Here is a 72089-nt window from a genome sequence, read left to right on the forward strand (position 1 = left end):
TTTGGCCTTGTCTGATGCTGTCGAGATGACCTCTGGTTAATTGATAATGGTTGGGATAGAACGCACACGTCTGTTCAGGATCCTATTTGTTATTTGCCAAAACTGGTGGGAACCAAGCCGTTAATCAGCTACTTTGCATTTAACAGACTGGGCATATAGCTCTCTTGCATTTTTATCACTCTTTTACAGTGGTTGCTGGCGTTCCTGAAAGCAGCTTTAGTCTCAGTGCATCTATTACGTTGGTAGCTATGGAAAAAGTGATTTCTGTGCGCGATAGCAGCAGCACATTCTGGGGAGAACCATGGCTGGCTGTTAGGTTTTTGTTGGAATTTTTTAGATGGTATGAATCGGTCTATGCCAACAATTAACCATTCGGTCAGATCTGATACTATAGAGAACACCTCCTTTTTAAACATGGAATGCAGAGGTAAATCAGATATGAATGTACGGAAGCTATCCCAGGCAGCCATAGAGTATCGGTATACAGTACGGTGGAGGGGTACGTCTGGGGACTTATTACATTTCATTTTTATCTTAACTGATACGACAGAGTGGTCGGAGGATCCTAGAGGAGAATGAACGGAACATGAACATAGCTCGGGGGAAGTTGTGAGAAAAAGGTCTAGGAGGCTTGCATATTGACCGATAGTATCGGGCACACGGGTGGGTTCGCGAACAATCTGAGTGAGGTCATAAGCAATGGCAAAATCATGAAAAAACCTTCCCTCATCGTCTGTCTTATTTGAGTGGGTCAGCCATTTCACGTTATGAACGTTGAAGTCACCACAGATGTGGATGTTAGCCGAGGTATGTGCAGACAGGATGTGGTCTATTTTCTCAGATATACTCTTAAAGATAGTAACTCCGCTGTTATGGGGCCGATAGAGGGCAAATATAAATGCAGTGGTGTAAGCAAGTGCAACCCAGAAGCACATATAGGGTAAATTAGGATATTTTCTAGAGATATCCCTGCCACACGGGAAGCCATCTTTAATGTAGGCACATATTTCATGCCCATGGCGATAAAATCATATTCTTAGATCATTTGTAGATATTTATGCTGACGACACCAAAATCTATGGCAACACTTACAAGATTAGCAATGACGAAGATCTTGTACGCCCTTAAATGCAATCGCTGTCTTTATGAGCAAAGTAGGTCCTTAAATGGAGTAATGTTGCTATTTTTCTCTTCCCTGATCTATCGTTATTTTCATGGAAAATGCTCGTCTGAACTCTAATCTATGGTAATTTCACAAAAACACTCGGCTAGCTACAACCACTATCAACATTTTCCCCTATTCTCTCTTTGTGATTAAATCTAAACGCAGATTCCATTTACAAAGCTTATTTCATAGAAATGCCCGCCTGTAGAACACTGTTCCGCTTGCCTGCTTCCCGACCGACTACAATATTATAGCATCCAAGTCCAGTGTAAACAAATTCTTGTTGAGACACTCCCTTAAATAATCAAATTCTACTCAACTTGCACAATTACCGATTACTAGACTACCGCCTTACATTCATTAACCCTTATCCTCGAGTGGCCTTCGGATCTTAATAAGTGGTAACTCCTTTGTAAAGGACATTGTCTGTATCTGTGCTGAACGGTCTCTACCAAACTGCTCTTTCAATTTTTGGTCTACAGGGTTTGAACCTAGTATGTGACATTTTCGAACTTGTGGACTAAATTCAGTTTTTTTTTTCTTTTAGCTAAAGAGTTGCTATGGGGTCAAAATGGAAAAATTGAAACTTGGTACACGTAAGTTAGCTTAATTTGTATTTTTACGTATTTTAATATTTCTATACATAAGATTAGATCGAGACTGTGTTCTTATTTAGAGTTGAAAATAATTTAATCTTTTCACTACTTTATGTGATACATATCCGTAAATATACATTTACACGCTAAACTGTGTTAATTTGTAAAGTTTAGGTATGGATGTCTCATCAGGTCAGATGGTAGTGACAAACCGCGAGCAAAATAAATGTTTTGGTTTCGATTCTAGCTAATATATCTAAGTAAACTTTTGTAATCACTTCTATATATTTGTGTATAATATAATAATCAATAGAGATTTGGATCTATGATTATAAATACGAAATCTGCATAAATTAAAATACCATAGTTTAGAACATTTTACAACCTGGCAACGTCAGGCGACCTGCTAGTATCACAGAACGGGATAAAAACATTAAATTATTTTCAACTCTTAAATAAAAAACAGTCTTAGTCTAAACTTATGCATAGAAATATTAAAATGCGGTTTGGGCTGTCATTTTGATTTAATTGTTTTATTTGATTTATTCATTTTAGTTTTCTTAAATTTATAAACAATTTTTTTTATTGCGTTGATATTTATAAACGTTTATAACATAAGCAGTTTTAATGGTTGCATAAAGTATTTAAGGTTTCTTTCAGTTTTATTTAAACGTGATATTTACAGTAAAGGCGAAAAATTACAAGCGTGCACGCGTCGTCTTTGTTTTCTATTACAATGCATGTCATCATTCTCCAGTATTTTCGACGCTACAAAAGATACCTTCACGACGGCTTAAAACTTTTTTTTTTACTGAATGACATCATCTTTTCGTGACGCCATACATTTATGACGTTATAAACAACGAGCTGAAATAATTACTATTAGTTAGAAAGCTATGGGAAGGGCAGGGTGTTTTTGTAATTATTCTGTACTTTCACCTAAGAATGTTATCAAGAAAGATCTTGTAAAGCTTGAAAATACTATCTGAATAAAATGGCACGGTAACATAAGTGCATAAACACCAGAATGTCTTCCACATTCTGTTTAAATAAATGATCTCATACCCTTTGTGAAATAATCCCTCTTTGACGTTATCCTATGCGCACGGAGAACTACCAAAATTTACAGTGATTTAATAATATACAGCTCCTGCCTGTGTAGTATATCACTGCCCACTTGGACGGTCCGCTACACTTTCTCTTGGGTCGTCTAATGACGTCCTGATATTATCTGTTTTACCAGTTATCACTGTTATAATTAAAGACGTAATCGTATAGTGACGTCGAGAGATGACGACGATTAAATAGTTAACGACAACGTGGTTCTGTTAACTTCGAATCCAGTATATTCGATTCAAACACTAACTTGGATGCTGCCAATCTTCACATGGCCCATTCTGTATGCATCGCTGGCAAAAGCGCATCGAGAATGTTAATGACTAAAAAAAAAATTCAGAGGCAGAACAAGTCGCTCGTTTTTATGGTACCATGCCCGTCTTCGTAGTCCTCCAACTTTTGGATTAAAAAACTATGATATTTTACTTTTGAAACAACCCTCGCACTTATATAATTTCTTTATGTTTCATAAAGTAAGAATTAATAAATTTACTTTTGAAATTCTTAATATTTAAAACTGGTAGCAATCGCATTATTCATTTATATGTGAGCATTTTTAAATTTGGTATATCGTAAGAAAAATAACAAAGTACACTGACCCTGACGTGATTTGAACGCGTAACCGTCTGATATGGGGTGGGGAAGTTAGACGAAGTACCATTGCGTAACAGGACCATTCACATAACTGTCAGCTGAGTCGAACACTATTGTATATCGACTAATGAAAAGAAAGTATTTTTCACTCTTAAATAAGAACACATCTCAGTCTAATCTGATTGCATCAGCTGTCAACGCACAAAGATATTTTGAACGCTTTACGGTTTGGATATTATTTTGTTTTTTAACTGTGAAAAATGTTTTATGTGTTAGATTGATTTAATTACTAAAGATTTATGAATGCGGAGTATTTAAAAACATAAAGCATATCAATATTGTTAAAGGCTTATTTTAATTTTATTTCAAGAATAATCATCATAGTAAAACCGAAAAATAATCAGTGTTCACGTGTCGCCCATGTTTTCCTATTTAATTTCTAGTATTTATGATGTCATAAAATATGTGTTCCCGATGTCTTTTATAAAATGACGTCATCACTTTGTGACGTCCCAAAATAAAAATTATAAAAGAGTTATGTCTGTTGCACTTCTATTTAAGTGGATGGTCTCATCATTTTGATGTTATCCTGTCTGAATTTGTGCGCCAACAGAGGAGGATGAAACAATTGTACTCAAAGTGTTATCAATATAAGACAAACCATGGTTAAAATGAGTATATATTTTTGTGTTCGTTCCTTTTAACGTGGTATCTTAAAGAAAAATGTTTATAGCTCTAGTATCGCACGATTGGGCTATTTAAAAGTGTGCCTTATGTTATTTATTTTGTTACGACGTGTCCCAGTCCTACTGGGGTCGGTAGAGATGGGTGACGTAACGAAATATATATATAAAAAATAAAATTTCCCAGGTTCCTTGATAATGCGTTGTTATGGGAATGGGATAACCGTCTCGAAGACAACAACAAAATGAAATGTACTAGACAACGAAATTACATAAGAAATAGCGAGGAGAAGTATCGTCGAAAAATTAACAAATTTTTATTTATATAAAAAAATATAATAAAATTCAAGAAAAGAAAAGAAAATTAAATATGTCTAACTAAATGAAATGATTTAATGATTCAAATTCTACCGAGAGAAAAATATATCAACAGTCAATGTTCACATGAAACAAGAAATCGTCTGCTCAATTAGATACACGTTCTAGGGTAAGAGAGAGAGAGAGAGAGAGAGAGAGAGAGAGAGAGAGAGAGAGAGAGAGAGAGATGTTGAAGAAATGAAAGTTTTAATTGAAAAACTCACTTAATGTCCTTTGAAATGTGACCTTTCTTTTGTCTCTTTTTTTATATATATTTCTTTCTTGTAACTTGTTTATATTTGATTACACGCGCGCAGGTTAATTTTCATATTTTTGTCCTTCGGGTTATTTATGTTTCATTACGCGCGTGCGTGTTAATTGCTCCAAGTATTTGTTTTCATCGAAGCCCTTGATTTATAGTAAAAATTTCACTGCTCCATTGATCCTTCCTTCGCTGGGTTAGTTCTTTTATTCAGTCAATATTCTAACTTTGACCGCTGATCAAAACAGATCTTTACCGTCGCCGCCAACATCGGCTGGTGTCGTTGATATTTACCTCAGCGACGCTGGTACCACGCTGTCATCGCCTTTCGCCGGCTTCGCCACCCCGACCTTCGCTGACTTACGTCTTGTAGCTTTGAAATGCAAAGTTCCACTAACTGTTGACAACTTTTTTCAGACCCCTCTCTATATATATGGTCTATCTCTCTCTTTCTCTATAGATGAGCTTTCTTTTCTATTTCCTCTTCCACTCTTCGTTCACAGTATCTCTGTCTCTCCCTTCTCCTCTTGCTCGCAGGCCTCCTCCTCCCCTTTTTATTCTGTTTTATTTACAAAATGTGAACGAGCAGACGAGAATGGATCTTTTTGGCTCCAAAAAATGTTACAGTAAATAAAATATACCGAAAATATATATCCTCTCTGCTAAAAATCAATAATATAATTTATTATATATTTTAATAAATGTATCAATATATATATATATATATATATATATATATATATATATGTGTGTGTGTGTGTGTGTGTGTGTGTGTGTGTGTGTGTGTGTGTGTGTGTGTTTATAGTTATTGGCCCTGATAGACGACCCGTGATATTATTTGATATTGCCATACTATTTGCTAAGCTGCAGCCTCCGTCGCATCGCTACAGTATAGCATTCTTATTTTACAAGTACTTTTATTGAATATGCTCCGATGAATTTACTCCATTTTTACCTTTAACAACGTTACTCTTGGCCCTAGCAATAAAATCTTAGCCCTTCACTGTGGAGGTCTCTAAATGCCGGACGATTATCTATTCCGATGCTTTCTTTCTCATTTGTCTTTTGAAATTATCTTCCTGCTCCTCAAAAACCTCCACTCTGTAGTAGAATGGATACAAAAATGGATGGTAACATTGAATGGTAGAAAAAGTTTATTTCCTTTAAAAGTCATAAGATTTTTTCAACCACCTTTTTGATAGTTGATGGCACCCTTCTTGAAGGATAACGGATAAAGAAACCTTAAAGTTAGGTCTGAATTTCAATTGATCAAAGTAGAAGGAAAACAAAGAGACGTGACGTCACGGTATCAAAGTTTCAGAATCGTTCTTTCGATGGATATCGCGCTTGACACATCGCAAATAATACTGTAACAACTGGAAGGAAAACTTTTATAATCGCTAAGCCGAAATGTTTTCCTAAAGCCACTGTTCGCTGTATCCATCCATTTTTCCATCTGTGAGTCCATGTAAAAACAGCGTTTGAAATAATAAAACGTTATATTTGGTGACGTAATGAGTACGGGTATGTCAACATAATTTAGCGAAGATCTCTGAAAAAAATTAAAATCTAAATTTGATTAATATTTTCATGAAATTTCTCACAAACATACGATATCTCTAGCCTCTTATCTGGAATCCAAGTGTTGTGTTTTCATACCATACTTCATATTTCATGTCCTTGGTCATAGAAGGAGCAATTTCTCTAGACTGAGGCAAATTTAAATTCGTTAAAACTCTTCAAACTAGCATTCTTCAGCAACATGAAATGGAATAAGTACATAGATGTTGCCAAGTCTGTAGCAACGAAGACAGTCTCTCTTTGCCTGGCGAGAAAACTTGTAACATCTGTCAGTATCCTATATCTCTACAAAGTTGTTATTCGTTCATGAACTGATACTGTTGCTGCATTTGGGATCCTGCATCAACCAGTAGCCTCCCCTAAGTCAGACTACAAAAAAGATTTTTTAATCTAATGGGTCCCAAACTGTTGCTAAGCCGCAATTGCCGTCGCACCATTAGAGTGTTGCATTCCTTTCTTTATCATGCTTGAAAGCTTATCACGTCTACCACTATTCTATATCTCTACATATACGTTGCCCTTCTATATGCCTGTCCCTATAACAATAACTCCTTGCATATCGATGACAGTATGCTTTGTTTGGGCTGGATAAAAGCGAAAAAAAAAAGAACGTATATTGAATGGGAGCCGAATGGATGAAATTTTAAAGAAAATTAATAACTAGCATGACTCATTAACCAGCGTTGATCGGTTGAAGAATGTCCCCTCCTCGTAAAAAATTAAACTACGGTTATTGTTGGTGCTCAATCCCCAAGGTCCTAATGGGTTTCGGAATAGACACCTTTCCTCTCACGTTAAGAACGTTGTATGGAATAGACACGACCAACCTTGCTATGGCAAGAACGGCTTTCGGAAATGATATGCCATTTTATGAGGGGGGACTGATATATGTTTCAGCATACTTACCCGCAAAGACTATAAACCAAAAGCACACTTTTTATTGCGCGTGCGTAGAACAGTGAATTACAGTCCATAATGCATGTCATTATATCTCGAAAACTACTTGTCTCCGCTAAAGTTAAAATAGATTGTTTTATTCAACATAGTCTAAAACCTATAGAAGTCGTCAGTTTAAAGGAAATAGTGTAGTTGGTGGTATGGTAAAAAAGTTAATGTAAAAGGAGTCCTGAAAAGATAACTAAACAAAAAAACAACAAAAAAGCTAATATAAAACAAATAAGTATTTTCATATAATATAATAAAGGGGAAATTGTACTTTAGCGGCGTAAATTATTTGAGAGACAAAGAAAGTAAAAAAAAAAAACTGGCGTAAATGTAGTCAGATACAAACTGAATGAAAAGTAATGAAAGTAATAATTTATCTGGACGTAATTCAGGCTTAGATTTTGAAAATGGGTTTTATATAAAAATAAATAGTTTTTTTATGATTTCGAAAGTAAAAAAATAATATTTTTGGTTTTTAAATTTAATTTTTTTTTTTTTTGCCTAATCACTCCAATCTAGGCTCGGTGCCACTTTGATGTTGAGGGCTACTACAACTCTATTAATATGAGATTCGGCGGACGTTTAATAAATGCCTCCTGTAAATTCCACAATATACATTTTTTTCTTTTTCGCGTTAATCTCATCGATAACAAACATCACTTTTAGATAAAAAAAAAAAAAAGAAAAATTGTAAAAAAAAAACAAAAACTTTTTTATGACTTTTATCGTCGGGGATTAGTTTTCAATTGTAACGTTCTACTGAATAGAACACGTACTTTGTGACCATCACCGAGCAAAATATTGTCGCAGAATTTTCTCGGTGACTGTCACAAAGTACGTTAATGAATAAATAATGTTAATCCAAATAATGCCTAATGGCATGTGTAACTTTTAAGTAAATGTTATGGTTAATTTTTGTAAACATCAGTCTGTATTATAAAGGAAAAGCGTAAATGATTTAAAAAGTGATCACTTCATGTTTGCATCGCTTATTTTGGTACGCGGAAACCAGATATGACCTAAATAAAGCTGCAAAGTTTTATTTTTAATGTAAGAATGTGTAAATATTGTAAACCCAAATAATGCGTAATGACATATGTAACATGTAAGTAAATATTATTGTTGTTTTTTGTAAAAATCAGTCTGTAAAATAAAGGACAAGCGACGGTAGTAAAGTATAAAGGATGTAGAATAATGCGTGGCAATTGATCAGCCATGTTAAATAAGGGCTGTGGTGTTCGTTTTTTGTATGTTTGTGTACAATCCAGAATAACAGAAATTCATGGTCGATGCCAATGAGAATAAGCGGAATGTTTTTAGGGAGAAATCATTATTTTTGAATAGTGAAGTGAAATTGTAGTTTTAGGTGCCTGAGTGTTTAATCTATAATCATAAGAGTGTCAGGTCAACATGATTATAATGGTTATATATTTACCCGGTCTTTACTAGGATAGTGGGAGGACTTTTCCGATAGAGGGGGAAATACAAACTACTTCATCCATAACGGCTAAGTACAATATAACTTTTATTCGACATTTTCATTTAAGAGAGAGAGAGAGAGAGAGAGAGAGAGAGAGAGAGAGAGGGGGGGGATAGTACGCTGTGTTTGTTTTTTTTATGGCAGTTATCGAACAATTCAAACGCCCCATTCTCTAAAAGAAAAATTCCTTGTTTCTGCACTTATTTGCAGACAAGTTCATGTTTTTCGCGTCCCAAATACTAAAATATGGACGATGTGATTCATTCATTTAATCCCCCCACGTCTAGTTTTTGTTCTCATTGATCTTTCTCAGAATTCTAATGATAACTCCACTTATCTTTTTTAAAACTTTAATATAATTTTGTAATGTATGTGTATATATATATATATATATATATATATATATATATATATATAACTATACAATTAAAATGACCTTGTAACGGGTGTTGTAACCCAACATCCGATTTACGACTTCCAGTTGTGCATGCGTACATAAACAAATAATCAACGCGACAATAAAACGTATTGTTTTACTGTGTACATTTTCAGCGTCGCATTTGTTTTTTTCCACGTTTAAATCATCCAAATAAACAATTGCTAATATTTTCTGCATTTTTTACATCGTTCATTTCCGTATTGCGTTTAAGTTATTTTAACGCAATTTTCTTACAAATACATCTACTTTAACCCGTTGACAACCATAAGAGCATTTTACAACGGCGATTTACCCACATCCTTCCTTTTTTAAAATTTATTCTCCATTTTTTAATACACCTTTCTTATATATATATATATATCATATATTTTCTTCTACACTATCAAAATAAATAACTAACCCCGAAAATATGTTTTCTTTTTTAATTTGCGTTACAAAAAATAATCAACGCGACAATAAAACATATTGTTTTACTGTGTACGTTTTCAGCGTCCACATTGTTTTTTTTTAATAAACAATTATAAAAATAACGACTCATAGAAATCTATCTATATTCTTTTTTAATTTTACTATACTTTAATATAAATGTTTCTGTTATGTCACAAAAAACTATTTTCTTTACGTCACAAGTGTCACGCTCATACATTAATTCCATAGCTAATATGACATACTGACCCAACGGGTCACGGGTAGTCTAGTATATATATATATATATATATATATATATATATATATATATATATATATATATATATATATATACGTTTTATTTTTTATTACCGTAGCTGAAACAATAATGTAACTTAACAGAAAGATACGGTAATAAAAAATAAAACGCATATTTGCTCTACAACAATATTGAGCACTTTCTTCAGTTTTTATTAATTACCATTTCCACCAAATATATATATATATATATATATATATATATATAGAGAGAGAGAGAGAGAGAGAGAGAGAGAAAGAGAGAGAGAGAGAGAGAGAGAGAGAGAGAGAGACCGTCTACATTAACAACCTGTGACCTTTCGTATTACGCGTCGTCCGATGACGTCCTCATTTGTGACATCCATTGTAGCGATTTTCTCTGGCTTTAATTGATGACGTCGTCATATAGTGACGTCTTTATATTACTGACGTCATCGACTATGCACAGAGACAATGTAGCAATAGAAAACAAGCCAGCAAGATCTAATAGATATATAGATTGATTGATCAAGGCCATTCTTGATAGTCGTACATCTAAAGAACATCACATCGGCTGATGTTTCCCAGAGATCGATACTTGGACCTCTACTATTCATGCTCTTCATAAACAGCATCAACGATGCAATTACGTCTAAGAAAAAGTTCTTGCTGAGATGACCCTCTGTCCCCGGCATGAAGACAAATCGAATGCCCATGCATGCAAGATAATGCCTGTATCTGTAGAAAATGACCCCAATCAGTAGTAGAACAGGGAAAAAATAGATAGCTGGATTTAATGCTACTAAGAAAAAACTCATTTCCTTTAACAACTGAAAGAAACATTTGAAGCCATCGATTTTATGTTTGATAAAAGCCTTCTCGATAGTCCAAAGTTCAAACTCCGCAGACTCAAACAACATGAAATGGAATAAACATGTAGAAGATGTTGCCGAGTTTTCTACAAAAAAAAGTAGGCTCCCTTTACTGGACTAGAAAACTTTTCACATAAGCCAGTAACCTATATCTCCACAAAACCACCATTCGTCCATTCATTAACTACTGTTTGCATATCTGAACTGCTTTATCAACTTCTAGTCTCTTCCTCTTGGATAGGATACAAAAAGATTTTTTTAATAAAATAGGTCCTGCATTGTCTGTCAAGCTACAGAACCTGTCGCATCGCCGCAGTGTAGAATCTCTGTGCTTATTATACAAATATTTCCGCAGAATTTTATTTTATTAATCTATTGCTCTTGTAAACACCAGGAAAACTTCTTATGACCCACTCGACTAGCAGCGAAGTTCAATTCTTTACTATCAAGGTCCTGAAGTGCCGGAAATGTTTCTAGTCTGATAGCTTCTTTCTGTGGACTGCTTGCCTTTTGGAATTTCCCCAACCGTGCCAACATGCAAGACTAAAGTATCGAAATGTTAAAGTTTTATTAGTAATAGAAAATGTGTAAAAACTTTGTGAAAAACATGATTCGTAAATACGTGGGCGTTCCAAAAGTAATGCGTCCTATTTTATTCCGCTCGAATGGATAAGATGGGGCTGCAAATTGAACAGTTATGTATGACTGAATTTATGCATTAATGATCTGAAAGTTTTATCTCTCTGTTGCAGGTATGGACGAAAGCAACCCTTGTCATCGACATGCGTCAAAAGCAGAAGTGTTTCATTCAATTTTTGGAAAAAAGTGCATTAAGAATGTTGTTTACTACGAGGGGCGTGCAATAAGTAATGTCCCTAACCCACTTTCAGTTGTTTGATTTAGCTGAAATTTTGCATGTGAAATGATTTATATCTATACAGGTTATGTGATAAATTACAGCTCTGAACTAATTGTGGTTTTCTGTTTTACAGGTGTTTGAACTGTGTCAGGTATGAAATGGAGCCTGTTGAATGTCGAGCAGTGATCCGGTTTTTGTATTTAAAAGGACGCACACCACAGGAGACTTTTAATGAAATGAAAGAAACTTATTGCGATAATGCCCCATCATATGACCTTGTAAACGCTGGCATCGTGAATTCAAACATGGCCGGAAGTCTGTGGAAACAGCTCCCAGACCTGATCGCCCCCTTCTGCCATTGATGAGGCATCTGTCCGTCAAGTTGAGACTGTCATTTTGGAAGATCGGCGCATTACAATTCACCAAATAGCCCAAGATGTCAAGATTAGTACAGGGTCTGTGGAAACTATCATTCATGACCATTTGTATAGGCATAAGGTGTCTGCCAGATGGATTCCCAGGTTGATCACGCAATTCCAGAAGCGAGAACGGGTCGAGTGCTCGAGGATGAATTTGGAGATGTGCCAAGAAGATGAGTCAAAGTTTTTCAAAAGACTGATTACACAGGATGAAACCTGGGTCCATCACTATGATCTAGAGACCATAGCCAAGTCAATGCAGTGGAAGCACTTGGACTCACCATCTCCAAAGAAGGCAAGGGTGCAGCCCTCCGCTGGCAAGGTCATACTCACAGTCTTCTGGGACCAGGACGGAGTAGTGATAACGTATTTCCTGGCAAAGAGTACCACAATTACAGGAGCCTATTATGCTTTACTTTGAGGAAATTAAGGGAAGCTATGAAAATCAAGAGGCGGGGCAATATCAGCAAAGGTACCCTCCTCCTGCAGGACAACTCTCCAGTCCACAACTCGCATGTCGCTAGATCAGAAGCACGGGCGTGTGGTTATGAAATCCTTCGCCATCATCTCTACTCGCCTGACCTTGCACCCTCTGACTTTCACCTCTTCCCAGTCATGAAGTTGTTTTTGAAAGGAAAGCGTTTCCCAGATGACGCAGCCTTGATTTCTGAAGTCACGTCGTGGTTGGAGGACCAACCTGGGGTGTTCTACAAAACCGGTCTCCAGAGCTGCATCAAACGATGGGAGAAATACATAGCTCTGGGTGGTTCCTATGTAGAGAAAGACTAATAACTGTGCCAAGTTTCATTACTCTACAGCTATAGGAAGTTGGTCAGGGGCATTACTTATTGCACGCCCCTCCTATGAAGAAAAATAAATTCTGGAACGCAATAGGTCGCCTGTTTTAGTGGTAATACTCGCGTCTTCAACTTTTGAAGTTTAAAAACAAGGAGGCTTTACTTTCGAAAAGACTCCCGCACTTATATAAATCTTTTATGTTTCATGAAGTAAGAATAAATATAATTTTAATCCAAGGTATTAAATGATAGAGTTGTCTAAAGTTAGATTGAAGACTGGTAGAAATCGCTTAATGCGTATCGTATGAAAATAAAACGAATTGACCCCGACGTGATTTGAACACGCAACCTTCTGATCTGGAGTCAGACGCGCTACCGTTGCGCCACAGGGCCACTGACTTTCATTGGTCCTGACTGGACACTCTTTTGTTTAAATGTCAAATAATGGAAAGAAAGGATAAATTACTTTTCACTTTTAAATAAAAACACATTTTCTCTGTGATTGCATCAGCTGTAAACGTGCAGAGATATTTTTAAGGATTAGAGGCTTGGCTATTATTTGGTTATAATCGTGAAATAATACTTTCTTTTTATTTTAAGTCACTTTAATACATACACATTTATGGGTGTGTAGGATGTATAAACATAATGTCAATACTAGCGGGGGAATTTCCACAAATCCCGCAAAGTATTATTTCACGATTATAACCAAATAATAGCTAAGCCTCTAATCCTTAAAAATATCTCTGCACGTTTACAGCTGATGACATTTAAACAAAAGAGTGTCCAGTCAGGACCAATCAAAGTCAGTGGCCCTGTGGCGCAACGGTAGCGCGTCTGACTCCAGATCAGAAGGTTGCGTGTTCAAAGCACGTCGGGGTCAATTCGTTTTATTTTCTTACGATACGCATATATTAATGATGGTATCCTGTGGACGTTCAGCGTAAATGGAGACGCCCTGATATTATTGTACCTATTTACTATGCCTCCCCACGGGACAGAGTTAAACACCAGGATCGTTTTTTAACGCGGAGAAAAGGTATAAAAAAAAAAATGTCACAGTCGTTAAGGACTGCTCCTCCACCGAAAGAGGACAAGAAATGGAAGTGCAGCAGTGCAGCACTGCAGCACCTGAAGAACAGATACTACACTTTGATTTTGGCCGAAAGGCCAAGTTTAGCTCTATTGTTAAAATTGTAAAAGTATTTATCTAAATTAATAATAAATTTATATGTATACATAAATATAAGTATAATGTATACATTTATATATATATATATATATATATATATATATATATATATATATACATATATATATATATATCTTAATAAATAATATATATACATACACACACACGCACCCCCCACACATATATATATGTATATATATATACACACACACACACATATATATATATATATATATATATATATATATATATATATATATATATATATATATATATATATATATATATATATATTCAGCTATAATCGAAGCCAAAACCAAAACTTATGTAGAATTCTAGGTAAAATTATTTATTACAAGAAATGGAAGATCATAACAATCAAACAATAGTCACCCAAAAGAAAAGCGTGTAAGCGTGATACACAAAATAACACACACGCTATAGTTTTTTTTTTAAGTTTCATTTTAGTAATATTTCTAGAAGAAGCATCGTAGTAAAACCGAAAAATAATCAGTGTTCACTTTTCGCTTATGTTTTCTATTTTAATGCATGACGTTATCTTATTTGGTTTCTCGCGAAATTAATGCCAATAAAAGATTTCTTCCCGATGTCTTTCATAGAATGACGTCATCACTTTGTGACGCCCTCACTTTGTGACGCCCTCACTTTTGTGACGTTATAAAAGAGTTGTTTATGCGTCTTGCACCTCTGTTTCAGTTGATGATCTCATCATTTTCTGACGGTATCCTATCAAACACGGGGCGGGAAACAATTGTACCCAAAGTGTTGCCAACATTTTCAAAATGAGTAAATGCTTTTGTGTCCATTCCCTTAAACATGGTATCTTTAAGAAAAATATTTATACTTTTAGTATCGCACCATTCACCAATCACCTATCTACAAGAGAACGTAAAGTTATTTATTCATATATTACTGCACAAAGTACTAAAATCATACACACAGCGGTTTGAACTGTTATTTTGTTTTAATAGTTATTTGATTTATTTATTCTAAATTTCTTAAATTTATAAACCTTTTTTTTTTACTACGTCGGTATTTATAAACACTAATAATAACAAAATTTTGAATGGTTTTCACTCGAATTTACGATTTTAGTTTAATTTAAATAATATTCCCAGTAAAGCCGAAAAATTATAAATGTCTACGTGTCGTCTATGTTTTCTATTTTAATGCGCACCGTCATTATTCTTAATCTTCGGTATTTTCGACGCCACAAAAGATCTCTTCCCCATGTCTTTAAACGTTTCTACTGAATGACGTCATCTTTTCGTGACGCCATACATTTGTGACGCTATAAATAATCCGGGTACTTTATCCTGAAAAGTTTTGTATATATATATAACTTATTTTATCAGAGAATATATCTTTAGAAAGCTAAATTCTTCAGGATAAAAAAATTAACGTCTCCATTTTTTTTCTTAATTTTTCAGCTTCAATTATCCTCATTGTGCTGGTGATATCATAAAAGTTTATATATTTTTCATTCTTCATTTTTAATTTAATACACACACACACTCACACACACATACACACACACGCACACACACACACACACACACACACACATATATATATATATATATATATATATATATATATATATATATATATATATATATATATATAAAGCTGAACGTCTGGGTGTGTGTCTGGTCACGAATAGGGTCCTGTATGGTTGACTATTATAGAAAACTGATCACATATAATAATAGAAGATGTATCTATTGTGGGATCTGCGTGCGCGCCGGGTCCACAAAGTATGGAAATAAAAAATTAAAAAAACGTTTACAAGTATTTTTGATATAGATGTACATAAGAATACTTTGATAAGTATGGTTTAACTTAAATAGGGATGGTATAATTAAATTGTGGGGTCTGCGTTCGCGCCTGGCCCCCATAGAATGGAAATAGGCACAAACTTTAATAAAGACTTTTCATATCTATCTGCGTAATTGTACTTTGATAATTATGTTTCAGTTTGAAGAAATATGGTATAATAAAATTATGGGGTGTTCGTTCGCGCTTGACCTCCGTAGAATGGAAATATGTCACAAAGTTTAACAAGTTTTTTTTTTAATATAGATCCACAGAATATTGTGATAAGTGTTGCAGTGTGAACACGTATGGTATAATAAATGATGGGGTTTATCTATTTTATTTTTACTTTCATCATATTTTGCTTTGGTTTTGATACCCCCAAATTCGAAGCTATCTCTTTACAACCCTTCCTTTTCATAACCTACTTTCATAAATCAGAGTCCATTTTCTATATTTTATAACTTACTATATATATATATATTGATACCAAACTTAATTTATAACTTACTATATATACATTGATACCAAACTTCTTTTACAATTGACTTTGATTTTAGTTAGAAAAAGAGCTGCTACGAGGTTAAAATTGAAATATTGAAACTTGACAGGCGTATGCGTAAATATACATTTATACGCTTAACTATGTTAATTTGTAAAGTTTAGATATGCATCTCTCATCAAGTCAGATGATTGCAAATACCACTATCTAGCCTACTGTTTTGGTTTCGATTTTAGCTGATGGCATTGTAGGGTCTTGGTCGACATTCACCGATGCCTGGTATCGCAGTCGTGATATGAGCAAAGGTAAATATTTCCCAACCCCTAAGAAAAAATAAGAATGTTGTCAGAAACAGCATTAAGGCGGAGGCGATTTTAAAAGGTCAATATATGACTTTTATTGAACCATAGAAAAAAATAATGTTTGTAACTTCTTGTGTGGTAACTAGGACTATATATATATATATATATATATATATATATATATATATATATATATATATATATATATATATATATATATATATCTTTAATGAAAAGCAAGAGAGAGAAATCTTTCTTTGACTGAGGCAAAATGTTTTTTAAGATATAAAATATTTCTTCTTTGTCTTTTTAAAATGGTTTTAAAATCCGTTATATTAGTTACAAAATGAAACAAGAAGGGTAAATGTTAATTCTCGCTGATCTGGTATTTCTATGTGGAGAATTTAGATGTGTGACCCGCGCGCAACGATGCTGGTTGTTTTACGTATTAAAATATCATATTTAAGCGTATTTTACAACCACGCAACGCTGCGCTGTCTGCCAATATCGCATAAAAGATAAAAAGATGAAATTATTATTAATTCTTAAATAATAATACATTATCAGTTTAATATTATGCACAGAAATATTAAAGACGGTTTGCAGTTTTGCCTATCATTTTGTTTTAATTGTTATTTCATTTAATTTTTTTAGATTTCTTAGATTTATAAACATTTTTTTACTGCGTTGACGTTTATAAACGTTTAAAATATTAACAGTTTTAATGGTTGCATCGCTATATTTAAGGTTTCTTTTAGTTTTATTTATTTAACATTCACAGCAAAACTGAAAAATAACAAATGTCAACGTGTCGTATATGGTTACTATTTTAATACACAGCGCCATCCTTTTTGATCTTCTATTTTTCGACGGCACAACAGATATCTTCACGATGTCTTCAAACTTTTTTACTGAATGACGTAATCTTTTCGTGACGTCATACATTTGCGACGTTATAAAGAATTTGTTGCGTGTCTTTCACGTTATGTGGATAATCTCATCTCTTTGGTAAGTAATACCTTTTTGACGTTATCCTATACGTTCGGAGAACAATCAAAATCTACAGAATTTTAATGGTATATCAGATCCTGCCTGGGTAGTATATTACTGACCACTTAGAGGGTCCGCTACTCTTCCAGTTACGAGGCGCATAATGACGTTCTGATATTATCCGTTTTACCGGTGATAACTGTTATTATGTTTTTATAATGTTTTTAGCCAATTTTTTGACATTTGTCGACCCTTCGGGTGAAAAATTGGCTAAAAACATTTATTCCTTCATCCTTAACTAGACATTTTCTACAGGGAGGGGTCGTTTTTTTCTGCCGATATTTTCGAAAGTCATCCCCTCTTTACGATTGTCTAGCCTACGTCAATTACGGTTTGGCCATGGACGCAACAGAAAAAATGACAATTTTTTTTCACGTTTGTTTCCTCCTTCGTCGTACTGGTCCAAGCCTGCCAGCCTACTACCACTTTTTTTTTTTTTTTTTTGCTCAACACACACCTCCAAATACTCGGGCAACGCCGGGCACCCAGGCTAGTTTATAATATAAATTTCTCTTGTCTGTTTAAATATATGTATGTATGTATGTATGTATGTATGCCTAATACTTTCGACAGACGCAACGGATTTTCACGTGATCGGTATCATTTTGAAGCTCGACCCTTCCGACGATAAATATCGAAAAATTGCCCGAAAACAATAATTCATTTATTCTTAACTGGACACTTTTCTACAAGAGGGGAAGTCGCTTTTTGTCACCGATATTTTTGAACGTCATCGCATATTTTCGATTGTCTAGCCTTAATTTAACCATACGTCACTTTTGGTATGGCGGCAGACGCAACAGCAAACACGTCGCTTTTTTTTTGGGGGGGGGGAGGGGTCATATTCTTTTCCTCTTTCGCGGTACGAGGTCGAGCCAGCCTGTCTGCCTATAACAACTTTTTTTTGTTTTTGTTTTGCTCAACACACACCTACGTCAATTACGGTTTGGCCATGGACGCAGCAGAAAAAAATGACAATTTTTTTTCACGTTTTTTTCCTCCTTTGCGGTACGGGTCAAAGCCTGCCTGCCTACTACCACTTTTTTTTTTTTTTTTTTGCTCAACATACACCTCCAAATACTCGGGCAACGACGGGCACCCAAGCTAGTCTTCTATAAAATAAATCTTACCTTTCTGTTTAAATGTATGTATGTATTTTTGTATGTATGTATATGTCTGCACGTATGTCTGCCTAAAACTTTCGACAGAGGCGACGGATTTACCGGAGATTAGTATCGTTTTGAAGTCGACCCTTCGGACGACAAATATCGAAAATTAGCTAAAACCATTCCTCAACTGGACACTTTTCTACAGGGAGGGGTCGCTTTTTTTTTCGCCGATATTTTCAAAACTCATCCCCTCTTTTCGATTGACTAGCCTTAATATATAGCTTTGTCACTTCCGGTTTGGCGATGGGCGCAACGGCAAAGAGGGCTTTTCTTTTTTTCACGTTTTTTTTTTTTTTACTCCTTCGTGGTACAGTTTCCAGTCTGGCTGCCTACTACCACTTTTTTTTTTTTTTTTTTTTTTTTGCTCAATACACACCTCCAAACACCCGAGCAACGCCGGGTACTCAGGTTAGTCATTTTATAAAGGATGGCGGTAGACATCATCAAGGTTCTTGAATAGCTATCTATAATTTTGTGACGTCATCCACTCCACAAAAACAGATGCGATGTGCTCAAACATCGATGAGATATCGTTGATATGATGAAGTAGCCAGAGGAGGACGAGTTAATAAATTTTTTTCATAAAAAAAAACTTCTCAAATGCACTTGTGAATTTAGGCTGCATTTTCCTTCTTTCCTCGGATTTTTTCGATTATCGATTATCAATACTTATCAGAGACATTCCATTAAAACACTTATCTAAGAACACTTCCAGGCACTTAAAGTACCTTTGTGTAAAATTTCCACAAATAAGTCCAGCATTTCAGGGGTCCATAAGGAACTCATTCACCTCTACATACACATACTCATACACAGAGAGACAGAGACAGAGACAGAGAGACAGAGAGAGGGAGAGAGGGGGATCTTTTTATATAGTAGGATACAAAACTGATAAAAACTCTTTTTTGTTGTTGTTTTTCGCTGTATAGCATAGATGACGTCACAAATCCTTTATGATATCAAAAGGTATGACGTTATAAAAAGCTGACATCACGCACTCAATAAGGTGTTATTTACTCTGCAGGAAAATGTGACACAAGTTCGGAATCTGGAGATGAGTCAAGCTAGCGCCCTTCACTGTGGTATATTAAAAATTGTCTGGACAGCCTCGTCGGCATTTCCCGGTAGAGGTGCATCAGGCAGTAAGCAATAAGCTTATTCCACCCGAAATATAGGAAGCTAGGGCCTAGAAGGATGGATCTCATCAGCCGTTCTTCAGTCAACAAAATGATGACATCATTCATTAAAGCGAACAATAATCGAACGGAAACGAGTTTTTGTTGTTTGATGATGATAATTGTAGTTACGATTTTTCAAATAAAACAAAACTTAATTTTAAATAATAGATTTTCACATTTTTTTTAGTTTTGCTGAAAGAAAGTAAACATATTTTATAATCGGCGCAGTAACTAGATCTTTATAAAGTAAACAAATAAATTGAATAATGAAGGTTGTTTTAAATAACAGTAAGATCTAAAACAGTTTTAGCAGATTAACAACTGACTCAATCACGTTAGACTGAAACTATGTTTTTACTCTTTTCGTTCTTTTATTTGGAAAAAGTGGTACAATTGTGTTCGTCGTTTATGTAACGGATGGCCCTGTGGCGCAACGGTAGCGCGTCTGACTCCAGATCAGAAGGTTGCGTGTTCAAATCACGTCGGGGTCAAGACGTTTTGTCCTAGTTGGTTTATATAAGAACACTTTTAAATTTGACATATGATAAGAAAAATAAAAGAAGACACATTGACCCCGACGTGATTTGAACACGCAACCTTCTGATCTGGAGTCAGACGCGCTACCATTGCGCCACAGGGCCACTCACGAACGTCTTCGCAGAGTCGAACATTCTTGTATTTATACATCGAGTAACGGAAAGAAAGAAGATAATTTACTTTTTTCTATTAAATTAAAGCATAGTCTCAGTCTAATCTGATTACATCAGCTGTAAAAGTACAGAGATATTTCGGACAATTACATTATTGTTAAGGCTTATTTTGATTTTTTTTTCAAGAATAATCATTATAGTAAAGCCGAAAATAATCTGTGTTCACATGTCGTCTATGTTTTCTATTAGTATTTATTTGCTTCTCCACGGAAGCAAAATGTGACACAGGGTCGTTTTTAATGTGAGGGAAGACCTGCTCCCCCGAAAAAAGGCAAAAGGGGCACTTTGGTTGGGACCAAAAATAATAATTGTCTCAGTATATAGGGGTTCCCCCTTCATTGACAGGGACAAATGAACCTAAGTGTCGCACCAGAACAGATACTACACTTTGAGATATGAAATTTTTAATTCAGGCAAAAATAAACATGAACAAAAAACTTAGGCACAAGGCCAGCTCAAAAGGGGTGATAATGGGGGTCGTTGGTCATCGTTGTCATTCTAGAACTAAACAAAGGTTTCTCTTAGCTAGAATTTAATTCCACCATAATACCGCATTCACCCTTTCGTACTTGGGGACGTCCTACTTAGCACACAATTTTTAAAACATTTTTTATTAGCGTATAAAAACAAAAATATAACAATAAAGGTAATACAATAATTCATTTGTGTCGAGGGCTGGCGAAGAAAAAATACAAGCAGTCTAGTTGATAGACTGCCTGTTCCACTTTGGTTTGTAAAGGAACCTCAGCTCTATTGGGACAGTCTCTATGTGGGGGTGCCCTCTCGATGGGACGAATGAAGAAAAGAAGATATTTTGGATGAGGGATGGCGGGTTAGTTATTGGTTTCTTTCTCTCCAAGATGGATGAAATTTAGAGGGAGGGGTGAAAAGAAAAAATTGCAAGGGAGGGATCTTGGAGGTTTCCTAGTCGGGACATGATGGAGCAGTCACTCGGCTTAAGATTGAGTTATACTTGACGGAACTGCGTGTTCCACAACTAGGCGGGGAACACGTATTCAAATTTGACTCCGTTTCGTACACACAGCAGAAATAACCTTCTTAGTGACATGCAATATGGTTTGCGTTCTGCTAGATCTACAGCAGCTGTTCTAACAGTTATATCTCATAGGATTAGTGAATCTCTCGACAAAGGCTTCCTTTCTAGGGCAATTGCTATTGACATATCAAAGGCCTTCGATAAGATATGGAATAAAGGCCTACTTCACAAGATTTCCAGCTACGGCATAACTGGAAATGTTTTCTCAATTATTAAATTGTTTTCTCTGATAGGCTCATAAGAGTAGTGGTTGACAGGCGGAAATCAGAGGTCCACAGTATTAATTCTGGAGTCCCTCTAAGGTCCAACTCTCTTCCTGATCTACATCAATGATCTCCCAAAACACATACTTAAATCATTCGTTGACATCTATGCTGATGACATGACCATCTATGGCAACACATCAAAGACCGTTGACAAAGTTCTCTCTGATTCTCTCTCCTCTGATCTTGAGCACGTGGTACAATGGGAGAAGAGGTGGCTGGTTACTTTTAATGCATCTAAAACCAAGCTCCTATCTTTACATCATCAACGCTCTGATCCCCATCTGGTATCAATTGAAATGGATGGCTCTCGTCTTGGGGAGGCTTCATGTTTTGACAAACTCCTGGGTTTGACCTTTACTCCTAATCTGAAATGGAAGGCTTTGGTCGCCGGGAAAATGGTGGGGTCCTTCTACCGCTCCAGAAGATATCTCACTACTGATGCATTTCTCTATCTATATAAAAGCCAAGTACGTCCAAGGATGGAGTACTGCTGCCACATCTGGGCAGGAGCTGCTAAAAACAGTCTATCCTGCCTTGACAGAGTACAAAATAGACTTCGTGGCTTAGTGGAGGATGCCCTTTTCTCTTCCCTGCAACCTCTCTCCCACAGAAGAGACGTTGCGAATCTGTCTTTGCTTTTTCGTTATTTCTATCGCGAGTGCTCGTCTGAGCTCTAATCTCTGGTCCCTCTTCGCCAATTTTTCATGATAAACACCCGTCTGGCTGAAACCACTGTCAATAATTTCCCCCACTCTTTATCTGTGCCTAAATTAAAACGTAGATTCCATGAACAAAGTTTCTTTCTTAGAAGTACACGCCTGTGGAACTCTCTTCCTTTTGTCTGTTTCCCACCTTACTACAACTTGTATGTCTTCAAGTCCAACATAAACAAATTCCTGATGAACCGCCCCCTAAAGTAAGACACTTTATCAAATCTCCAATACTAATGATTACTATGATACTATCCCATTGATTACTGTGCACGCAATAACCTTTATCCCCGAGTGGTTTCCGGGCCTTGATAAGTGGTAACTCCCATGTAAATAACAATAAAAATAATGACACAGACTTGCTACATGTATCCATCTTCAGTCAAATGCCGCGCGATGCAGCCTTCTTCTATCACATCTGATCTTCAACCGTAGCTGGTGTTTAAAGAAAGCGATCAGATCCTGATCAGAAAAACACAACACCCACCAGCCACCTTGCAGACGCGACGTCCAAATCACCATTCCCGCCACGGCCAGGATCGTAATGTAGACGATTTGTCTTTTCCGGTCCCACGGCGGCCTCATGTTGTCAATGACATTGGATACGGTAATCGGGCGAGGATGCTCGGAATCGATGCGAGCCGTCATCTCGCTGACATACGACCAGTACTGGCGGAGTTCATGGCAATGAAAGAAAGCGTGATCAGTCGTTTCTACGGCCGTTGTTCTGCAACGGGGGCAAGCAGGCGACTTCAAAAAACTGGAACTGCATTGTATGTTGTTGACATTTATAAACGTTTTCATTTTGGGCCAATCGCCAGGTCAGAGAGAACTCCGAATTTGTTCAGATGACTCAAACCTGGCGCCCAACTCCACGCGGAGCGGATCTCACTCTGCTGCCAACCCAAACGAGCGCATAGCCGGTCGTCACCCCCCCCCTCACTAGATCCCGATGGAGTTCCCTACCTGCAGCAGTCACAAGGTCGCTGGACCTTGATAGTCATTTCAGGAAAGCTGAATCTCCCCGCAACCTGCGACGACTCTCGATAGAGGGGTCGAAAATGAGGTCGGGAAAGGCGGCAGTAATCTTGGGGTGCCACGGTTGATCTTCTTGAAGGTAGTGGCTCAGGAAGGCCAGCCTCTCGGCGTCTCGATGAAACTTCAAGTCCGGCATTCCCAAACCTCCCTCACACGGACATTGAATGCAGACCTGTCTACTCACCCAGTGTCTTCTTCTGTCCCAAAGGAGCGAGGATAAGAGTTCGACAAAAGCTTTTAGGTATTGTGCAGGCAGGGAAAGTACGGCCAGTCGGTAAAGGATGAGAGGGAAGACGTATGCTACACTTTGATCTTGGCCCGAAGTAATGTATAACATTATCCTATTTGATTTATATCATTCATGATATAAAAGATCATTTGCCAATGTTTTTTTTTTTAAATGACGTTAATAAAAGATCAACATTTTGAAATGAGTAAATACTTGTGTGTCTATTCCTTTTTAACGTGTTATCTTTAAGAAATTTTTTTATAGCTCTAGTATAGCACTATTGAGCTATCTAAAAGAGAAGATTATGTTATTTATTCATATTTAATTACTGTCAAAAAAATTACTAAAATTACACAAACGCAGCGTTTTGGCTATCATTTTGATTTCATAGTTATTAAATTTATTTATTTTAGATTTTTTTACAAAATCAAAAACGTCCTTTTACTGCGTTGGCATTTATAAACGTTAATAATATTAGCATTTGTAATGGTTGCATCGAGTTTTTAAGGTTTCTTTTAGTTTTATTTAAATAATGTTCAAAGTACAACCGAAAAATTACAAGTGTGCACGTGTCGTCTATGTTTTCTACTATAATGCATGTCATCGCGTTTTTTGATTTTCAGTATTTTCGACGGAACAAAAGATTTCTTCGCGATGTGTTCAAATTATTTTTACTGAATGACGTCGCCTTTTCAATATGTCACACATTTCATGCGTTATTAAGAATTTGTTGTGTTGCGTGAATTTGTTGTGTGTTACGTAACATGTTGGAGAAAATGACCTAATCTCTTTGTGAAGTAACCCCCTTTCATGTTATCCCATACGTATGAGGAACTCCCAATATCTGAAGAGTTTCAATAGTATACCAAATATTGCCTATTTCCATTTAGACAGTCCGTTACTCTTCCTGTTACGAGTCGTTTAATGACGTCCTGATATTATCCGTTTTACCAGTTATCACTATTATAACTAAGGGCGTAATCTTATAGTGACGTCGAGAGATGACGGTAGTTAAGTGGTTAACGACAACTTGGGTCTGTTAAGTTCGAATCCATAACATTCGACGAAAACACTTTAACTTGGATGTTGGAAACCTTCACATTGTCTATTCTGTAAGTATCGCGAATAAAAGCGCATTGAGGTTGTTGATGACTAAAGAATTCAAATAAATTCAGTAGCAGAAAATGTAATGGTCTTCGTAGCTCTTCAACGTTTAGGGTTAAAAATAGGAGACTTTATCTTTGGAAAAACCCTGGCACTTATATAATTACTTCATGTTGTCGTAAGTGAGAATTAATGAATTCAAATTTAAAATATCTATTGATGTTCACAGTCGATCAACGATAATAAATGCATGAAATACTAGATATTAAGTGATAGGGTTGTTTAAAGTTGTATTTAAACCAGATCGAAATCGCGTCATACATTGACACGACAGCACTTTTAAATTTGTTATTATCGTTAGAAAAATGAAAGGAAAGACAATGACCCCGGCGTGATTTGAACACGAAACCTTTTGATTAGGAGGTAGACCTGTTACCATTGCACCACAGGGTACTCACCTGTCAGTACGCTGAGCCGAACACTCTTTCATTAATATATCGAGTAACTTAAAGAATGTAAATTGCTTTTCACGCTTCTATTTATATATTGAATAGTGAAAAGAAAGAGTCAATTGCTTTTCACTCTTAAATAAGAACACAGTCTCAGTTTAATTTGATTGCATCAGCTGTAAACGTACAGAGATATTTTAAACGATTTGAGGCTCTGATTTTATTATTAAAAAGAAGGTACATTCTTATTCGATGTATAAACTATATACAATGTAAATTGTCTAATATGTTCACAGTCGATGCAGGATAGTGGATGCATAAAATGCGAGCTATTAAGTTATAGGGTTGTCTAAAATTTGACTTAAAACAGGTAGTAATCGCTTTATGCATTTATATGAGAACATTTTTAAATTGGGCAGATCGTAATAAAAATAAAAGGATTTACATTGACCCCGACGTGATTTGAACACGCAACCTTCTGATCTGGAGTCAGACGCGCTACCGTTGCGCCACAGGGCCACTGGTGCACGCTTCTATTTATATATTGAATAGTGAAAAGAAAGACTCAATTGCTTTTCACTCTTAAATAAGAACACAGTCTCAGTTTAATTTGATTGCATCAGCTGTAAACGTACAGAGATATTTTAAACGATTTGCGGTTGAGTTATTATTTTGTTTTTGGTCGTGAAATAATTATATTTTATTTTAAATTGATTTAATTCATAAACATTTATTAATGTGTACACGTTATAAGCATAAATAATATCAATATTTTTCAAGGTTTATTTTATTTTATACTAGCATTTCAACCCGGCGTTGCCCGGGCGTTTGGAGGTGTGTGTTGAGCAAAACAAAAGTGGTAGTAGGAGTGCAGGCTTGAACCTGTACCGCAAAGGAGGACAAGAACGGGAAAAAAACTGACGTCCTTGCACTTACATCCACCGCCAAACTGGAACTGACGTCGGTTTAAATTAAGGCTAGACAATCGAAAAGACGGGATGACTTTCGAAAATATCGTTGACGAAAGCGACCCTCCCTGTAGAAAAGTGCCCATTTCAGGGTAAAATCAAGTTATTAAGTTAGGAGTTTCGTAAAATCGTTGAACTTTGACCCCTTTACATCGGAATTTCTGGCCGAAAACAGATCTCAAAGATTTACCCAAATCTCAGTACCCTGTATATCAAATTTCGAGTCCGTAGACTCAAAATTTACAGAGTTATGGCGTACGGAAATGTACACAGACACACAGACACACAGACACGTTCACTTTTATAGATATACTAGCATGGGTGCCCGGCGTTACCCGGGTGTTTGGAGGTGTATGCTGAGCAAAAAAAAAAACAAAAAAAAACGGTCAATTTTTTTTAATTTGACTCCTATTATGACCCCTTAGTTTTGGGCTCAAATAAAGTTATTAAGTAAGATTCATGTCCAAGAAACCTATATCTAAAATTTCAAGTGTTTAGACCCAAAATTGTCGGAGGAGTTTGGTAGAGTTCTCAAAGGTCAAATCGTTGAACTTTGACCCCTTAACAGTCAAATTTCTGGCCGAAAACCAATTACAAGGATTTTCCCAAATCTCAGTATATCAAATTTCGAATCTGTAGACTAAAAATTGACAGAGTTATTGCGTAGGGAAATACACACACACACACAAACACACACACACACACACACGTTCACTTTTATAGATATACTAGCATGGGTGCCCGGCGTTTCCTGGGTGTTTGGAGGGTGTATGCTGAGCAAAAAAACATAAACAAAAAAAAAACGGTCAATTTTTTAACTTTGACCCCTATTATGACCCCTTAAGATTTATTGTTTTGGGCTCAAATCGAGTTATTAAGTTAGATCCATGTCCAAGGAATCTATATTTATACTTTCAAGTGTTTAGACCCCAAATTGTCGGAGGAGTTTGGTAGAATTCTCAAAAGTCAAATCGTTGAACTTTGACCCCTTAACAGTCAAATTTCTGGCCGAAAATGGATCACATCGATTTTCTCAAATCTCAGTACCCTGTATATCAAATTTCGAGTCTGTAGACTAAAAATTAACAGAGTTATTGCGAAGGAAAATGTACACAGACACACAGACAGACAGGCAGACAGACACGCCCACAGACACACAGACACGTTCAGTTTTATAGATATATAAATAGATAGATTTGACTTGTATATAGCTCCTCAAATCTAAAGATAAACATAAGAGACGGCATTTACTAAGAAAGTTAAAAAGAAACTGATTGACCCGACGTTGTCTTTAGTCAAACGCGCCAACCATTGCGCTACCAGAGCCACTCAAATAGACGACACACAACTTAATCAATCTTGTCCTAATAAATATCTATCTATCTATCTTTCTATCTATCTATCTATCTATCACTCTTTATCATGTGGTAAATAAATATATATTAAAGGCTTTTGATATGTTATGGCATAAAGGTCTACTTCACAAGATAGTCAGCTACGGAATGGCTAGAGACGTCCTCTTAATTATTATTACTTTTTTTCATTTGGATAGGCTTATAAGTGTTGTCGATAGATAGAAATCAGAATCTCATAGTATCAATGCTGGCGTCTCTCATGGTTCAATCCTGATCCCAACCTTCTTACCGTTCTTTACTAGTGATCTACCCAATCACATTCTTAGATAATTCATAGAGATTTATGCAGACGATACCACAATCTGTGGCAACACTTCAAAGACTAGCAATGACCAAGATCCTTCTGATTCCTTGTCTCATTATCTTGAGCACGTCATGCAATGGAGAAAAACGTGGCTGGTTAATTTTAATGCAGCTAAAATCCAAACTACTCTCTTTTAATCATTATTAGGCCCCAATTGAAATGAATGGCTCTCGTCTTGGGGAAGCTTCCATGTTTGGCAAGCTTCTAGAACTGACCTTCATTTCTGATCTCAAATGGAACGTACATCAAATCTGTGGCCAAGATTGCCGGATAGATTATTGGATCATTCTACCACTTCAGTAGATGCAATTCTCTATCTGTATAATAGACAAATACGTCCTTAAAGGGAGTACTATTGTCACATGTGGACAGGGGCTGCTCGGCGCGTTGTATCCTTCCTGAATGAAACCTAGTAGGAAGTGCTTTTTTTTCTTTCCTGCAACCTCTTTCCCACAGAAGAGACGTGGCGAGCATGTCTCAGCTGTATCGTTATTTTCATGACAATTGCTCGGCTGAACTCTAATCTAATGTTTACCCTTGCCGGACTTTCACATAAAACACTCGGCTAGCTATAATCACTGATAGATTCATAAGAGTAGTGGTTGACGGGCAGAAATCAGAAGCTCACAATATTAATGCTGGAGTCTCTCAGGGGTCCATCTTGGGCCCAACTATCTTTCTGATATGCATAAATGATCTTCCAAATAACACCCAAATAGCATCCAAAGATCATTCCTGGACATTTATGCTGACGACAGTACCATCTATGGCAACATATCAAAGGCCGTAAATGACTAAATTTTCTCTGACTCTCTCTCTCTCTCTCTCTCTCTCTCTCTCTCTCTCTCTCTCTCTCTCTCTCTCTCCTATGATATTGAGCACGTGGTACAATGGGGAAAGAGGTGGCTGGTTACTTTTAATGCATCTAAAACAAAAGAAAGAATAGTTTTTATTTTTGTTGCTATCCCGAACGGCCACAGGTATATCAATTTTATATCACGCGATTTTTAGCTATGATTTTGCGAAAAAGGTCCCAGTCCGAATTGCTGTCCACCGTCGACATCTAATATTGCCACATCTCCAGCCATAGCCATCAATAATGCTCCCTCTTTTTGCTAAGATGCGCCCGTGGCCGTAGGTTGCACATTTTATTAATTTTGCCATTAGTTTCCGCTGTTGACAAAAAGGATAGTCAAATTTATTTTTTAAATCGTCTCTACTCTTTCCGATTTGCATGTAAGAAATTGTGAATTTTTCCTCTTCCAATTTGTATCCAAGTTCTCGTTTGCTGTTCGGGTAGGTCTATCAGAATTTTGGCGGAATTTTCGACACTCTTAACACAAAACTGTGAATAAAATATTTAAAAAATCGTAATTTCTCTTTTAAAAGTGGGTTGTTTATTTTCTTTATTGAATATACTTCCAAAATAAACTATTAAAGTTGTTTAAAAAATAATAGAAATATTTTTATTAAAAAAAATAACAGTGTTTATAAAGTGTCGGTGCGCTTTCATTACAGCCATTTTTTATGTAATGACATCAATTGAATTTTACGAGTTAAATATTTTTCAATTTTTAAATTTAAAAATCTATCAAAATTTTTCTGTTGATTTAATTTACGATATTTTCAGGGTCAATGGGAAATTTTATGTTCTTTCCAATAAAACAAATATAATATTTTAGACAAACGTTTTTTAAATCCCCCCCCCCGTTTTGAAATGTCTATTAAAATTTAAATAATTAATTTACTCACCAAAGTTTTTTATATCACAAATTGAAGATAAAAAATCAAAATCAAAGATAAAATATTCAAATTTAAAACAAAAAAGAAGTTTTTTTTGCAAATTTACCTGTAAAGTCCAAAGTGTAAAACTATTTTTTTTTAAACACGTTGATTTTTTTTTAGTGGAAGCTCATGTTATGCTTAGCTTGTCAATTAAATATCGGACCCTGACGACACTTTTTTCTATATCATTTAATGTTTTCTTTGTTTAGATATTTTAAAAAAATTCACCCGATAAAGAAGAATTAAAATATATTAAATCAAAAATTCATGTATTTCTTTACGAGAATAAAAAGAATGGAAATTTGGTAGAGCGAATATTTTGTAATCGGCCAAAAACCATGAATTAAATGTTATTATTTTGCAAATATGGTAGCATGTACTGACTACTTTGTACTTGAAATGAAATATGTCAAAAATACTAAAGGGAGATAACGCTCCATGGCATAAACATAAATTAAAAAATAAAATCAATTTCTTTTTTTTATTTCAATAAATTTAAATTGAATTTCTTTGTCTTTTTGCTTAATTCCTCACATCTTTGAAGAATTTATAAGAATTTATTTAAGTAAAATCTTAGTTACATTGAAAAATAGGAAATGGCAATCCTAAAGTTTTCTTTTAATATTTTTGGTATATACATAAACATTCGTTTATTTTATACAAAACTGAATAATGCTAATAGAAAAAAAAAACGTGTTTTCGTTCGTTATTACATTAAATGTTTGTTTATTCATATAGTTACTATCGAGATTACTAATATGTTGCTTTTACGTTTTTGAAATAATTATTTTTGTCACTTTGCTGCTTCTGTAAACATCAAATCGACATATCGACGAATTTCCGGTTTCGCTAATGGCGCATAACAATTGCCGAAAAAAAAAACGTTTTCCGGGACTCTTTGTTTAAAAATCCTTTTATTTAAAAAATACATGGGATATAATATATAAATATGGACAAATTCTTATACATGAATAATAGAAGCGCCCATAGCTTAGTAATTTTGAACAGGTAAGTGATTTTTTGGCAGTTATATATATTTATTAGATTTCAATGAAGTTAAATTTCTTGATTTTCGTGAAATCTTTTCTAAAGAAAACCGATGAAAAAAAATATGTATATTTTTCGATCAAAACTTTTATGATTTTAAAATTTGGTCTTTGCTCATTTTATTAAAATAAAAATTAGGGTTTGAAATTACATTTTCATATTGTTATAAGTTTGGAGACATGGAGAGTATATTTAATCGAATGTTTGCAATGATGACTTACCTAAAAATTCTGATACACCTACTGCTCGGGTACGCGCAGGCGCGTCGAGTTGAAACTCAGCATAAGTTGTTAAACCCGAGCTGTTGACGTCGTGTTCTGGGAAAAACCGGGTCAAAAGATCAAAGTGTAGTATCTGTTCTCCAGATGCTGCACTTCTATTTCTTGTTCTCTTTCGGTGGAGGAGAAATCCTTCACGACTGAGACAATTTTTATTTTTGTACCTTTTCTCCACGTTAAAAAACGACCCTGGTGTCTAACTCTGTCCCGTGGGGAGGCATAGTAAATAGGTACTCTGATTTAAAGGATGCATGAGTACCCTTAAGGAAAATAAAAGAAAATAGTTCGCCCGCGAAGTGATTTGAACACATAACAATCTTAACTGGAGTCAGTCACGAAACCTTTGCGCCACAGAGACACTCATGCACGTTTGGGCTGAGTTGAACACCCTTGTATTTATATATCGAGTAATAGAAAAAAAAGGATAAATTACCTTTCTTTCTTAAATAAAAATGCAGTTTCAGTCAAATGTAATTGCATCAACTGTAAACGTACAAAGATATTTTAAACGATTTGAGGCTCTGATTTTATTATATAAAAAAGGCACATTCTTATTCAATGTATTAACTGTATACATTCGAAATTGCCTAATATGTTCACAGTCGATGCAGGATAGTGGATGCATAAAATCCGAGCTATTAAGTTATAGGGTCGTCATTTATATGAGAGCATTTTTCAACTGAGCATATCGTAATGAAAATAAAAAGAATTACATTGACCCCGACGTGATTTGAACACGCAACCTTCTGATCTGGAGTCAGACGCGCTACCGTTGCGCCACAGGGCCGCTGGTGTTCGCTTTAATTTCATGTGCTTAATCATGGTTAAATACTAGTTTTACTCATTTAGAACTGCTTTAAAGCTTCACCGTTCACTCATTTTTCAAACAATTTGTACAGTCCATAGCTGTATTAAAAAAAAAAAATCATTTTTCGTTCAGTGAAACAAATGTTATAATAAAATTATTTTGTTCAAAATATTCTCAGAATCTGGAACGAGGAGACTTTTTTTTATTGGCTATTGGTTACCATAGCAACAATGTATTAACTGTATACAATTTAAATTGTCTAATCTGTTCACAGTCGATGCAGGATAGTCTATGCATAAAATCCGAGCTATTAAGTGAAAGAGTTGTGTAAAGTTTTATTTAAAACAGGTAGAAATCGCTTTATGCATTTATATGAGAGCATTTTTCAATTGAGCATATCGTAATGAAAATAAAAAGAATTACATTGACCCCGACGTGATTTGAACACGCAACCTTCTGATCTGGAGTCAGACGCGCTACCGTTGCGCCACAGGGCCACGCTCATATTTATATATTGAGTAGTGAAAAGAAACAGTCAATTGCTTTTCACTCTTAAATCAGAACACAGTCTCAGTTTAATCAGATTGCATCAGCTGTAAACGTACAGAGATATTTTAAACGATTTGCGGTTGAGTTATTATTTTGTCTTCATTGTGAAATAATTATTTTTTATTTTAAGTAGATTTAATTCATAATGATTTAAAAATGTGTAGAATTTATAAAAAGCAATAATATTAATATATTTTAAGGTTTATTTTAATTTCAAGAATAATCATAATAGTAAAACCGAAAAATAATCAAACTCACATGTCGTATATGGCGTATACTATTTTAATGCATGACGTCATCCTATTTGATTTCTAGCATTTATGATGTCATAAATGATGTCTTTCCGACGCTTTTTATGAGATCTTATGTGCCTTCCATTTCTGTTTTAATTGACGATTTTGTCCTATAGTGACAAACTTATTTTAATGACGTTGTCAAGTGTTCAGGGAGATTCAGTTTGTTTCTTGAAGATTGGTATAACTTGTAAAAAGATATTTCATGTGCTTAATCATTCAAACACGGTAGTGTTTGAATATATGCTTAAGTACTAGTTTTACTCATTTTAAAGCTTCACCGCTCACTCATTTTGCGACCAAATTTCAAACAATTTGTACAGTTCATATGTCACCTTCTCAACTGTATTAAAAAAAATCAATTTTCGTTCAGTGAAACAAAAATTATAATAAAATTACTTTGTTCTAAAAATTCTTAGAGTATGTAACGGGGAGACTTTTTTTATTGGCTGTTGGTTACCATAGCAACCAAATCTATTACCCTATCACAAATCAGCTGGGAACGCATCGATGATGACGTAACAGGGTCCAAAAAACTGTCGCTAATAATTTACCGCTGTCCCGACCTGTCGCTCAGCAGTACTGTTAAATTGAATTTTAAAACAATATTTCATAGAAATGCTTGCAATTCTGCGAAGCTCCGCTGATTAAGGAAATTTCAATATACTTTTTTTGAATATCCTGTCGAAAAATAAATTCAGTCTTGAATTTTTTTCTTCAAGCTCTATTTCATACATTTGTTGTATTGAACTTTTTATTTGGTGAGGATTAGTGTATAAATATTAATAACTAGCAGTATTACCCGACGTTGTTCGGGGGGGGGGGATTTAATGCCATCTTAATGCTTATTGTCTGTACATTCAGTATTTTTTTTTTTGTAATCCTTAAATTATTTTAGTAAAGTTGGTTATATTGACGTCTTACTGATCAATGTAGCTTCCACATCTGATTTGTCCCCTTAGCAGCTATTCTTCCAGCTCAAAACCAAATACTATGGTAAGGTTTTGGGAGCCATGATTTCTTTAACTCTATGCGAAAGAAACCACAGGTTCAATATTGACCATCTATTCGTTTTAAGAATTTATGTCGTTGTAGCTGTATAGTTTTACAATTAGTCAACTATGGCAAAAAATTCCTTACCTTATGTTGCCGGGCATAGTACTTATGCTTGGTTGATGAGGTCTATGTTTTTTAGACCAATGTCTTTGAAACTTCTGAATCACATTTTCACTAATATGTGTGTAGACTGTTTTGCAATTTCTTCAGGATCAGTTGTTTGTTCAATGGACGTTCAAAAAACAGAAAAATAATTTACTGTTGTACTGCTAAAATGTTATTCCATAGCCAATACAATTGTTTAGGGTTGATCAGAATGAATCTAATTATGCAGAGTTGGCAACCAAATAAAGACGAAAGAATTATAAGGACCGCAAATGCTTCTGAATATATTTAAGGGCACTCTAGGTTTTGCCAAATTCATATTTTCACTCTATTTCTCTTTCCATAGAGGTTACTGTGTAAATACATGAAATTGTTTTCATTTTGTTACAAAAAAGAATCCAGGTTAGTGAATTCTTTACTGGGTGCTGGCAAAGCTTTAGAAGGAATAAACACGGTTAATAGAGAGGAGAAATTGAGGTGTAAAATTGTTGAAAAATTATAAAACCTCTTTGTAAACAACATTTTTAGCAAGTGTTTTAGGAGAAAACACAAAGAGTTTGGATTGTGAGCCCACACGTGAGGCAGCTACATAGAGCTGACCGTGAGAAAAACATTGCTCCTGTAAATGAATGCCTGCAACGTCAAAGGTTTGGCCCTGGGATTTGTTGATGGACATCGCGAAGCACAGTTTCACAGGGAACTGTGATCGCTTGAAGTAAATGCCCAGGTCTGGATTTGATGGATATAGGGGTATCCTCGAAATTAGCACTGTCTCTCCTTTTCCACAGCCAGTCAATATTTTGGCCTCGATAATATTAGGTGACAGGGATGTTACCACGAGGCGGGTTCCATTACATTGCTTTGGTGGTATGAGGTTACGAATGAGCATTATAGGAGCTCCAACCTTAAGTCGGAGTATGTGGGGTGGCAGGCCAGGTGGTTCTAGGGAGTTTAGCAACTCCACCGTGTAATCAGCCAGATCAGCAGTATCAGGTGTGCGGTCAATGGATTTATAGACACGTTCCTCTCCCGGGATGAGTTCCAAAAGTCTGTAGTTAATCGCATTGACGGGGGCGTTTTTTGGAGCCAGAATCGCTCTCGTGGCGAGCCAATCAAAGTCCCTGTAGTTTTTCTGAATGTTCTCGAAAACTGCCTGGTATAGGTGGGTTGGCGTTTCAACGATGGTTGATATGTGTTCAACATTTGTGTAATCTTCAGTGTCTGTGGGAGTACGTCCTTCACCAAGTTCCAGAAGTGCATTAGAGAAATTAGCAGCATCTGGGTTGCGGCTAAGGTGGACACGCATATTTGTTGTGAGTTTTAAATGGTGAACTTGATCCCACAGTATCGACGATTTCAGGCATGCTTGAACAGCATCAGCGCGTGTCCCTTTTGGGACAACAGGAAGTGTTTGTCGGAAATCTCCACACAGCAGAACTGTTAATCCACCCATGATGTTGTCACAGTTGCGTAAATCTTGAAGGGTCCTGTTCAATGCTTCCAACGCAACTTTGTGCGCCATCGTGCATTCATCCCATACGATGAGTTTGCATCTGCGTAACAAAACAGCTTTATCCGCATTCTTTTCGATGTTGCATGTTGGGAATTCAGTTTGTGTGTAGTTGATGGGCAATTTTAAAGCTGAATGTGCCGTTCTGCCATCAGGGAGTAAAGTTGCAGCAATTCCAGAGGTTGCAACAGCTATAGCGACAGCTCCACTCCGTCGCACATGGGCAAGTATTAATTTGGTGACAAAGGTTTTTCCTGTGCCACCAGGTGCGTCCAAGAAAAATATTCCTCCACGGTTCTGTTGAACATTTTCATTGATCATATGGTAGACGTTCAGTTGTTCAGGCAACAGTTTAGGCTCATTCTCAGCAATGTACGCATTAAGTTCTGTAGGTGAGTAGCATATTTCACGCAGTAAATTTAGGCTCAAACTATTCCCTTCATGGCAGATGGGGGCAGGTAGGCCATATGATGGTAAAGTGGAACCACCAATTTCCAAAAGGAGGTTTTCGAGGCAAATTAGCCCTTCATTGTAAATCACTTGGGAGTAGTCTTGCTCCACCGATGTATTCTCAAGTTGGGCTCTTCTGGAAATGTCTTCGGTCATGAAGTTACGAAATTTCATCCATAGATGTTTTGGATCGCTCAAGTCACACCATACTATCATAATTGCAAAGAGCGACCGTAGAGCATGGGGAGATTTGAATAGACTTCCTTCTGTCATGGCGGCATCCCACTGAGAATCGTTTTCAAGTAGTCCCAACTGGGAGCATGCATCACGGAAGGTTTCACACAGGACGCCATCGACAGTTTTTATGTCATCAAAACTTATAGGGCCACGGACTTCGTGAAGGAGAAGACGAAGATGGAAGCACTCATGTTGACGTGGTGGCACTGTGTAAACTCGCCCGAGACAGGAATCATATTTAACCCCTGGGAAGCCATCGACAGGGTCTCCACACTTCCTGCGAGTCCACTGTTTGTTATTCCAAGTGTAGTAGGAAGGGATCTGTGGATACAAAAGCGTCTTTGCAAACTCATCATGGCCGCATAGTTTGAAGAAGGCAGTAAGCGTAGTTTCTGGTGGATGCTCCACCACCTGATTAGCAGTGCCGGCAGAAAAGTAAACTCTTTGCCCATTTTCAAGGTGAACAGCGAGTTGTATAACTGCAGGATATCTTTGGTGCAAGGGAAATGAGTAAAAATGCCATACACCTTCACCGCAACACAGGAAACGTCCAATGACATGAGCAGATGGCTCGTCTCGAGAACCGTCGCGCTGAACAGCAAACGCTGCAGCATCGCTTCCCTTGTTGATGTATTTGCAGATATATTTAATGGATTTCACTGAGTGACAGAACTCCACATTGATGTGCGATTGGAAAATTTTCGTCAGCAAGGGACAGTACGGTACTATCCATCGGTTATCAACAGTGCTCCGACCGACTATCATCGTATGGCCGCCATCACCTGGACTCCGTCGCCTGTAAAGTGGGTAACCATCACCTCCTGTTTGTGTAGCATTGACAAATCTCCGTGGGTAGCCGCAAGCGCACACCGATTTCTTTTTACAGCATGATTGAGCTTTCTGGCCAGGACCACAGGGTCCATGAACCATCGTTGCTTTGACAATTTCGTAAAGCTGTGGGTCTAATCCAGGATCGGGAATCTCGGCTGAGATAATTTTGTCAATATCAGTGGATTGAATCCGTTCACACAGCCAGATTAAGATATGGGCATGCGGAAGGCCTCTTTTTTGCCACTCTACAGTGAATATGTGGCACCTTACTCGGCCGTAGACTTCACCCTTGACTATAAGATCCATGAGTTTGCACAATTTAAGCCGGAAAACACGGGCAATGAGATCAGGTCGGTCGTAGTGTTCTTGACCCAGAAACAGTTCATCTCGTATTTCTTCCCATGATGGATTGCAGGTGAAGGTAATAAACAAATCCGGTCGGCCATAATAGCGGACGTACGTCATTGCGTCTTGTGTGCGGGCATGCATATAACGCGGGCCACCGATGTATGTGGACGGAAGAATTGTCAGTTTTCCAACAGTGTTAGGGTCAGTTTCATTTCTCATGCCATCGTGCAGATGTATGTATGAAGACGACCGAAGCTGTTTTTGGTGAACCCGAATATATAGGAGCCTTTCAGATTCCATTTTTGCTGCCATGTCGACTATGTATTGTTGCAGAAGAGGTCCACTCCGAAGGAGAGTGTTGAAATCGTCGTCGCGAACCATCAGTCTGTATGCGTAATATGCTCTGCATGTAATAGTTTTGGGATTGATGGTCGTTTGTCCCAAGTTTTGTTGACATGGTATGTGAAAATGGTATCCATCGTCACCGTAAGGAAATAGTAGGGGATATTGTAGTGCGTCGTATGATCGATGCATTTCATGTATTCGCTGTAGACGTCCACCCCTAGTATGAATAACTATGTCGCGTTTGTTGTTGTGCTCACCCTGGATGACTGCAGAAACCTCGTTGCAAGTGGGAGCATTGAAGCGACGCTCATGTTCTCCTGTAGGACGTTTGTCTGCGTTAATAACGATGGAAAAATTAGGCAGAGGAACATTCTGTAGTGCATACTTGAAACTTTGAATATATGGGTTCGTTTGGTGGAGCATGTCTTGAAGCTGCAAAACAATACTGAGTTGTCGTCGATCCGAACTGTCGTTTGTCTCGGCTGTAATAGCTAGTCGGTTTTCAGCTTGTTGGACGTAGTCACTTACGAAGTAGAGTTGTAAAAATGATGGTTGTACGGTCTCATCAGGTAAAAGGGACCCTATTAGATGGTAGACTTGGCCTTGCACCTTAAATGCGGGATTCCAGCCGCTTTCACGGACAATGTTTGCACCAAATGATGTCATTTGGAAGTAGCAGTTGAAAAGTGGAATGGATTTCCGAAAATATTTAGATTCATCAGTCATGCCCAAAAGTAGGTCTCGCAGTGGTTGAGGTAAAGTCTGTAGGGATGGTAGTTTAACTTTACCCGAAGAGCAGCATAGGCTTGGAGGTTATGCCGGCCATTTTTTAGCTTTGCAGAATGAACATATGCAATTCATCGAACCAATGCTAAGATCCTGCCGGGTAGAGAAGTCATAGTTGGCGTCATAGTTCAATGCTTTGCGTAACCAAAACTCCGGTGAAGGGCATATGTTGCCGCGAGAGGCATGAAATCTCCGAGTAACAGCCTGAACTCGTATCCTTCGAGCTTCTGGTGGCTGAGATGACCGAATGGCGGTTCTGGATGTGTTATCTCGGGCAAGTCGTCTGACCCTCGCTTCAGTAGATTCAGCAGCTCGTGCTGAAGCTGTGGAGGCTGCGTTAGCTGCTCTCCGCCGAGCTGTCCTTTCTGTAGATTCGTTGGCCCTTGCAGAAGAGGTACTTGCAGCATTGGCTGCTCTACGGTTGGCCTGAATCTCTGCAGTTTGTGAAGAACGTAGTTGAGCCATGGCTGCAGCATGTCTAGATAAACGATAAGTCCGTTGAGTAAGTGTTTCAGAAGATCTGGTCTGAGACATGCGCTGTGCTTCGCGAGAACGTAATAATTCTACTTCATCGTAGTCTAGGCTTGCTCTGATGTTCTTAACAGTAGTCGCTGCTTTCGTGCGCCTTCCGAGCTGATTTTTTTTGGGTGGCATTGTTGCGAAATTACTCTGCGGGTGTGTGTGGAATTGAAATGGAATGCTGCCGAAACAATTGTTGAAAGAGTCAATATTTAGGTAGTGTGTATGGTATAAAATAAAATAAAAATAAAGGCAATCAGTATGTGTAATTTCCCCAATACATCAATGTAGAAATATTGGGATTAAAATGTACAGTTGGAAAAACCTCTATATTTATATAAATAAAACAAAGTAAGATATACGTGAAATAAATGAATTTGAAGGTACAATAAATATGTATAAATATGTATAAATGTATGGTGTAAAATCAAATGAAAAAAATGGATGTCCAGGAAAAAGGCAATCAGTATTTGTAAAGTCCCCGTTACATCAACGTAGAAATATTGGGATTAAAATGTAAAGTTTTGAAAACCTCTACATTAGGTGTCAAAAATTGAAGATATAATAAATATGTATAAAAGTATGAGAAGATTAAATGCGAAAAGTAATAATATTGAGAAATGCTTTCTAAATGCATAAGTAATGTAAATGTAAAAATAAACAATGTTGTATTATTGTTGTTATGAATTTTTTGTTTGTTTGAATTAGAAAAAAATGTAAGTTACCGTCTGCTCGAATTTGTTAAATGTAAATGTGTGCGTCGGCAGCGAGTAGCAGTATTAGTAGGAGCAGTTGTAGTAGCAACTATTCCATAACGTAGAAGGGTTAAGTAGCGTTGGTTGCCGTTGCTCGCCGTTGCTAGGCAACGAATTGGAGAAATGGCCGATCAAATCGGAAATAGCAAATAAATAAAAGCATTGTTAATAGTAGTTGATGGTGATTTAGGAAAGCTTTCCGATGCAATAGGTACCCGTAAACACACCCAGACACACTGAGAACCTATGTGTAAAATTTCATAAACGGACGTGCAAGGGTTTTTAAATCCATAACGAACGAACACATACACACACAGGCAAAGTCACATTTATATAATTGTAGAGATAGAGATAGAGATTATAGTTACTCTGTTTGCAGAACCTATTAGATTCTAAACTTAAACTTTACTGACTTTATATATATATATATATATATATATATATATATATATATATATATATATATATATGTGTGTGTAGGGGACTAGGATATATAAATACCCCAATCCCGTTACAAAAGAATAATGAAACGAATGGAAATTGAAGGAAACAAAGACTCAAGTAATGGATAAGATAAACGTCGTTTATTTGCTGTTGAAAGAAATGAACATTTTAGTTATAACATGTCCGCGCGTATGTAACCAATGTCCGTTGCAGGACTGGTGTTGTAGCAAGAATAGGAAATGTGTTTTCATCTCAAGTTTGGGTCATTATTGTTTGTTCGCGCGTGGGAAGAGAAATAAATGTTGCAGGAAAATTGAGAATGGTAGTCCAGCGTGTAGACAACGAGTGGATATTAGAGTTGTCATCAGTTAGTAGTCAGCTACGCGAAGGTGTTCTTAGTAGCCAGTAGTAGATGGAGAGAGAAAGAGTGAGAATGTATACATACAGTCATTAGCTCGTGCCCCATACATAGTAGGAAGTGGGCGTGAGGTGCGCGTGCGCGCGCGCCGAAACGGCGGCGGCTTGTTCGCCCAACCTCTCTAGTTGAGAGTTGGTCCTAAAAAGAGGATTAGAAACAACTTTTCTCCATGTTTTATACTCGCTTCTGGAGTGTCTTTTGCGCATGTGTATTTCCTTAGAAAGCGGAAGTGACGTCGTCCATGTGTGTGTTCGTGTTCGCGTGTGTGAGTACATGTGTATACGTAAGCGTGTGTGTATATATACGTGAATGTGAGTGTATGTACGCGAACGTGAATATGTGTACATGTGTGGACGTGGGCGCGTATGTTTGTGTGCGCGTATGTATATGACAGCTTGAAATATGAATGTGTGTTTTGTGTGAGACTTGAAAAAGGCTCGTACATATATATATATATATATGTGTGTGTGTGTGTGTGTGTGTGTGTGTGTGTGTGTGTGTGTGTGTGTGTATGTGCGTGCGTGTGCGCGTGTGCGTGTGTGTGTGCCTGTCTATCGAAACAAGCAATGATTTAAGTAAAAATCTTCGAGATTGAAAAATAAAAACATATTTAGCTCTACTAACGTATTGAGCACTTTTCCCTTTTTTACCAGATATACCTCCTAATATGTATCTATCTATCTATATATATCTATATCTATATCTATATCTATATATATATATATATATATATATATATATATATATATATATATATATATATATAGATCAGGTGGTTAATAAATATATAAATAAATATAAAAGGTGTTTGATAGTGTATTACATGAAGGTCTACTTTACAAGATGGCCAACTACGGAATAGCCGGAGATTTCCTCTCAATTATTACTTTCCCTCTAATAGGCTTATAAGAGTAGTTGTAGATGGGCAGAAATCAGAAGTTCATAATATCAACACTGATGTCCCTCAGGCTTCTATCCTGATCACGATCCTCTTACTGATCTTCATCAATGAGCTATTTTTTTTTTACACGGTGATCACCACTTATCAAGGCCCGGAAGCCACTCAGGGATAAGGGTTATTGCAAGTACAGTACGTTAGTGTGGAGATTTAATGAAGTGTTTACTTAATGGGGGAATTCGTTAACATTGGACTTGAAGACATCCAGGTTGTAGTCAGGTGGAAAGCAGGCAGACGGAACAGAGTTCCACAGGCGGGCAGTTCTAAGAAATAAGCTTTTTCATGGAATCTACGTTTTGATTTAGACACAGATAAAGAGTGAGGAAAATTTTTCACAGTGGATTCAGCTAGACGGGTGTTTTTCGTGAAAGATTGGCGAGAGGGGGACCAGAGATTGGAGTTCATACGAGCACCAGCCATGGAAATAACGATAAAACAAGGATAGGCTCGCAACGTCTCTTCTGTGGGAGAGAGGTTGCAGGGTATAGAAAAGAGCATCCCCCACTAAGCCACGAAGTCTATTTTGTACTCTGTCAAGGCAGAATAGGCTGTTTTTAGCAGGTCCTGCCCCGATATGGCAGCAGTATTCCATCCTTGGACTACTTAGCTTTGATATAGGTAGAGAATTGCATCAGTAGTGAGATATCTTTTGGAGCGATAGAAGGATCCCACCATCTTTCCAGTGACCTTGGCAACAGACTTGTTCCATTTCAGATCAGGAGTAAAGGACAAACCCAGAAGCTTGTCAAAACATGGAGCTTCTCCTAGACGAGAGCCATCCATTTCAATTGATGCCAGCTGGGGATCAGAGCGTTGATGATTTAAAGATAGGAGTTTGGTTTTAGATGCATTAAAGGTAACCAGCCACGTCTTCCCCCACTGAACCACGCGCTCGAGATCAGAGGAGAGAGAATCAGAGAGAACTTTGTCATTTACAGCCTTTGATGTGTTGCCGTAGATGGTCGTGTCATCAGCATAGATGTTAACGAATGATTTAAATATGTGTTTAGGGAGATCATTGATGTAGATCAGAAAGAGAGTTGGGCCCAGGATTGACCCTTGAGAGACTCCAGCATTTATATTGCAGGCCTCTGATTTTTGTCCATCGACCATTACTCTTATGAGCCTATCAGAGAGAAATAATTTAATGATTGAGAAAACATTTCCAGGAATACCGTAGCTGGAAATCTTGTGAAGTAGGCCATTATGGCATACCTTTTCGAAGGCCTTTGATATGTCAATAGCAATTGCCCTAGAAAGGAAGCCTTTGTCAAGAGATTCACTAATCCTGTGAGATATAACCGTTAGCACATCTGCGGTAAATCTTGCAGAACGGAAACCATCTTGTGTGTCACTAAGAAGGTTATTTCTGCTGAGGTGGTTGACTATTTCTCTATTTAATATGGATTCCAGAAACTTACTCAGAATACACAGGAGCCTTATTGGTCTGTACTGAGAGGGAGATGACTTATCACCTGAGTTCTTAAATACAGGGCATACTGATGAGGTTTTCCAGGGAGTCGGAAAGCACTTCTCCTTAAGGAAACGCTTAAATAGTTTCGTAAGTATGGGAGAAAGTTCTGGTTGAAGCTTTTTTAACACTATGATTGGGATGCCGTCAGGGCCAGTAGCTTTACTGGAATCAAGGTTCTTGATTAGCTTGGCGACCTCATGCACAGATATTTGTATGTTACCTAGCGTGTTCTGTGTTATAGGAGGAAATATGGGGAGTTGATGGCCTTCTTCGCATAGCATTAGCTGCAAAGTTCTTTGCAAATAGTTTGGCCTTGTCTGATGCTGACGAGATGACCTCTGGTTCATTGATAATAGTTGGGATAGAACGCACACGTCTGTTCAGGATCCTATTTGTTATTTGCCAAAACTGGTGGGAACCAAGCCGTTGATCAGCTACTTTAAATTTAACAGACTGGGCATATAGCTCTCTTGCATTTTTATCACTCTTTTACAGTGGTTGCTGGCGTTCCTGAAAGCAGCTTTAGTCTCAGTGCATCTATTACGTTGGTAGCTATGGAAAAAGTGATTTCTGTGCGCGATAGCAGCAGCACATTCTGGGGAGAACCATGGCTGGCTGTTAGGTTTTTGTTGGAATTTTTTAGATGATATGAATCGGTCTATGCCTACAATTAACCATTCGGTCAGATCTGATACTATAGAGGACACCTCCTTTTTAAACATGGAATGCAGAAGTAAATCAGATATGAATGTACGGAAGCTATCCCAGGCAGCCATAGAGTATCGGTATACAGTACGGTGGAGGGATACGTCTGGCGACTTATTACATTTCATTTTTATCTTAACTGATACGACAGAGTGGTCGGAGGATCCTAGAGGAGAATGAACGGAACATGAACATAGCTCGGGGGAAGTTGAGAGAAAAAGGTCTAGGAGGCTTGCATATTGACCGGTAGTATCGGGCACACGGCTGGGTTCGCGAACAATCTGAGTGAGGTCATAAGCAATGGCAAAATCATGAAAAAACCTCCCCTCATCGTCTGTCTTATTTGAGTGGGTCAGCCATTTCACGTTATGAACGTTGAAGTCACCACAGATGTGGATGTTAGCCGAGGTATGTGCAGACAGGATGTGGTCTATTTTCTCAGATATACTCTTAAAGATAGTAACTCCACTGTTATGGGGCCGATAGAGGGCAAATATAAATGCAGTGGTGTAAGCAAGTGCAACCCAGAAGCACATATAGGGTAAATTAGGATCTTTTCTAGAGATATCCCTGCCACACGGGAAGCCATCTTTAATGTAGGCACATATTTCATGCCCATAGCGATCAAATCATATTCTTAGATCATTTGTAGATATTTATGCAGACGACAGTAAAATCTATGGCAACACTTACAAGATTAGCAATGACGAAGATCTTGTACTCCCTTAAATGCAATCGCTATCTGTATGAGCAAAGTAGGTCGTTAAATGGAGTAATGTTGCTATTTTTCTCTTCCCTGATCTATCGTTATTTTCATGGAAAATGCTCGTCTGAACTCTAATCTATGGTAATTTCACAAAAACACTCGGCTAGCTACAACCACTATCAACATTTTCCCCTATTCTCTCTTTGTGATTAAATCTAAACGCAGATTCCATTTACAAAGCTTATTTCATAGAAATGCCCGCCTGTAGAACACTGTTCCGCTTGCCTGCTTCCCGACCGACTACAATATTATAGCATCCAAGTCCAATGTAAACAAATTCTTGTTGAGACACTCCCTTAAATAATCAAATTCTACTCAACTTGCACAATTACCGATTACTAGACTACCGCCTTACATTCATTAACCCTTATCCTCGAGTGGCCTTCGGATCTTAATAAGTGGTAACTCCTTTGTAAGGGACATTGTCTGTATCTGTGCTGAACGGTCTCTACCAAACTGCTCTTTCAATTTTTGGTCTACAGGGTTTGAACCTGGTATGTGTGTTACATAAGGGAGGGAGAAGAAGAGGATTTGACTTGGACACTTTACTTGAGGGATACTGGTACCCTGGTGATGACGTGTCCATTTTACTAATGAAGAGAAGAAGTTTACGACGATGAGAGAGAGAGAGATATTACGAGTGCTAAGAGACGAGAGAACGGGACCCAAGATCCCTTAAACCGTTTGTCTAGTGGTTAGGACGCTTGTGTGTATTTATGTGTTTGAATTAAAGAAGATTCATACCTGGTTCAGCTGCTCTGGGAGAGTCTTCATCTGGGTGGAGCTCTCTTGCTGTTTTCGCCGGAATACACAAGATGAAGACAGATGTTGGGTTTTCAACCTTTTATTCTTCCAGGCATGATCTGCAGATGCCGCCATCGATGGTCTCCACTGTGGGTACCTACCACGTCCCACGTCTGGGGCGCGCATCTCCCCCCTTACTTAGGAGAGAACCATTTTAGACTTCTGCTCGGCTCGGCATTTTCTGAGAGACTCAACGTTTCACCAACCTTGCCGCGTAGCATCACATGACATCCGGTTAGATGAAACGTCACTTCCTGCAACGTGGATTAACTACAAAAATATCTCTCTGACCTCCTCCCACCCTCTCCCTCTCTCTCTCTCTCTCTCTCTCTCTCTCTCTCTCGATCTACTATCTAATAGAGACACAGAGAGAGAAAATAGAGAGAGTATGAAAGAGCCAGAGAGAGAGAGAGAGAGAGAGAGAGAGAGAGAGAGAGAGAGAGAGAGAGAGAGAGGAGAGATGCTCTTTAACATGTGACATTTTCGAACTTGTGGACTAAATTCATTTTTTTTGTTTTTGTTTTTTTGTTTTCTTTTAGCTAAAGAGTTGCTATGGGGCCAAAATGGAAAAATTGAAACTTGGTACACGTAAGTTAGCTTAATTTGTATTTTTTACGTATTTTAATATTTCTGCACATAAGATTAGATCGAGACTGTGTTCTTATTTAGAGTTGAAAATTATTTAATATTTTTAGATGTTCAGACTTGTGGAATAAATTCGATTTGTTTTTTAGCTAAATAGTTGCTATGGGATAAAAATTGAAACTTGAAATCCGTATTAATGTGGATTGTCTACGAATTAGACCGTGACTGTATTCTTATTTAGAGTTGAAAATAATTTAATCTTTTCACTACTTTATGTGATACATATCCGTAAATATACATTTACACGCTTAACTGTGTTAATTTGTAAAGTTTAGGTATGGATGTCTCATCAGGTCAGATGGTAGTGACAAACCGCGAGCAAGATAAATGTTTTGGTTTCGATTCTAGCTAATATATCTAAGTAAACTTTTGAAATCAATTCTATATATTTGTGTATAATATAATAATCAATAGAGATTTGGATCTATAATTATAAATACGAAATCTGCATAAATTAAAATACCATAGTTTAGAACATTTTACAACCGGGCAACGCCAGGCGACCTGCTAGTATCACAGAACGGGATAAAAACATTAAATTATTTTCAACTCTTAAATAAAAAACAGTCTTAGTCTAATCTTATGCATAGAAATATTAAAATTCGGTTTGGGCTGTCATTTTGATTTAATTGTTTTATTTGATTTATTCATTTTAGTTTTCTTAAATTTATGAACATTTTTTTTTATTGCGTTGATATTTATAAACGTTTATAACATAAGCAGTTTTAATGGTTGCATAAAGTATTTAAGGTTTCTTTCAGTTTTATTTAAACGTGATATTTACAGTAAAGGCGAAAAATTACAAGCGTGCACGCGTCGTCTTTGTTTTCTAGTACAATGCATGTCATCATTCTCCAGTATTTTCGACGCTACAAAAGATACCTTCACGACGGCTTAAAACTTTTTTTTTACTGAATGACATCATCTTTTCGTGACGCCATACATTTATGACATTATAAACAACGAGCTGAAATAATTACTATTAGTTAGAAAGCTATGGGAAGGGCAGGGTGTTTTTGTAATTATTCTGTACTTTCACCTAAGAATGTTATCAAGAAAGATCTTGTAAAGCTTGAAAATACTATCTGAATAAAATGGCACGGTAACATAAGTGCATAAACACCAGAATGTCTTCCACATTCTGTTTAAATAAATGATCTCATACCCTTTGTGAAATAATCCCTCTTTGACGTTATCCTATGCGCACGGAGAACTACCAAAATTTACAGTGATTTAATAATATACAGCTCCTGCCTGTGTAGTATATCACTGCCCACTTGGACGGTCCGCTACTCTTTCTCTTGGGTCGTCTAATGACGTCCTGATATTATCTGTTTTACCAGTTATCACTGTTATAATTAAAGACGTAATCGTATAGTGACGTCGAGAGATGACGACGATTAAATAGTTAACAACAACGTGGTTCTGTTAAGTTCGAATCCAGTATATTCGATTGAAAAACTAACTTGGATGTTGCCAATCTTCACATGGCCCATTCTGTATGCATCGCTGGCAAAAGAGTATCGAGAATGTTAATGACTAAAAAATAAATTCAGATGCAGAACAAGTCGCTAGTTTTCATGGTACCATGCCCGTCTTCGTAGCTCTTCAACTTTTGGAGTAAAAAACTATGATCTTTTACTTTTGAAACAACCCTCGAACTTATATAATTTCTTTATGTTTCATAAAGTAAGAATTAATAAATTTACTTTTGAAATATCTAAATATTTAAAACTGGCAGAAAAAAAAAAGTACACTGACCCTGATGTATTTGAACGCGTAACCGTCTGATCGGGGGGGGGGGTTGCGTAATAGGGCCATTCACATAACTTTCAGCTGAGTCGAACGCTATTGTATTTATATATCGACTAATGAAAAGAAAGTATTTTTCACTCTTAAATAAGAACACATCTCAGTCTAATCTGATTGCATCAGCTGTAAACGTACAAAGATATTTTAAACGATTTGCGGTTTGGATATTATTTTGTTTTAACTGTGAAAAATGTTTTATATGTTAGATTGATTTAATTACTAAAGATTTATGAATGCGTAGAATTTAAAAACATAAAAAATATCAATATTTTTTAAGGTTTATTTTAATTTTGTTTCAAGAATAATCATCATAGTAAAACCGAAAAATAATCAGTGTTCACGTGTCGCCCATGTTTGCCTATTTAATTTCTAGTATTTATGATGTCATAAAATATGTGTTCCCGATGTCTTTCATAAAATGGCGTCATCACTTTGTGACGTCCCCAAATCAAAAATATAAAAGAGTTATGCCTGTTGCACTTCTATTTAAGTGGATGGTCTCATCACTTTGATGTTATCCTGTCTGCATTTGTGCGCCAACAGAGGAGGACGAAACAATTGTACGCAAAGTGTTACCTATATAAGACAAACCATGGTTAAAATGAGTATATATTTTTGTGTTCGTTCCTTTTAACGTGGTATCTTTAAGAAAAATGTTTATAGCTCTAGTATCGCACTATTGAGCTATTTAAAAGAGGGCATAATGTTATTTATTTATATTCTATTAATGCGCCAAGTACTAAAATTCAACACACACACACACACACACACACACAGCGGTTTGAGCTGTTATTTTGTTTTAATAGTTATGTACTTTATTTATTTTAAATTTTTAAATTCATAAACATTACTTTACATCGTCGATATATATATATATATATATATATATATATATATATATATATATATATACACACACACATTAATAATAACATTTTTAATGGTTGCGTCGCGTAGTTAATATTTCTTTTTGTCTTATTTCGTCCGTTCGTTTGTCGGCACCTTTCTCAATAATTACGCCTTGGAATTTTTTGAAATTTTGCACAAACCTTAAACACGATATGAGTAAAAAAGTAGCAGAACGGATTTTCCGGGAAAACTCCGGTTGCCTCCTCCCTAAGGGTGCCTTTCGGATTAAAATGGCTAAAATTGACATTTTGTGCTTATTAAAAAAAAAAAAAAATTGATGACTTGGATTTTTATAGAACTTTCTGAAAAGTTGTAACTAACTGATTTCTATATAATTTTGTTTGTCTATACTTCGCGATAACTCTTGGGTGCACCCCATTGGCTATTTTAGGGCTAATAAAAACACTCCATTTTTGGGACTATTTTACCGTATTTGTGCAAAATTATCTGTGCATGTCTATTTAGGAGTTTTGCATGGTGCTAAACTTAAATTTAAATATGTTAAGGCATTGGGAACTTTTGGGTAAAATGGGAGGGGGGCAAATGATGGAATTAGTCATTTCATTTTTTGCATAGTGTAGAACTCAAATTTACATATGTTAATGCCTAAAACTGTATCGTTTGTTCATTTTCACCAGTATTTGACGTCCCCTGGAGACTTTGTGTGGGGGGGGGCACAAATGCTGAACTTAGTAAAATTGTTTATGCCTCGTTCACTGTTCACTCATGGGAGGCCATGCATGCTTCACTTGTTTCCATAATATTCACAGTCAAAACGAAAAATAGCAAATGTGCACATATCTATGTTTTCTATTTTAATGCACGTAATCTCCTCTTTTTGATTATCTAGCCTTAATTTAAACCTACGTAACTTCCGTTTCGGCAATGGGCACAACAGCTAACGTGTCATGTTTTTCTGTTTGTTTGTTTTTTCACTTTCTTTTCCTCCTTCTCGGTACTGGTTCGAGCCTGCCTACTTACAACCACGTTTTTTTGGCGCTCGCAATGTTCAGTCTTGTTGTTGTTGTTGTTGTTGTTGTTGTTGTTCAACCAACACCCTTATACACACCTCCACTTTCTTTTCCGCCTTCGCGTCACAAGTTCGAGCCTGCCTGCTTACTACAAGTCATCCCCTCTTTTCGACTGACTAGCGTTAATTTAAACACTCGTCATTTCCGGGGTGGGGATGGGCGCAACAGCAAAGACGTCAGGTTTTTTATCACGTTCGTTTCCTCTTTTGCGGTACGGGTTCGAGCCTACTTTTTTTTTTGTTTTGTTTTTGCTCAACACACACCTACAAAGACCCGGGCAACTAGTCTATAATATAAATCTCACCTGTCTGTTTAAATGTATGTATGCATGTATGTATGTATGCCTAAAACTTTTGACAGACGCATCGGAATATGACGAAAGCGGTATCGTTTTAAACCGCGAACTTTCGGACGACAAATATCGAAAAATTGGTCAAAAACAATTATTCTTTCACCATCAACAGAATAGTTTTCTACAAGGAGGGGTCGCTTTTTTCACAGATATTCTCGAAAATCATCCACTCTTTTCTATTGACTAGACTTAATTTTGACGTTCGTCAGTTCCGGTTTTGCGATGGACGCAACAGCAAAGAGTCCCGTTTTTTAAACGTTCTTTTTCCTCCTTCACGGTATAGGTTCGAGCCTGCCTACCTACTACCATTTTTTTCTTCTTAACACCCACTTCCAAACACCCGGGCAACACCGGGCACCCAAGCTAGCTATATTTATATGAGAGTACTTTTAAATTTGGCATATCATAAGAAAAATAAAAGGAAACACATTGACCCCGACGTGATTTGAACACGCAACCTTCTGATCTGGAGTCAGACGCGCTACCGTTGCGCCACAGGGCCACACATGTGCAGTTAAGCTTAACCGAACAGTTTTTTCTTTATACATTGAGTAACGGCAATATAGGATAAATTTTCAATCTTAAATACGAACACAGTCTAATCTTCTTGCATTAGTTGTAAATGTACAGAGATATTTTAAATGATTTGAGGTTTGGCTATTATTTTGTTTTGATTATTAACAATTATTTTATATTCTATATTGTTTTTATTCATACTGATTTATAAGCATGTCGAATTAATAAACATAAATAATATAAATATTATAAGGTATATTTAACTAACATCACAGTAAAACCGAAAAATAATCCGTGTTTACATGTATATCACCTATGTTTTCTATTTTAATGCATGACGTAATCCTGTTTGATTTCCAGTATTTATGATGTCATAAAAGATCTCTTCCCTACGTATTTTATTAAAAAATGTCATCGCTTTGTGACGTTCTTATTTTTGATTTGTCATGTGTCTTCCACGTTGTTTATTCCTATTTGAATCGACGATGTTGTCCCATACTGATAACCAGGACTATGACAACAGCATATTCTTTTCATTGTTTTGACTCTCGAGTATATATCCGACACAGTTAGACACAATTAATCAACAGAGAACCACATCACTCTACCTAAAAACATATAAAATATCAATGGATATTAACCTGAGAATCAAAGCAAGGAAAAGAATAATCTGTTGTCATAGCTCTACATTTTTTTTTACACAGGCATCATCACCACATTATCAAGGCCAAGAGGCCACCCGAGTATAAGGGTTAACGAGTGTACAGTAGAAATTGGACAATATAGTAATCATTAGTAATGGAAATTCGGTAAACTTATATTGTTGAACTTATATTGTTGACTTATATGGAACGGCTCATCAAGAACTTGTTTACGTTAGACTTGAAGACAACCATATTGTAGTCAGCCGGAAAGCAGGAAAACGGAAGACAATTCCACAGGCGTGCAGTTCTAAGAAAGAATCTTTGTTCATGGAATCTACGTTTAGGTTTAGGCACAGATAAAGAGTGGGGGGGGGAATTATTGATAGTGTTTTCAGCTAGACGAGTGTTTTTTGTGGAAGTTTGTCGAGGGGGGACCATAGACTCGAGCTCAGTCAAACACTTTCCATGAAAATAACGATACATCAGAGACAAACTCGCAACATCTCTTCTGTGAGATAGAGGTTGCAGGGAAAAGAAAATGACATCTCCTACGAGGCTACAAAATCCATTTTGAACCCTATCAAGGCAGAACAAGTCCTTTCTAGTAGCTCCTGCCCAGATGTGGCAACAGTATTCCATCCTTGGACGTACCTGGCTCTTATATAGATAGAGAATTGCATCAACAGTGAGATATCTACTGGATCGATAGAAAGATCCCGCCATTTTTCCAGCGACATCGACAACAGATTTGATGTACGTGTGCCATTTAAGATCAGGAGTAACGGTCAAGCCCAGAAGCTTGTCAAAACATGAGGCCTCCTGAAGACGGGAGCCATTCTTATGGCCTTATTTTACTGGCGTCATTTAGTGTGGATATATGTGAAGATTGGTATAATTTATTTTAAAAAATGTTTGCTGTGCTGAGTTTAAAAATAGATGAGAACATAAAATTGAAAATAGACGAAAATTTAACTTTCTTTATTATTACATTTGACTGTATGACATAGTCCCTGCAATCCAAAGATACATATAAAATATAAGAGACGACATTTACTAAGAAAGTTAAACAGAAACTTATTAACCCGTGAAGCCGGGAATCAAATATATTCACCCGACGTCGTTCAATGAAAGAAAAGGTTAAAGGCATCATTTGAAACCACTGAAGATCAAAAATGTGTGTTCCACAGGCAGGCATTTCTAAGACATTAAGTGACATCGTCTATATATGTGCAGAAGGGCCTCTACTAAACTACTCTGTCCATTTATGGTCTACAGAGTTTAAACCTGATATATGGGATTTTCGGACTTGCGAAATAAATTCGATTTTTTTTCTTAAGCTAAAAAGCTGCAATGGGCTCAAAATTGAAAAATAAAATCTTGGTAGACCTAATGTGTATTCTCTACGTATTTTAAAATTTCTGTACATAAGATTAGATCGAGTCTGTATTCTTATTTAGAATTGAAAATTATTTAAGATTATTTCATCTTTTCACTCATTTATGTGATACGTATGCGTAAATATACATTTATACGCTTAATTGTGTTAATTTGTAAAGTTTAGATGTGCATATCTCATTAGGCCAGATGATAGTGATAAGCTGCTAGAAAGTTAAATGCTTTGGTTTCGATTCTAGCTGATGACATCTAAGTCAACTTTTAAAATCTCTTACTATATATTGGGTACAATATAATAATCAATAGAGATTTGGCTCTATAATAATAAATACGAAATCTGCATAAATTAAAATATAGTTAAGCGCATTTTACAACCGGATAACGCCAGACAGTCTGTTCGTATGACATTAAATTATTTTCAACTCTTAAATAAGAATACAAATAGAAATATTAAAATGGTTTAGTATTTTGGCTGCCATTTTGTTTTGTTATTTAATTTAGTTTAGTTTTTTTTTTAATTTATAAACATTTTTTTTTTTACTGCGTTGACATTTATAAACGTTTACAATATCCACAGTTTTAAAAGTTGCATTGAATATTTAAGGTTTCTTTGAGTATTATTTAAAGAATATTCTCAGTAAAATCGGAAATAAAATTACAAATGTCTACAGCTCGTCTACGTTTTCTCTCTTAATGCACGTCGTCATCATTTTCGATGCCACAAAAATGTCGCTGTTTTCAAACATTTTTCCTGAATAACGTCATCTTTTCGTGATGCCATACATTTGTGACGTTATAATGAATTTGGATACTTATGCACTTTTATAAACGTGCTGAAATAATAACTTCATTATTTAGAAAACCATTCTTAACATGGGGCGGGCAGCGTGTTTTGTAATTATTCTGTACTTTCAACTAACAATTTAATAAAAATAAAACATTGTAAAATTCGAACTTAACTTGAAAATAATATTTAAATAAATAACACGTAAATATGAACACTAGAATTTGTCATGTGCACTCTACCTTATGTTAAATAAATGACTCCATCCCTTGACGTTCTATATATATATATATATATATAGATATTCCGACTAGTTATTTACGGGCTTCGATTCCATGGTCGGGTGGGAGAACTGCCGACTGTCAACACGACCGTTCTAGGTTCAATCCTTGGTTTGGGAGAAATGCTAGTCTAGCGGCACTGATGAGTTGTGATACAACGAAACAGGACTGTATGTCGATGACTACAAATATATTTTAAGCCCCCCTCTTTGGGTAGAGCACTGTCGTAAATAATCTCACCCGCTACTTAATTGGCTGAAAAAATGCTAAGCTTGTTGTTTGTTTGTTTACGAACAGGCGATTTGAGCACTATAAAAATGGTGGCGGGTGTCTATTTAAATAGACATTCCGACGAGTCATTTACGGGCGTCGATTCCATGGTCGGGTGGGAGAACTGCCGACTGGCAACACGACGGTTCTAGGTTCAATCCTTGGCTTGGGAGAGATGCTAGTCTAGCGGCACTGATGAGTTGTGATACAACGAAACAGGACTGTATGTCGATGACTACAAATATATATATATCTATATTTTTATAAAGTAATAGGGTTCGTGTGTTTCTGTCTGTCTGTACAGCTCTCCATCATCAACGAAATATAAAGGAGGTAAGAGGGTAGATCTCTCCTGGTAGAGAAACATTAGAACCCATTTTAGGATGTTTCTGTTATAGGAAACATAAGATTCTATGCCTAATTTCTTTATATACTATTCTACAAACCATCCCCATATCGAATGACTTATGCTCATTTGCATATCACATTATATTAAATCTCTTTAACTAATTACCTCGACCTTATTACATATTGGAAATATTCTAATCATTTCAACTATACTATTTACAAAATCTATTTAACATTTAATTATTTAATATATTTTCATTTAATTTTATATTCGATTTATTTCACTTTACGTATATTATCAAAGCAATTCATTGGTGAGGAAAGCTTTATGTTTTGGGATTGTATTGAAAATGTAATGAAAATTTCAATTTCGTTCCGTTTTAATCTTTTATATTTTACTTGCCAATATAATTGAAAGAATACAATTCAACTATCGTAATTTTATATAAATAAACAAAAACAAATATTTTAAAATAAAACTTTATTAAAAAAGAAATAATTTTATTTTTAAATGAAAAAAATCAATTTAGTAAAATAATTGGGTAATCTCCAAAAATACCGTTAGGGCTTACAACATGGCCGCCAGAAGAGTCAACAAAAAACTGCGAATAAAATATATAAAACTCGTAATTTCTGTTTTTAAAGTGGGTTGTCAATTTTCTTTATGAAATATACTTCCAAAATAAACTATTACAGTCGTTTAAAACATAATAGAAGTATTATTTTTTATTTTTTAAAAACAATGTTTACAAAATGTCTACGAACGTTCGTAGACATTTTGTAAACATTGTTTTTAAAAAATAAAAAATAATACTTCTATTATGTTTTAAACGACTGTAATAGTTTATTTTGGAAGTATATTTCATAAAGAAAATTGACAACCCACTTTAAAAACAGAAATTACGAGTTTTATATATTTTATTCGCAGTTTTTTGTTGACTCTTCTGGCGGCCATGTTGTAAGCCCTAACGGTATTTTTGGAGATTACCAATAATTGTATTAGACATCCCAACCTCCCCATGTTAAGTATGGCTTTCTAAATAAACACCTCCAGCCTTGTCAGCAAACCTGTAAACCTATAAAAGTTAACATTTCGAATGTGAACAGTGATTTTTCGATTTTGTTAGCGCTTGCCGCAATTAAAGACAATTAAAACGGAACTAACTTTATTTCCATTCTATTTTTTAAACAACCCCCAAAACATAACGCTCTCTTCCAGTTATAGCCAATTTTTTTTTAATTAAATAAAACAGGTCAAAATAAACAGATAAGCGCATTTTCTTTTACATTTTTCTTACAACCAACGTTGTCATTTAACCAACTGCAGGATACCGTTACTTTTGTGGGGTTGTTTTGAAAATGGCACGGAGATTATAATTTCGTTCCAATATAATCTTTCTGGTCGAGCCTATTTCGAAAGCCCGTCTTATCATAGATTTGAACTACAAATAATTTATTACATTTTGATTATTACTATCTTAAGACTTAAAGCTTATATTTATTTCATTTTTCTATTTATATATTGAATTAGTTATTTCCAGTCTTATTTAAACTTAGTGCTTTCTTTAAACCGGATGAACCTTTTATAAAAATGAGTTTAACCTAAAGAACACGAACAAGGTTTTATTCAACTGAATTTCTTCCAGTTTACTAACAAAATATATAAATTTAAAAGAGATATAAATAATAAAATAAAAAGGTTATGTCATTTAAAAGAAATACACGTACTCACAAAAGCAGAATTTTTTTTACACATTTTTTTCTTTAAAACCATAACAATGAGACTAACAATTACCTAGATCTTAGTAATTATTTGTTTTAATAGAACTGTTTTAATTGTACTGTTTAGATATATTAGTTAACCTAAGTTGGTATTACATTTATTTTACATTTACTTTTTTTTTTTTAATTATTACTTTTAGACTGTGACGTTTACACCCGGAAGTAATGAGTCACAAGTAGGTCGCTTTTATTCATTTTTGCTACAATATAATTGGTCAAGATCAAAGTGTAGCATCTGTTCTTCAGATGCTGCACTTCTATTTCTTGTTCTCTTTCGGTGGAGGAGAAATCCTTCACGACTGAGACAATTTTTATTTTTGTACCTTTTCTCCACGTTAAAAAACGACCCTGGTGTCTAACTCTGTCCCGTGGGGAGGCATAGTAAATAGGTACAATATAATTGTTTATAATTGTACTATTCAGAAATATTATTTATAGTTCGTCCATTTCAGTTAGTATACATTTCCTTTACGCTTAATTAATTTACAATCATTAATATCGTTAAACAATTCCGTTTAAAACCGAAATTATGCCACCCAAACGAAGTAGAAACGAAAGTGAGGAAGAAAGAATGGAAAGATTGGAAGCTAATAGACTAAGAGTTGCTGCAATTCGCTCCAATGAAAACAATTCAGATAGAGAAAGACGTCTAGAACTTAACAGGATACGTCAAAGAGAAAGGAGAGCAAGACTGTCAGATTTGGAAAGAGAAACCCAACGTGAAGCTGACAGAACTAGACATGCTGTAAGGCGGTTAAATTCATCACAAGATGAAATTCAAGAAAGGCAAAGATATGCACTGGAAAGAGAAGCAATATTACGATCGAATGAATTATATGAGGTAAGTAGACGTACACAAGGTCAGTTGAGAGTGGCTCAACGACATCAGAATGAATCGGAAACCCAACGAAGCTTTCGCCTATACCAAGGGCAACAACGAGAGGCTGCATGGAGAGAGAGTATGACTTTGCCCCAGCAATTGACAGAAAACGAGGCAGCTAGACAACGAATGACTGCTTTGAGACACCATGAAATAGAACACTCCAATAGAAAAGAATTGCTCTACAACAAAAATGACTCTCTCACTACAGCTGATATAGGAAAAATGGACAAAGTATGTCAACATTGCTCAGCTGTAAAATTTAAAGGAGAAACCCCTGGTTGTTGTTGTTCTTCTGGCAAAGTTGTGCTTGATAGCTTTCCACCACTGCCTCAGTTGCTTCAAGATTTGCTCTCCGGCAATGGTCCCATCTCTAAAGATTTTCTGCAAAATCTACGCAGTTATAACAATTGTTTTGCAATGACATCATTTGGTCACAAAATTGCGTCAGTACATGGGTGGAATCCTTCTTTTAGAATTCGAGGCCAGGTTTGCCACCAGATTGGGAGTCTTTTATCACCTGAAGATGAAACAGCAAAGTTTATTCAAGTCTACTTCTTGGATAGTCTGGAAGAGGAACTACATAATCGGGGACGTGACAGTAGACTCAATAGAGACATTCTCCAAAGTCTGACTGAATTTTTACATGAGAACAACAGCTTCATTTGTCAGCTGAAAACAACAAAGGAGAGGATTGAAGAAGAACACTTGGTAGAACATAAAGTTGTCATAAGGGAAGACCGAAGGCCACAAGAAGAGCATCCACGGCGATTCAATGCTCCAACAACAACGTATGAGATTGGAATATTAATGGAGAATGAACCAACAGCTAACCGGGATATTGTCTTGCGTTTTAGAAATGATACATTAAAACGGATCTCCGAACTACATCCCCTCTACGATACTTTAATGTACCCGTTAATGTACCCCTATGGTTCTCCATCTTACAACATCTACATGAAGGCATCCAATGGGCGAAAAGTTACCCAACAGCAATTTTATTCGTACCATTTAATGACTCGGCCTGGAAACTATTTTCTCTGGTACCGAAGGCTATTTCAACAATGGCTGGTGGATGTGTACTGCAAGATTGAAACAGAACGTTTACAGTTCCTGAGGCGTGAGCAACAGACCCTGAGAGCTGACAATTATAGCAACTTGAGAGATTCAATTCTTAGGGAGGATGGGAATCCAGAACAGTTTGGTCAACGAGTTGTACTTCCGGCAACTTATACAGGAGGCCCTCGATACATGTTTGAGCGTCAAAGTGATGCCATGGCATATGTTCGGCGAATGGGCCGAGCCAACCTCTTCATCACGTTCACAACAAATCCAAAGTGGACAGAAATTACAGAAAATTGTCTTCAAGGGCAAGACCCTCAGGATCGTCCAGATATTGTTGCCAGGGTTTTCAGGCAGAAGCTAAAAAAGTTACTTGAATTTATTAAAAAGGGAGGATTTGGCAGGTTGAGGGCTTTCCTGTACAGTATTGAATATCAAAAAAGAGGACTGCCGCATGCACACATCCTCACCTGGCAGGCCCCAGAGGACAAACTTCTACCAGAAAAAATGGATCTCTGCATATCTGCAGAGATCCCTGACAAAGAAGAAGATCCTGATCTTCATGCTAAAGTGATGGCACATATGGTGCATGGACCTTGTGGACCATTTAATCCAAATTGTCCATGTATGATTGACAACAAATGTTCCAAAAAATACCCAAAAGAATTTCTTCAGTGTACCGAGCAAGGCCAAGACTCTTACCCCAAGTACAGGCGAAGAAAACCAGAAGATGGAGGCCAGACTGGTACAATAAGGATGAAGAGAAATGGTCGGTATGTTAATCAAGAAATAACAAACCAGTGGATTGTTCCGTACAACAAGGTCCTCCTTCAGCAGTTCAACGGTCACATTAACGTAGAAATTTGCAGCTCGATCCAAAGCATCAAATATGTCCTCAAATACGTGAATAAAGGATGTGATCAAGCAGTGTTTGAACTACAAAGAACTGATGGAGCAGCTAACCAACAAGGCCAAGTACAAAGTCACATTGTGGATGAGATCCAGCAGTTCCAGAATGCAAGGTATGTCGGCAGTTCAGAGGCGGCCTGGAGGATATTGGAACATCCCATCCATGAACATTTCCCCCCAATTGTACAACTTTCTGTTCATCTTGAAAATGGGCAGCGTGTCATGTTCTCAGCTGATACTGCTCTGGAACAAGCCCAAGGTCCACCGCCTGCCACAACTTTGACAGCATTTTTTCAACTCTGCCATGAGGATGACTTTGCAAGGGGTCTCAAATACGAAGAAGTCCCTGAGTTTTACACTTGGAACAAATCGACAAAGAAATGGATGAGAAGAATGCGTGGGGTACAAGTTGAAGGTACTGAAAATGATGATGTATGGAAGGCACCATGCATTGGGAGAATCTACACGATTAGTCCAAAAGCAGGGGAGTGTTATTTCTTACGCCTGTTGCTCAATGAGGTTGCTGGTCCAACTTCATTTCAAGATTTGCGAGCATATAATGGTCAGGTGTTTGAAACATACAGAGCAGCGTGCCTTGCTCGATGCCTTCTAGAAAATGACCATCACTTGCATCAAGCAGTAGGAGAAGCAAGTGCCACTCAATCACCTTCAAATTTGCGAAGCCTATTTGTGATAATTTTAACAGCCTGTGAGCCAAGAAATCCTCTTGAGATCTGGATGGCTTTTCGTGATGTAATATCTGAAGACATTCTTCACAGATACAGGCAAGAAGTTAACAATCCAGAAGCAGATTTTAATGAGGACATCTACAATAAAACTCTTTGTCTAATTGAAGAAAAAGTTCTCGTTATGTGCGGTCAACCATTGGCAAGCTATGGATTACCTGCACCAACGCAAGGGAGAGATGAAAGACTCGCGAGAGAGTATCAACGTGAAGTTACTTATAATCTTGACGAACATTCCCTACAAGCAGAAAATATGCAAGAAAAACTGACCGATTCTCAAAGAGAAGTTTACAATTCATTCATGGCAATGTTGGAAGCACAAGGTGAAATGAACAAAAACATGATGTTTCTTGATGCTCCAGGTGGTACGGGCAAGACTTTTGTAATCAATTTGATCCTTGCAAAGATTAGATCCATGAGAAAGATTGTGCTTGCAACAGCATCCAGTGGCATTGCTGCTACTCTACTACAAGGTGGCCGCACTCTTCACAGCACTTTTAAAGTACCCTTGGATACTCATCGAATGGATCAGCCAGTTTGCAAAATTACTGGTAACTCAGCTTTAGCAAATGTAATTAGAGACACCTCTGCAATCATTGTAGACGAAGCCCCAATGACGCACAAGAGTGCTTATGAAGCAATTGACCGAACACTGCAAGACATCACAGGAAACAAGAATCCCATGGGTGGCATTCCAACCTTATTTTGCGGTGATTTCCGTCAAATCCTCCCAGTGGTTAAAAATGGCACAAGGGCTAACATTGTCAATGCAAGTTTGAAACAATCCTATCTCTGGAGGCACGTTATAGTGAAGAGACTGACTACTAATATGAGAGCCTATATCTCTGATAACACAGCTGCAGCAGACTTCTCAAAATTGCTTCTCCAAATCGGTAATGGTCAGTTTCCTATCACTTCTTCACCTGACACAATTAAGATTCCAACTGCGCTTGGTAAATGTGTCGGTAATCAGAAGCAACTGAAAGACAAAGTGTACCCAGACCTGCAAAACAATGGAAAATCACCGGATTGGCTTGCTGAGAGGGCTATTATTTCGCCATTAAACAGCAATGTGAATCATTTGAACAATTCAATAATGGATGAATTTCCAGGAGACACAAAGCAATACAAATCAGTTGATTCGGCTACTAATGAATATGAAGCTGTTCACTACCCTGTGGAGCTTTTAAACTCTTTGGAGATATCTGGAATGCCTCCACACATTTTAAATCTCAAAATTGGATCGCCAATCATGATTCTTCGATCCTTGGAACCGCCAAAAACAACAAACGGAACCAGATGTGTTATCACCAGATTGCACACCAATGTACTTGAGGCCACCATTTCCTGTGGTCCCTACAAAGGCGAAACCGTTCTACTGCCAAGGATCCCCTTAGTTCCATCGGACTCAGAACTTCCATTTAAATTCCGGAGACTCCAATTTCCTGTGAAGGTGTGTTTTGCAATGAGCATAAACAAAAGTCAAGGTCAGACATTTAACACCATTGGCGTAGACTTGACATCAGACTGCTTCAGTCACGGTATGTTCTACGTCTCCATCAGCCGGACAGGAAGTTCAGAAAAACTCTACATTCTGGCTCCAAATCAAAGCAGCAGAAATGTAGTTTACCCTGAGGCTCTTCAGTGAAAAGTTCGAGAAATGGATATGAGGAAAAACTGACATGATCTGATTGTGGTAAGTTTTTAGTATTGAATGTGCAAGATAAAATTTAAGCAAGAGTTGAAAATTACTTCAATGAAAAATTTACTATGTAACATCAAGTAACCTTCCTTTTTGATGAAAATGTTTTGTGAAGTTCCTGATTGAATTTCAGTCACTACAAGAGGTAGTTAAAATGTTAATCACCTTATGCAATCGTTGCTCTTACAACATCAACTTACTGGAAAGGTGCCCACAGATTTTGGTACCCGAGTGCGCAACAAAGCTCCGTGCGAAGCACGGGTATCTTTGCTAGTATATATATATATATATATATATATATATATATATATAGAGAGAGAGAGAGAGAGAGAGAGAGAGAGAGAGAGTCATCGTCGATATAGACCCCTTCTTATTACGATGACGTCCTAATTTGAGACGTTATCGATTTTCTTCTGTTTTAACTGATGACGTCGTCATATAGTGACGTCTTTATTTTACTGGCGTCAACTGTGGATTTATAACCCTCAAGAAAAATACTTATACCCACCCGACAAACAGCAAAATCCAACTTTTCACTATCACGGTCCCTAAATGCCGGAGAATTTTCTAGTCTGTTAGCTTATTTCTGTGGACTGCTTGCATTTTGAAATTATGTTCCTGCTCTTTGTTTCCCCACCCGCACCAGCATGCATGGCTTAGGTATCGAAATGTTACAGTTGTATTAATAATAGAAAATATGTAAAAAAAAAAAAAAAATTTTTTTAAATACTGTGAAAAACACGAATCTGTAAATACGAGAGTGTTTCCAAAAGTAATGCGTCCTATTTTAATCTGCCCGAATGGTGCAGAGAGGATAACAAATTGCATTGTTTTGTATGAGCAAACTTATGCATTGATGACCTGAAATTTTCATCCCTCTGTTGTAGCAACCTCTTTCGTAGACGTGCCTCAGAAGCAGAGATGAGTCATTGAATTCCTGGAAAAACTGCTTTAAAAACATTTGTGAAAAGAAAAATAAATTCTGGAGCACAAAAAAGAACGCTCGTTTTAATTGTACCACACCCGAATTCGTGGCTCTTCAACTTTTTGAGTTTTAAAAGGAGACATTACTTTGAAACGATTCTTGCACTTTTTTTTTTCATTTTCTTTCTTTGAAGATTTTAATGCTGGGTATGGGGCAGCCAAACCAGCTGCTAACTTCCCCTGCTTTTTATTGAAACCAACCGAGAACTCTTTTTTGTATCCTCGTTGTTCCTTTAATGCAATTGTCTGGATCTCTTTTGCACTTGGTTCCCCAGGAATATTAGTTAGGTAGGACTTCAGGTTTTTCTTCATAAATCCTGTGGCAGCTATAATAACTGGTATGATTGATATCTCCTTAAGATTCCAGTTTCTTTTCATATCATACATGAGACCTTGATATTTGGTCTGTTTCTCCCTTTCAGCTCTGTTCAGACCTCCATCATTAGGGACACTCACTTCAACCAAGGTTGCTACTCTCTCTGACTTATTCCATATAACTATGTCAGGTTTCACAGTAGCATTTAAGTATATAATTTCTTTTATGTTCCATAAAGTAAGAATTACTAATTTTACTTTTAAAATATCTAAGCATGTTAGGAGCCGATCCATGATAGTGGATGCATAAAAATCCTAGGCATTAAGTGATAGTGTTGTCTAAAGTTAGATTTAAACATAAAAAAAATTCCTGATGAACCGTACCTTTAAGTAAGGCACTCTATCAAATCTCCGATATTAACGATTACTACGATACTATCCCAATGATTACTGTTCACGCAATAACCCTTATCCCCGAGTGGCTCCCGGGCCTTGATAAGTGGTGACCACCATGTAAAAAAAAAAGAAAAATAGGTGGAAATCGCTTCATTTATTTATATGAGAACATTTCCAAATTGAGGATATCGTCAGAAAAGTAAAAAGGAATTATATTGACACCGACGTGATTTGAACACATAACCTTCTGATCTGGAGTCAGACACGCTACCGTTATTATTTTTTGTTGTACTTGGAAGTCATCACTTAAGGCCCGAAGGCCACTCGAGGATAAGAGTGAATAAATGTAAGGTGGCAGTGTAGTAATCGTTCATGGTGTAAACTGAGAAGAATTTGATTATTTATGAGGACGGCTCAACAAGAATTTGTTTACATTGGATTTGAAGGCTACTATGTTGTATTTAATCGAGAAGAAAGCCAGTGGAATTGTGTTCCACGGGCGGGAAGTTCTAGGAAAGAAGCTTTGTTTATGGAATCTGCGTTTACATTTAGGAACAGATAGGGAGTGAATTGTTGATAGTGATTGTAGCTGGCCAAATATTTTTTGTGCGAGTCTGGCAAAGCAGGATAATAGATTGGAGTTCAATCGAGCATATGCCATGAAAACAAGGATAGAGCAGATATAGACTCGCAACGTCTCTTCTGTGGGAAAAAGGTTGCAAGGGAGAGTAAAGGGCATCACCTACTAGATTTTGAAGCCGACTTTGAACACTATCACATCTGGATAGGGCGCGCCGAGCATCTCTTGCCTACATGTGGCAACTGTACTCCATTTTAAGGCGTACCTGGCTCTTATAGAGATACACTGTGTCGGCAGGGAGATACCTTCTGGAACGGTAGAGTGATCCAAGCATTTTTGCATCAATCTTAGCAACAGATTTGATGTATGTGTTCAACTGCAGATCAGATTATTTTCTTTAAAAAGTTAATAGATTCATTTATGTAAAATTTCATGAATTTATAAACATTTTATTGCATTGACATTCATAAACTAATAAAAAAAATGAATGGTTGTAACGCGTATTTAAGATTATTACATATATGGGATTAATGGACTTTCTCATGACGTCACTTCCTCTAGTGACGTCACTTCCGGTATCGAGACCGGTGCCTGCAGTCTGGCACGCGATGAAGGCGGTCGTGTTGAAACACCCAACCGTTGAGGAAGGGTATTGCTCCACCTGTTTTTGCCTGTAATATATGTGAATACATGTTCGTTCTTAAAAGTCCTGTGTTCCCTCGTTCTTATTACCATTTAATCCCATAACAACTGGCGACAACGGATTCGACTTTCACACGGGTAAACGCCATAAAAAAAAAAATTCTAATTGACTTCAAAAGAACTTCGGATGTACAAGCTAAGAATTCGGCTGGTAATGACGTTCTAAAAACAAAAACAAAAAAGAAAACGAACACATGGCAAAGTTATCCACTAAATTGTGAGTTAATATTTTTGTCTCTATATTTAAATTGAAAAGAACTGTGCTTAACGTATTTTGATAAGGCCGTAAAAATTAATTTCGTTGCTTTTTGAAAGAAGAGAAAGAAAAAAAAGCAGCCATGTTGGTTAACTACCAGACAATTCCATAATTATTTTTTATTCTTTTGCAACTGTATTGTATCACAGTACATTTTTTTTGTTTGTTTTTTTTTTTTTTGGTTAGCAAGCAAAAAAAATTTTTGTCCACCCTCATATTGGATTATGTCTAAGGTTTTACCAAGAAGTAAGGGATATATTGCCCCCTCCTCATACGCATACACTCAAGGAAAGGACATTTTATTATTTTTTTTTATTATTTTATCTCTCTTCTCCAGTCAAAAATGGAAATAATTTTTTTTTCGTGCGTTTGGAAAAAAAGCCATTAAAAATGGAAGAGGTTAAAGCAGTATTAATACAGCTAATCAAAGCCCAGATGGGCCAACAGCAGGAAGCTGAGGAAAATTTAAAAGAACGTGATAAATAGCTCCAGTTACAATTTCAAGAGAGGCAACAAGCGTTGGAGGAGAGAATGCTACTTCAACAACAGAGGCAAGAAGAGCTATTGTTAAAAATATTCGATAGAATGGAACACAGGGACGACAGTTTTGCTTTTTCCCAAAGTACAATATGGAACGCTATAGAAACGTTCAACTACAAACCGAAGTTGGATGGGACGTTTGATGCTTTTATCGGAGATATGAGTACCTATTCACCGTGGATTGTCAAGAGTGGAGCAACGCTAAGAAAGTTCGCCTACTTTTGAGGAAAATAGGGACCACAGAGCATAGCAAGTTTGTGGATTGTATTCTCCCCAGGAAGACGAGTGAATTGGAATTATCTGAAGCGGTCAAATTTTTATATGAACTGTTCAGCCCGAATTCTACGATCTTTCATAGAAAATGGAAGTGCTTTAACCTGCAAAAAGGCGACGTTCAAACTGGAAAAATACTCACCCCCGAAAAAGCAAAGCTGAAAGTAAGAAAACTCAGGCTACATCTAATAAGTACCACCCAGTCACAAGACTTGGATCCCCTATAAGCCCGTGCTATCGCTGCGGCGGGAAACATTAATCGAGTCAATGTTTTTACAAAGATAAGTTCTGAAACGAATGCGGCAGGACGGGCTACAAAGCGACACAGTGCAGGATGAACAAGGTCAAGAACGACGTTTCAACTTGGATTCGGATAAAAACCGGCGCAAATATGTCAAAGTTAACATCGCAAATGAAACTATGCATATACAATTAGATTCCGGGTCAGACCTGCCCATCATTAACCTTAAGACGTGGAAAAGGCTAAGGAAACCAATCATGCGGAAGGCGAACAAATCAGCTCGAGCTGTGGCAGGCGATAAAGTGGCATTTGAGGGAGAACTTACACTCCCGGTGACCTTAAATGGTATTACTAAAAAGTGAAAGTGTATGTACATAGGACATCAGAAAACCTGTTCGGTACTGATTGAATGGAGCGATTCGAATTGTGGGGCCAACCTATGAATAAATTCTGTCATAGGGTAGAAGACTCGGCTACGGAAGCGCAACAATTGAAGGACGAGTTAAAAGTGAATTTCCAGAAGTATTCTCACCAGGACTAGGAAAATGTACAAAGGCAAGATTCGAACTAGAAGAAAACACTCTGCCCGTTTTCAAGAAGAAACGAAACGTCCCATGCGCAGCAACAGAGAAATCGAAAAAGAAAGCTTCAACTGAATCTGCCAAAGGAGGCAAAAAAACTGAAACTGCAAAGCCGGAAGCTAAAAGTCCAGTGCCAAAAGAATTCCCCAACCCAAAGCAATCTACTGAAGCATTTCAACAATTTCTACACGTGTATAGAATTACACCCAACCCGAACACACCAACACCAGTCTCACCTGCAGAAACGATGTTTGCGCGGAAAGTGAGATCCGTTTTTGACAAGCTCTTACCCAAACAGGCAAGGCCACTAGTGACCATTTGTGTATCTAGTAAACGTTTCAAATCAGGTGAAAGAGTGTTTTTCAAAAGTTATAAAAACAACACATCATTCTGGGAAGAGGTTACAATTACTAAGAGAGTCGGTGACATGGTATATATATCATTCAAGGACCAACATATACCCACAAACGTCACCAGAACCAACTAAGAAGATGTCAATCAGTTAAAACCAGCGACAGTCCACTATTGGAAGATGAGCTGATAGATACTGTCTTCGAAACTTTTGATCTTGAACCTCCTCAACCAACCCCTGAACTACGGACGTCGTTCCATAAGAGAAAGGTTATCGAGCCATTGATGGTAAACCCTAAAAGGAAGAGGTACTGACAGTTTTACGAACAAAAAACCTTGGGAGGGGAGACTATCTCATGACGTCACTTCCTCTAGTGATGTCACTTCCAATATCAACATCGGTGCCTGCAGTCTGAGTTTGGCACGCATGCCTGTAATATATGTGAATACATGTTCGTCCTGTGTTCCTCCGTTCTTATTACCATTTAATCCCATAACAATAATATTCACAGTAAAACCGAAACATAACAAGTTTCCACGTGTCATCTATGTTTTCGGTTTTATTAATGCACGTCATCATCATTTGTAATCTTCAGTATTTTCGCCGCCACAAAACATCTCTTTCCGATGTTTTCAAACTTTTATTGATGCATGACGTCGTCTTTTCGTGACGCTATACATTTGTGACGTTATATAAAATTGTGTGTCTTCCAGTTTATGTTTAAAGAAATGACCCCATCCCTTTGTGAAATAATACCTTTTTGACGTTATCCTATACGTACGGAGAACATCCAAGATCTACAAAGTTTTAATAATATACTAGATCATGCCTGTAGTATATCACTGTCCACTTAGAAGATTCTCTACTCTTCCTGCTTTGAGTCGTATCATGACGTTCTGGTATTATCCGTTTGACCAGTTATCACCGTTATAATTAAAGGCGTAACCTTATAGCGACGTCGAAAGATGATGGTGGTTATATAGTTAACGACAACCTGGGTCTGTTATGTTCGAATGTTATGTTACATTCGACGGAACCATTTTAACTTGGATGTTGGCAATTTTCACATAGTCCATTCTGTAAGTGTCGCTGAAGAAAAGCACATTGAGAATATTGGTGACTAAAAAATAAAAATACTTTCTTTAGAACAAAAGATCGCTTGTTTTAATGGTACTACGCCACTCTTCGGAGCTCTTCAACTGTTGGAGTGTAAAAAAGATAGGAAGCTTTACTTTTGGAAACACCCTCACATTTACAACATTTAATTAAATAATATCTATTAATGTTCACAGTCGATCCAGGATAATATATGCCGAAAATCCAAAGTATAAATGACAGGGCTGTTTAAAGTTATACTTAAAACGGGTGGAAATCGAGTCAATCGTTTATAGGAGAACACTTTCAAATTTGCCACAGCGTAAGGAAAATTAAAGAAAACATTTTGACCCCGACGTGATTTGAACACGCAACCTTCTGATCTGGAGTCAGACGCGCTACCGTTGCGCCACAGGGCCACTTACATAAGCGTACGCTGAGTCGAACACTCTTCTATTCATACATCGAGTAACGGATAGCAAGGCAAAATTACTTTCCGCAACTTAAATAATAACACAGTCTTAGTTTAATCTGATTCCATTAGCTGTAAACGTACAAAAATATTTTAAACGATTTTCTGTTTGGCAATTATTTGGTTTTCATTGTGATATATTTTTTTGTTTTAACTTGATTTAACTCATAAAGATTTATGAATGTGTCAAATTTATAAACATAAGTAATATCAATATTTTTAAAGATTTATTTTAATTTTATTTCAAGAATATTCATCATAGTAAAACCGAAAATAATCAAACTCACATGCCGTCTATGTTTTCTATTTCAATGAATGACGTCATTATATTTGATTTCTAGCATTTCTGATGTCATAAATGATGTTTTTCCGATGTTCTTTTTAATATAAAATGACGTCACCGCTTTGTAACCTTTTTACTTTTTAATTTTTTTTATGTGTCTTCCGTGTCGTTTATTTCTCTTTTAATTGACGATGTTGTTCTTTAGTAATAACCATATTTTACTTACGTTATCGTGTGCAATGAGCAATAAAAAAACTATTAAGTTTGTTTATTAAAGATTTGTAGAATTTATAAAAATATATTAATGTGCTGATTTTGAAAATACATGCAAATATAAAATTTTAAATGGAGAAAAGTATAATCTCTTATGATTATTAAATTTGACTGTAGTACATACTTCCTCAAATCAAAACATAAATATAAGAGACATTTACAAAGAAAGTTTAATAAAAAGCTAATTTTTTTACTGCAATAAACTAGTCCGTTTATTGTTTCTCTATATTAGAATTTAAAAAAAATAATCGCTTAAATAATTACATGATCTGTGCATAAATCGAACAAGAAATTTATTTTAAAATAAATGCCTAACCAGAAGCATGTGATTTATATATATATACATACATACATATATACATACATACATATACATACATATATATATATATATATATATATATATATATATATATATATATATATATATTAGGTGTTAAATAAATTAACACCGAAGTCTTTTTATAGAGTATGGCATAAAAGTTCTACATCACAAAATAGATAGCTAGGGAATAGCTGGAAATGTCCCTTGAATTATTACATTCGATTTGTCTGATATGTTTATAAGAGTAGTTGTTGATGGGGAGATCAGAAACTCATAGTCTCAACGCTGGCGTCCCTCAGGGTTCTATCTTGATCCCAACCCGCTTACTGATCTCCATCACTGACTACCAAATCACATTATTAGATCATTCGTAGACATTTATGCAAACCTCACAACCTATGGCAACACTTTAAACGCCAGCAACAGCCAAGATCTTACTGATTCTCTCTCTCTCTCTCTCTCTCTCTCTCTCTCTCTCTCTCTCTCTCTCTCTCTCTCTCTTCTGATTTGGAGCACGCGATGCGATGGAGAAAGCAACTTGTTGGTTTTAATGCGTCCCTCTTTTCATCATAATAACTTTGACCACCATCAGACTCAATTGAAATGAATGGCTCTCGTCTTAATAAAGCAATATGTTGTGTCAAGATTCTGGGGTTGACTTTCACTCCTTATCTGCAATGGAACACATACATCAAATCTGTTTCCAAGATCGCTGGGGAAATGGTTGGATCATTCTACCGCTCAAGTAGGTTTCTCGCTACAGATGCAATCTTCTATCTATATAAGAGACAAGCACGTCCTTAATTAGAGTACTGTCGCCACATTTGGACAGGAGCTGCTCGGCACGGCCTAGTTCCCTTTTCTTTCCCCCGTAGCTTATTTCCACCAGAAGGAACGTTGCAAGCGTCTCTTCGCCCTATTGTAATTTTTAGGCCAAGTGCTCGTCTGAGCTCCAACATATCACCGCCTCTTGCAGGGCTTTCACAAAAACAATCAACTAGCTATAACCACTATCAACAATTTCCTCTCACTCTCTATCTGTTCCTAAATCTAAACGCAGATTCCATGAACAAAGCTTCTTTCCTAGAAATGTACGCCTGTGGAACACTATTCCGCTGGCTTGCTTCCCGGCTGACTACAATACCGTATCTTTCAAGTCAAATGTAAACAAGTTCTTATTGAAATACTCTCTTAAATAATAAAATTCTACCCAACATTCGTTAACCCTTATCCTCGAGTGGCCTATCATAAGTGGTTACTCCCTTGTGTGTGTGTGTGTGTGTGTCTGTCTGTCTGTGTGTGTCTGTGTGTGTGACATTTTCTGTATCTGTCTCTACCAAACTACTCTGTCAATTTTTGGTCTACAAAGTTTAATCCTGATATGTGGAATTTTCGGACTTGTTTCTTTAGCTAAAGAGTCGCTAACCCATACATATTGAAAAATTGAAACTTGAAGTACATAAGTTAGCTTAATGTGTATTTTCAACGTATTGTAATATTTCTGTACATAAGATTAGACCGAGACTGTATTCTTATTTAGAGTTGAAAATGAAATCTATTCACTTCCAGCGTGACAGCTGCATTTTTTCACATTTTTATCAAGGCCCAGAGGCCACTCGAGGATGAGGGTTAAAGAGTGTACAGTAGTCAATTGGACAATATAGTAATTGATAGTAATGGAAATTCGGTAAATTTGTTAACTTAAATTGAACGGCTCATCAAAACTTGTTTACGTTAGACTTGAAAACAACCATATTGTAGTCAACTGGAAAGCAGGAAAACGGAAGACAGTTCCACAGGCGTACAGTTCTAAGAAAGAAACTTTGTTCATGGAATCTACATTTAGGTTTAGGCACATAAAGAATGGGGGGAATTATTGATAGTGTTTTCAGCTAGACGAGTGTTTCTTGTGAAAGTTTGTCGAGGGGGGACCATAGATTGAAGCTCAGTCGAGCACTTGCCATGAAAATAACGATAAAGCAGAGACAAACTCGCAACATCTCTTCTGTGAGAAAGAGGCTGCAGGGAAAAGAAAAGGACATCTCCTACGAGGCTACGAAGTCTATTTTGAATTCTATCAAAGCAGGGTGTCCTTTTTAACAGCTCCTGCCCAGATGTGACAACGGTACTCCATCCTTGGACGTACCTGGCTCTTATAAAGAATTGCATCAGCAGTGAGATATCTACTGGATCGATAGAAAGATCCCGCCATTTTTCCAGCGACCTTGGCAACGGATTTGATGTATGTGTTCCATTTAAGATCAGGAGTAAAGGTCAAGCCCAGAAGCTTGTCAAAACATGAGGCCTCCCCAAAACGAGAGCCATTCATTTCAATTGATGCCAGATGGGGATCAGAGAATTGGTGATGTAAAGATAGAAGCTTGGTTTTAGATGCGTTAAAAGTAACCAGCTACTTCTTTCCCCATTGTACCACGTGCCCAAGATTAGAGGAGAGAGAATCGGAGAGAGCTTGGTCGTTTACGGTCTTAGATGTGCTACTATAGATGGTAGTATCATCAGCATAAATGTATACGAATGATGTAAGGATGTGATTTGGAATATCATTAATGCAGATCAGGAAGAGAGTTGGGCCCTGGATGGACCCCTGAGGGACTCTAGCATTAATACTGCCAACTTCTGATTTCTGCCCATCAACTACTACTCTTATGAACCTATCAGAGAGAAATGATTTAATAATTGAGAAGACATTTCCAGCTATATCATAGCCGGAGATCTTCTGTAGTAAATATGCCC

At 36.7% G+C, this 72089-nt stretch overlaps 9 non-coding genes across 9 annotated transcripts; 2 read left to right on the top strand and 7 right to left on the bottom strand.

Annotated features, from left to right (window-relative positions):
• Positions 1-13170: 13170 nt before the first annotated feature.
• On the bottom strand, positions 13171-13242 carry Trnaw-cca (transfer RNA tryptophan (anticodon CCA)). The gene has a single exon. It is a non-coding gene; the product is annotated as a tRNA-Trp (tRNA).
• Positions 13243-13660: 418 nt separating this feature from the next.
• Trnaw-cca (transfer RNA tryptophan (anticodon CCA)) lies at positions 13661-13732 on the top strand. Its single transcript has one exon. It is a non-coding gene; the product is annotated as a tRNA-Trp (tRNA).
• A 6765-nt stretch (positions 13733-20497) lies between these two features.
• On the top strand, positions 20498-20569 carry Trnaw-cca (transfer RNA tryptophan (anticodon CCA)). Its single transcript has one exon. It is a non-coding gene; the product is annotated as a tRNA-Trp (tRNA).
• Positions 20570-20647: 78 nt separating this feature from the next.
• On the bottom strand, positions 20648-20719 carry Trnaw-cca (transfer RNA tryptophan (anticodon CCA)). Its single transcript has one exon. It is a non-coding gene; the product is annotated as a tRNA-Trp (tRNA).
• Positions 20720-26088: 5369 nt separating this feature from the next.
• On the bottom strand, positions 26089-26160 carry Trnaw-cca (transfer RNA tryptophan (anticodon CCA)). The gene has a single exon. It is a non-coding gene; the product is annotated as a tRNA-Trp (tRNA).
• Positions 26161-32153: 5993 nt separating this feature from the next.
• Positions 32154-32225, bottom strand: Trnaw-cca (transfer RNA tryptophan (anticodon CCA)). Its single transcript has one exon. It is a non-coding gene; the product is annotated as a tRNA-Trp (tRNA).
• Positions 32226-32671: 446 nt separating this feature from the next.
• Trnaw-cca (transfer RNA tryptophan (anticodon CCA)) lies at positions 32672-32743 on the bottom strand. Its single transcript has one exon. It is a non-coding gene; the product is annotated as a tRNA-Trp (tRNA).
• Positions 32744-50778: 18035 nt separating this feature from the next.
• On the bottom strand, positions 50779-50850 carry Trnaw-cca (transfer RNA tryptophan (anticodon CCA)). Its single transcript has one exon. It is a non-coding gene; the product is annotated as a tRNA-Trp (tRNA).
• A 17479-nt stretch (positions 50851-68329) lies between these two features.
• On the bottom strand, positions 68330-68401 carry Trnaw-cca (transfer RNA tryptophan (anticodon CCA)). The gene has a single exon. It is a non-coding gene; the product is annotated as a tRNA-Trp (tRNA).
• Between the last annotated feature and the right edge of the window lie 3688 nt (positions 68402-72089).

The sequence above is a fragment of the Euprymna scolopes genome, chromosome 6 (genome assembly GCF_053919585.1).
Source record: "Euprymna scolopes isolate OS-2025 chromosome 6, ASM5391958v1, whole genome shotgun sequence".
In the NCBI taxonomy this organism is placed as follows: Eukaryota; Metazoa; Mollusca; class Cephalopoda; order Sepiida; family Sepiolidae; genus Euprymna; species Euprymna scolopes.